This window comes from Chiloscyllium punctatum, chromosome 26 (assembly GCF_047496795.1).
Source record: "Chiloscyllium punctatum isolate Juve2018m chromosome 26, sChiPun1.3, whole genome shotgun sequence".
Lineage (NCBI taxonomy): Eukaryota > Metazoa > Chordata > Chondrichthyes > Orectolobiformes > Hemiscylliidae > Chiloscyllium > Chiloscyllium punctatum.
The window spans coordinates 50,353,555-50,425,643 of NC_092764.1; the positions used below are offsets into that span (position 1 = coordinate 50,353,555).

Sequence of the window (72,089 nt, forward strand, 5' to 3'; positions counted from 1 at the left end):
TTCTGGTTACCTCATTATAGGAAGGACGTGGGAGATTTGGAAAGGGTGCGGAGGAGATTTACGAGGCTGTTGCCTGGTATCGAGGGAAGATCTTACGAGGAATGGCTGAAGGACTTGAGGCTGTTTTCGTTAGAGAAAAGAAGGTTGCAAGGTGACTTAATTGAGACATATAAGAAGTGAGAGCCTTTTTCTTCAGATGGTGATGGCTAGCACGAGGTGACAGATGTCAGAAGTAGTTTCTTTACTCAGAGAGTATTGGGGTGTGGAACACACTGCCGGCAACAGTAGTAGACTTGACAATCTTAAGGGCATTTAAAAGGTCACTGGATAAACATATGGATGAACATGGAATAGTGGAGGATAGATAGGCTTCAGATTGATTTCACAGGTTGGCGCAACATCAAGGGCCGAAGGACGTGTGCTGCACTGTAATGTTCTATGGTCCATGCTCTGGGGTCCTGATAGCCTGTGAAAAAGGCATAATTATAATTCTGACATTAGGCTTTCAGTGAAGATGCTGTAGAGGAAAGAAAATTTCCTCTAAAAGACAATCAGTGTAAGTCAAATGGGAGGACAATCAAATAAATTTCTATTCCAAGTAAGAATGTGGAAGCTCCCTCAGAGATTTAGAATTAAAAAACTAAAACCATGAAGAAACTTATGACAAATAAAAATATCTATGAGTTGTTTGTTTAATGCCTTTAGATGTCCAGAATGATATCTATGACATTCATAGGACATCAGATTGGTAGACATTGACATGTTAGTACAGCGAAGGGCCACTAGAATTTTGTAGTGCAAGCAAGCACGTTCCATTCATGTTCAATCAGTATTGCACACTGATATCATGAACACTACCATTTTGGAATTCAATACCTTCTGTTAACCGTGTGCAGTTGAACATCTGTTCAACAGTGGGAATGAAAAGCCCTCTCCCCCCACACCCCACCACAATCAGAATTATTTAAAGACAGCCCTCTTGTGGCGCAGGGGGAGTGTTCCTACCTCTAGAGCAGGAGGCCTGGGTTCAAACCCCATCTGCTCCAACAGTGTGTTATAACATCTCTGAACATTGTGATTAGGAAAAAAAAGGTGAATTAAAGAGATCATTTACTACTTACACATATAGTTGCTGATTTCTTCTGTCTTGCTTTCATTCTACAAGTGTTTGGTGCTTTTTATGACTTTTCGGGGGTGACCATCACTACGAAATTGGGAATCAGAGGCACCTATCAGGAAGAAACAGGTCCCAGGATGTCCTCCAGTGGGGCACAAGAATAGGGTTAAGCAAGTCCAGTAGCAGATTGCGATTGAAGTAAGTTTTACAGATTATACATTGCAGAAAATTGGAGCAAGACCACTAAGTGATGAACTGACAGGTTTACAATTCCTGCCAAATGTCATGGAAAAATTCCATAATCCAAACAGCATTTTGCAAGGTATTATCATTTATATGTGTAGAATAATTGAAAAGGCAATTATTTATAATATTTCCTTTTTTTCTTTTGAGGTTGAAAGGAACAGGTGGTCTCCATCTATCTCTTCTATTTCATTGTTAGGTAGGCAAATATTTAGACTGACAGGCTGAAGAATCAGTTTGTGTTTATTCTTCTGTTATGAAGTTAAAATCATTTCAAAAAACCAATGGATGCTTTTCTTCTTCATTCATGAAATATGGGTTTTGCTAGGCCAACACCTATGGTCCATCCCTCATTGTCCTTGAGAAGGTGGGAGTGCAACGTGTTCTTGATCTGTACGGCCTGCGTAGTGACAATACCATCCCATTAGGGACAGAGTTCCAGAATTTTGACCTGTGACAATGAAGGAACTGGGTAATGTCTTCAAGTCAGAATGAAGTGCGACTTGGAAGGGAATGTGTATGTGGTGGGATTCACAAACAACTATTGTGCCTGCCCTTCTAGGCTGTTTGAAAGGTTTTGGAAAGATGCTGTACATCTTGTAGATGTTCCAGACTGCAACAGCAGTGTATAGTTGGTAGAGACAGTAAAAAGATATGGTATGGGATGAATCAAATGAGTTTATTTTGCCTAAATGGCATTGAAATTCCTGATTGTTGTTGGAAATGCAACCAGCCAAGAGGAGTATTCCAAACTGATTTGTACCTTGTAATTGGTCGAAGTAAGGAAGTGAGTTAATTGTCACAGAGTTTTGAATCTCTGTTCTTGCAATCATGGTATACACATAGCTAGTCCAGCGGCTAAGTTTCCAGTCAATAATTACTCCTAGGATGCCAATGGTTGGGAATTCAATGATGATAATGCTCTTCAATGTCAATGGAGGTTGGTTTAATGTTGCATATACATCATTTAGTTTTTGTTTCTGTTGATGCTCAAGGTAAATTTTGCATTCTTTATTGGATGAGAGGGGCTCAAAAGGACACATTACTCGATACTCCTTTCTTGTTCTCATGCCAACGGCTCTTCTAAGGCTTTGCAACCTAAAATCTTTTCTCTGCCTGGATACAGCAAAACGGGGCCCACCATTTGAGAGACTCATGTCCCTCAAAATACCTGGTGCACAGAGAACAGTATAAAACTTGAAGCAACCAAATGTCTCAGATTGGTTGGCTCATTGCATTGTTCTTGTCATACAGAGCTCAGAGAAGTCTAGAGTTACCAAAAATCCAATGGCTGTCGGTTGGAAAATCTGCAATCAGCCAGCTCATTTACTCCTTCCACAAGACAATCACTTAAGAGTGGCAGGTTAGATTCCACAATTTAAAACAAAGCACAATCAGCAAGGGGCAGAACCATGCCAACTCAAGCAGTCAAGATTTACACATTACACAATAAAAGAAATAAATCCCCTGTACATGACTGGAACTCTGTGCTGAATATATATTTATCATTGGTTCTTATTGTCACAGGACAGCAGGTCTGGGAAATGTAAATTAGAACTCCGATGGGATGTCTGAATCAGTGTGCTGTAAACAATGAAAGATAGCTTAACATTTGAGTGATCATTCACAATCATTGCTGTTACGACAACTCTATTTATTTGAACACAGCAGGAATCATTGCCAAGTTAGACTGTTGGACTCTACCTGTGTGTGAGTGCATTTGGTGATGGAATAATGGGGATGGGGGAGGGGGAAGCAAAAGGGGCAGAAAAGGTCAAAAACCATACAGTATGTGAATGTTTTACCCATATGTAAAGGCCAGCAGGCAAAGGAATTATTTTATTTCTATTATGTAAGACAACCTGCTGATGTTGGGAAGGGTGGTCTCTTTTTTTGTTTTATGTCATTCAACAAAAGTAAATTGTACCAGCTAAATAAATAAAAGTTAGTTGCAATTATTCTGATGAAGAATCATAGGAATTCAAACGTTAACTCTGCTTTCTTCTCACAGATGCTGCCAGACTCACTGAGTTTCTTCAGCAGTTTGTTTCAGTTACAGTTGTTGGTCCCCAAGTTGATTCATTTCAAAATAAAGCAGACTAATGATTTGCAGCAGGCTTCACCTCAACAAATGCTGACAGAGTCAACTTGAGAGATTGAAGTTGTATATGTGATTGAGACAAACGTCCACTTCAGATCACAAAAAGATTATTGATACCTCCTTGGATTGGACTATCATGAAGTGGATTTGGGCATTTGAGCCATCTCCATAAAAGTAATTTGCTCAGACTGGTGATATAAGAAAGAAGCAGTATCAGTGTAGATACTGATGCAATGTAGGAAATGGGCCACTCAACTTGCAGTCATAAAACTCCTAAAAACAGCACCTGATAATGGCCAGATAATCTGCTGTGATGCTGATACAGGGATAAAGTTCTGTAGGTGGTAATGCATGAATGCTCATGATCAGTATTGTGAAGGAATATGCTGTTAAACTTCTTTGTCCAAAGGCAAATCTCAAATGTGATCAAGCTATGGCTAGTATGGGGGAGACATGCAATTTAGCGGAATATCACAGTGAGACGTCATTTAACATCATGTGTGCTCCTTTTACATTCTTGAGCTCTTTCTGTACTATGGCCAATACCCCTGCAATCCCATTAGTATCACAGAATCCCTACAGTGTGGAAACAGGCCATTTGGGCCAACAAGTCCACACTGACCCTCCAAACTGTAACCCACCCAGACCTATTCCCCTGAATAAAGCACCTCACCTACATAGCCCTCAGGGTTATGGGCAATTTAGCACGGCCAATTCACCTAACCTGCATATCTTTGGATTGTGGGAGGAAACCGGATCACCTGGAGGAAAGACACGCTGACACGGGGAGAATGTGCAACTCCACAGTCGCTCAAGGCTGAAATTGAACCCAGGTCCCTAGTGCTGTGAGGCAGAAGTAGTAGACACTAGCCTAGAAAGAATCTACTTTAAGTTAAGTTTTGCTCTATGGATAACACACAAGCATACAGAACAGAAGCAGCAGTAGACCATTTAGTCCCTTGTGCCTGCTTTCCCATTCAATAAGATCATGGCTGGTCTGGTTATTTTCTGAATTCCAAATTCCCACCTACTCCCAATAACCTCCGATTATCTTGCTAACAAGCATCCACTGTACCTACCTCTGCCTTCAAAATAGTTAATGACCCTACATCCACCATCTTCGAGTATCCAAGCCATACCACCTTAAGAGAGAAAAAAAATTCTCCTCATTTGATTGTACAACAAGAGGAAATATCCTTTCCACATCCATCTTGCCAAGACCTTTCAGGGTCTTATACGCTCAATCAAGCCACTCCTTTAAACTCTTCTAAACTCCAGTTAAAACAAGCTCATTCTTGTCCAACCTTCCCTCTTAAAATAACCCACTTATTCCAGGTGTCAATTTAGCAGACCTCACCAGAACCACCTCCAACGCATTTCTATCATGCCTTAAACAAGGAGACCAAAACTGTACACAGTATTCAAAATGTGGCCCCACCAATACCCTCTATACCCAAAGCATAACAGCCTCACTTTTATGTTCAATTCCTCTCATAATAAAGGGTAGCATATCATTAGCCTTCTTGATTATGTGCTGTTCCTGTCTTTTGTGAATCATGAACTAGAACAACAAAATCCCACTGGACTTTGAAATTCCAAACTCATTCTCCATTTAAGTAATGTTCTGCTTTTTCATTCTTCCTGCCAAAGTGAATGATTTTATATTTTCCCATTATACTCCAGCTGCCAGACTTTTGTCTGGTCCATGAATATGTCTGTAACATTCTTTTGTGTTCCTCACTTCCCTATCTTGGTGCCATCTGCAAATTTAACTAACGTGCCTTCACTTTTTCATTTCAGCCACTGATCTAAATTGTAAACATTGATGCCCAGGTACTGCAGGACTCCACTCATCACATCTTGCCAACCATTAAAGACCCATTTGCACACACTCTCAATTTTCTGCAACCAACCAATCTTCTATCCATACTAATATGTTACCACCTACACCATGAATGTTTATTTTCCACACTAATCTTTGATGTGACACATCATCAAGTGCCGTCTGGAGGTCCAAGTATAGAAAGTCTATAGGCTCCCCTTTATTCACAGTACTTGCTATTCTTTAAAGCACTCCAATAAATTTGTATCCAATAAATCTTTAAATATGAATTTCAACACCTTCCCCACACCAGACATTAAGCTAACTGGCCTATAGTTTCCTGTTTTCTGCCAACCTCTTTTCTTGAATAGCGGTTTATACTTGCAAAATTTCCAGGCTGATTGAACTTTTCCTAAATCATGGGAATTTTGTAAAATTCATAATTATTTGATGAGGAGAAAAATTTGTAGGCTACTGGGGAAACAGTAGAACAGTAGGACTAACTGAATGGCTCTTTTAAAATGTCACCATTGACACAATGGGCTGAAAGGTTTCCTTCTGTAAAATTCTCTGATTCAATGATCTGCAGGTGATGAATCTGTAATTATTCCTGAAGCAATATATTGTGAACTTCTGTCCCTTTCAATATATTCCTTGACCCTTAATTACTGGATTACAACATCTGGGCACATTAATATTCACATTTGGTTTGCATCTTTCAATAACTTCAAGGTTGGGAAAACTATAGAACATAAACTCATGACAGCATTCTTGATTTTACTGCACCCATTGTTCAATTGCCACTGATATTATGCTTTACACTGACAGTTCTTAAGCATTAATTTAAAACTCTAATGCTATTTTGCTGAAAACATTGAGGACAGCAAGCAAACAAGTAAGCAGACAGTGATTGATCCAACTGACTGAGAAACATTTAAGTTTCTTTATTTTGATGTTGAAAATTAGATTTTAAAATGTATTCAATTTGAAAACCATAACTTATCCACAATATAACAATATTTGCTCCATCACAACTTGTACAAAATGGAAGAAAAAGTTGTAATTTACTACATAGATAAATCATGTCTAATTAAGAGAGGAACAATGGTTAACAAAGCAAATAATACCTTCAAAAAGATTATAGAAACTTGTGGTAAAATCACAAAAATACTTCCTTCTTTTGCAAATGTTTTATGAAATTGTAAATTTTGAAAATAACTTAGGGCAATTGGTTTGGAAGCTTTTCAGAAGCCAACAGTAAAAACAAGTTGAATTAATACATAAATTTGAAATTATGTTGTTAAATGATACAGAAGTAATGATGGTACCTGTACTGTAAAGACGTTAATTCACTTCCCTCACACTGTTTGTTTCAGTAACCCTGCCTCATTGGTTCCCTCAATTAATTTGTCAGCAGTGTAGCCTGAAAACTCCAGTGCAAATGTTGCATTGTAAATTATAACCAAGTAGTATGAGCTCGCAATTTCTGAAATTAGATATCGTGTGCCCTTCACCCCTGGAGAAACTGTTACAAAAATGTTTATTAGACATTTCAGCATGTGTTGTGCTTTCAAATACATATTGTGTGATAACATTTTTGGAAATAGGAAACTGTTCTGACAGATACTGAAGGTGAGAAGCACTATAAATTGATGCTTTAATGTAATGCCTCTGTTGTGCAATGAAATAAGCATCAGATATCATCTAGGTTGTTGTAAGTCAGAGATCCAGGCAACTCCTGTAGTTTCAATGAGCACTCGTGGCTGAGGTACAGGATTTTGGACTCAAACAAGGAAAGGTTAGCAGCTGCAAATGATGTTGAACAGTTGAATTTAGACCCCTACAGAGTTGCAGGTCTCAATATAATCTTAATACTGAAAATTAGGACTTCCGCATTGAGCTATCTCGGAGTAGGCTTGCTCAAAGCCAGTTTCAAAATGGTTTCTTTTGCAAATTATTCATAGTAATTTATGTACTGTGTTAGAAATTTTAATGTTTGCAATTGCATCGTAAGGTCAGGGATAGTTTTCTTTCTAATTATTGATAACCAGTTGCGATTCGCCATAATCAAAACCTACAAATTACAGCTGGCATACAGCACTGTGCCAGTGGCTACTGTTGGAAAAGTAAATCAAAAGGTTTGCCAGGGATGTCAGAGTGAACTAGAGGTGCACTCTCTAGGCATGCTGCTATCCCACCTATTGACTCTCCAGCCGTAGGCATACCTGTCAGCTGTTTCGGTTTACCAGAAAGGCTTTCACACAGTTATAGCATCTGATTCACAAAGACCAACAAACAACTTCAAATACTGAAGCAGCATGAACAGGGGCTGCAAAGGTAATTGCAGCTCTGACATTTCATACCACAGGCATATTCCAGATTACTAAAGGGAAGTATCAGCCAATTTTCTGCCACTGAGGTGTAAGGGTGACTGCAGATATTCGTCTCTTGCTATATTGTGACCAATGGCAAATAAGTATTCAGCACAATATTCAAATCAAGAGTAGAGTGTTGATTTCCATCAAGATATAAATGCTGACATGTTGCATAATTGTGGTGATTGGTGCTTTTGCTTCCTCGCACCACCACTCCCCCCACCCCATGCTGGGTACATTGGTTGCTTCGGGCAATGGCTGTGGTGAAGGAAGCAGGAAATATTTGAGGAAGAAGCATGAGTCCATTGCTCAAAGCTCCTCCAGAAGGGCAAGCAGCTCCTTGGTACTTCTGTAAACATGACTAAATTCTGTAACAATTGGGTGAGTAATTAGTTTGTTTTATTGTTGTTATGTAATTTCATGTGGTGAAGTGCATCCTGATTGAGGCTCACAGGTTATTCAGAGGATTTATTGCTGCTCTATTTTCATTGGTGGCCAAACTATACAGGAGAAACTGTCCGAATTCACACACAGAAAACAGCAAAACTGTAGGTAAATATCAGCGAAAGCATTCAACCACAAATTGTAATCTCATACCTCATACCTCACTTTCCTATCACTGTAAAGTCAGGTAATCAACCATGGTACAAAAAGAGTGCACAAGGGTGACCAGAAGCATTACCAGGTACACCAAAAGATGAACTGTCAACTGGCGAAGATATCATACAGGGCTACATTGATACCAAAAAGGCATATGCAGGATGTGATGTATAGGGCAAAGAGATTCCACAAACGTAGGTCCTAGTCTCATTATTGCCCTGGACCAAACATAGACAAAAGAGATGAATTCCAGAGGTGAGATGAGAGTGGTTGTCCTCGACAATAACGCAGGAATTGACCAAGGACAACCTCAAGGAAACCTAGCAAAACTAAAGTCAGGGGGAGTCAGGAGGAAAGATCTCTGCTGGTTGGCATCATGCATAGCACAAAGGAACATGATGTGTTTTTTTGGAGATCAATCATCTCCACCCTTGGACATCTCTGCAGGACTTTCTCAAGGTAGTGTCCTAGACTAAACCATCTTCAGCTACTTCATCAAGACGTTCCATTAATCACAAGGTTTTCTTATGATTGCATAACATTCAGCACATTTGTGACCTCTCAGACGTGGAAGCAGTCCATGTCTATACGAAGCAAGAAATGGAAAATATCTGGGTTTGGGCATCATTTTCATTCATTCACAGAGTGTGGGCATCATTGGCTTGGTCAGCATTTATTGTTTGCACTTAATTGCTCTTGAGAAGATAATGATGAAGTGATACAGACCACCAGAGCTTAAAGGTTTAAATCATGTGTAAATTTGACTTGTATTCCCTTAAACTTAGAAGATTGAGGGTTATTATCTAATTTAAGTTTTTAAAATAATGGAAGGATTTGATAAAGAAGATAGAGATAAATTATTTTCTCCTATGGGGGAATCCAGAACAAGGGGACACAACTTTGAACTGAGAGTCAGCCCATTTAGCAATGAAATGATTCACACAAAGCTTCAAGGAAATCTGGAGTTGTGAAGTTATATCTTCCATGATCAACTTGAATAAAAGCAAAATACTGTAAATGCTGGAGATCCGAAATAAAAACTGAAAATGTTGGAGATATCCAGCAGATCTGGCAGCCACTGTGGAGAAAAAAAGGTAATTTATGTTTTGACTCTTCTTCAGAACATTGATACTTCGAGTGTCCAGATTCATTCCAATGACCTGGCATCTCTCCAAGCCCATTCTTCATGTTCCTCCCATTTACTTAATTCAAACACTGCTTCATTTGGCCACATTCAGACCATCACCATCACCTTGGCTCCCATTACACATTTGCACAGCAACATATTTTTGCTGCACTGGCCAACTCAGCACATCTCATTGGTACAGACTGCCTCTTTGATTACTACAAGAACAGGAAGGTGAAGTCTTACCATTTTTTTGACTAAGTTATGCTGAGGTTGTTGGAGTAATACTCATTTTGAAACTGAGTGAGTTTTGTCATTGTTATTTTTCCAAACTTGTTGGACTAATTAACATTTGATCCTTTGCAATGAGAATCACGCACTATTTCCATCCCATCCTACCTTGTGCTGTTCCCAGAGCAACTCATCACTCATTGATGATGCTGGAATTGACCAGCATCCCTGGCTGTGGGGCCATCTTTAAAAACCATTATACACACAGATAAATGCCATCAGTCTGGAGCTCCCTGCACCACTCCTGACATTTCCCCCAAATGTGGAAGACAAGTGGAGTATTTGATCCCTGTATTGTGGTCATAGTCCTGGAGATCCTGCTGGACAGGGTGATGCATAGTTAGGGTAAAAACAATGACTGCAGATGCTGGAAAGCAAATACTGGATTAGTGGTGCTGGAAGAGCACAGCAGTTCAGGCAGCATCCAACGAGCAGCGAAATCGATGTTTCATCAGGAATATTCCTGATGAAGGGCTTTTGCCCGAAACGTCGATTTCGCTGCTCGTTGGATGCTGCCTGAACTGCTGTGCTCTTCCAGCACCACTAATCCAGTATGATGCATAGTTAGGATGACTTCTTCCTCAAAGACCAGCAGTAGAGGCCATGACACCAGACCATACCACCCTGCTCAAACGTAGCCACCTATATTAAAGTCAGAATCTGGGGAAATGCCTAGCATTGTAGAAAAAAGATCAAGGTCCTTCTCCATTTCAGTATTGTAAATGGCACCATCTTCTCTCCAATACCGTGATGGGTCCACTACTTTTCATCATTTATATAAATGATTTGAATGTGAGCATAAGAGGTATAGTTAATAAGTTTGCAGATGACACCAAAATTGGAGGTGTAGTGGACAGCAAAAAAAGGTTACCTCAGATTACAACGGGATCTTGATCAGATGGGCCAATGGGCTGAGAAGTGGCAGATGGAGTTTAATTTAGATAAACGTGAGGTACTGCACTTTGGGAAAGCAAATCTTAGCAGGACTTATACACTTATACACTCCTCGGGAGTGTTGAGAGACCTTGGAGTGCAGTTTCATAGCTCCTTGAAACTGGAATCACAGGTAGATAGGATAATGAAGAAGGCGTTTGGTATACTTTTCTTTATTGGTCAGAATATTGAATACAGGAGTTGGGAGGTCATGTTGCGACTGTACAGGACATTGGTTAGGTCATTGTTGGAATATTGCGTGCAATTCTTGTCTCCTTCCTATCGGAAAGATGTTGTGAAACTTGTAAGGGCTCAGAAAAGTTTTACAAGGATGTTGCCAGGGTCGGAGGATTTGAGCTATAGGGAGAGGCTGAGGGTGACCTTGTAGAGGTTTACAAAATCATGAGGGGCATGGATAGAATAAATAGACAAAGTCTTTTCCCTGGGGTCGGGGAGTCCAGAACTAGAGGGCATAGGTTTAGGGTAAGAGGGGAAAGATATAAAAGAGACCTATGGGGCAACCTTTTCACGCAGACAGTGGTACATGTATGGAATGAGCTGCCAGAGGAAGTTGCATTATTTAAAAGGCATTTGGATGGTTATATGAATAGGAAGGATTTAGAAAGATATGGTTGTGTGCTGGCAGCTGGCACTAGATTGGGTTGGGATATCTGGTCAACATGGAAGATTTGGACCAAAGGGTCTGTTTCCATGCTGTACACCTCTATGACTCTAATACGTCACACTCACTCTATCTGTACCCATCACCCACCAAGGCTCATGTTCTCCCACTCTCCCTATTGCCTGTAACATATTTCTCACTCACCCAACCCAAACTGTGACACCACTAACCCTGTGCACTCTCTGCATTGCCTACTCACTCGTGTGGGACACCACCCCACCTGCACTAAATGTAATAGCTGTGCCCTTTTTAGTACTTTCCTATCTCTCATTTCATGAGCAAAACAGCCCACAATAGCACAGAATGAGTCAAGGTGGGTGGTGCGCAGCCTCTCATTCAACTCCTCACCCCTTATGAGTAGAGAATTCTGACTCTGACTATGCTGTGCAGGGCCTGGACTGGTATCAGGTGCTGTGATTGGCTTACTGCACTGGGATCCCCTGCTTAAAGGTTATCCCCTTAACTGGACTGATGGCTACTGACATGTAAGGCAAGCTTTCAGGCTTTGTACCTTGCTAAATGGCACGGCAAGACAGTAGCAATGTTAGCATATTATTGAGAATGTAGCTCACCAGTAGCGCAGTTCATCTCAACATTAGATAAGCCAATTATTTAAGTATGAGGGAAGAGCTGGTTCAGTTTGACTGGGTTAATAGACTAAAAGGTTTAGTAAGAAATAAACGATGGGAAATATTTAAAGAAGCAATTCAAAATGTTAAACAAAGATAATTCCAATATAAAACAAAAACTCAGCAAGTAATATCCATCCATAGTTTGCTGAGGAAGTTAAGAATTGTTTTCTAAAAAAACTTATAATGTTGCAAGGGTAGTATTACGCCTGAGGATTGAGAATTTTTTTAATAAGACAGCAAACCAGCAAAATGTTGATTAAAAAGAAAAGTCAATATTGAGAGGGATCGAGCCAGGAATGTGAAAGAAGTCTGTAAGAGCTGAGGATTGTAGCTAAAGTAGTTATTGGTCCATGAGAGACAGATTAGAATTTAGGATCACCAGGTCTCTCCTTTAAAACAGATAAGTTTTTTTTCTGAGGGTTGAGACTCTTTGGAATTTTCTTCCTCAGCACAATGAAGGCAGAGTATTTGAATATTTTTAAGGCAGAAATAGATGGATTCCTAACAAATAAGGGAATTAATGTTTACAGGAGTAGGGGGGGATGTAAGGTTGAGGCTGCAATCAGATCAGCCATGGAGGTGGGGTGTTGGGGTATGGAAATGGCAGACATTGAGTCAATATTGTGTGTTGTCTTCACTGTGGAATTTAAATTACATACCATAAATAGAATGTAACCTGGGGATTTAGATGAGTGAGAAAATCAAGGTAATTCATATCAGAAAAAATATACTAGAAAATCTTCAGGGACTAAAATCCAATAAATCCCCAAGGTTTTATTATCTACTTTCCAGAGCTCTAAACTTGTTCTCATTATGATTTTTCCAAAATTCCCAAGATTCTTGAATTGTCCAGCAGATTGGAAGTCAAAAATGTAACACCACTATTCATGGGATAATGCAAGGAAAAAGAGACCAGGGAACTACGAGCTAACTCATCTCATATTAGTCTTTGGGAAAATACTGGAATCCATTATGCAGGAAGTCTTAGCAGAGTACTTAGAAAATCCTAGAGTGATCAGACAAAAGAGAAATAAAGGGAACCCAATTAAAATGGCAAATGATGCACAATGAATCTCCCTCATCTTGTACTATTCAAAAAGGAGATCCACTACAATCAGTACGTTAATTTCGAATTTCTACTAACTTTTCCCTCCAGAACATAGTTCTCAAATTTATTGGAGTTTTTTTGAGGATGTAAATAGTCGAATCGGTAGATGTAATATACTTGGATTTAGAAAGGACAGATGATAAGGTATTAGACACAAGGTTAAATTATCAGGTCAGGAAAATAACGGAACTGGGGTAATATATTGACATGTATGGATGATTGGGTAATAGACAGGAAGCAAAGACCAGGGAGAAATGGGGCATTTTCAAGATGGCAAGCTGAATGCCACAAGTCAGTACTGGTGTCTCAGCTATTTACAATCTATGTCAATGACAGATGTAAAAGTACAGTATTGTCTTAACGTTTGCTGATAATATAAAGTGGGTGGGAATACATAATGCAAAGGGGACTCAAAGGGTTGCAAACAAATATAAACAAGTGAGTGGGCAACACATGAAATAAAATGTGGGAAATTGTAAGATTATTCATCTTGGTAGTAAGAGCAGAAAAACAGAGTATTTCTTAAAAAGGTTTGGAACTTGAAAATGTTGATGTTGAGAGGTACTTGGTGTCGATGTACAAAAATGCAAAACAAAATGTGTGTGGGCTCAAGAAGCAATTAGAAAGGAAAACAACATGTTGGCCTTTTTGGAAGAGTGTTGGAATACATGAATGAAAAAAGCTTGCTACAATTTTACAAGACTTTGGTGAGACCACATATGGAATACTGTGTGCGGTTTTGGTCTTCATATTTATGGAACAATATACAATACTTGGATTCAAGGCTCCAATATTTTATTCAAGAGATCTTCTGGAGATTTCTTAAGGCTACTTTTTGATGTTAAAGGGCTGCTTTTCGTTTTTAGGGTTCCTTTTCCAGTCTCACTAATTACTTCATTAGGTGATAGTCAGTGACAACATCTGCCGTATTCACATTGATACATGCAGGATTTGGGGTCATTAGGAAGACAATTAGAAGAATTCATCAATATCCCCAATAATCATCTCTGCACCATTCAACTTAAAGTATAATACACAAGGAAAACATTAATTCCCTAAACACAATAGCAGGCTACAACATAACTTTACTAAGCAGATGACAAAAGGCATGAGTTAACAACAAATGCTTTCTTTCAAAAAAGGAACTGACACCACTTCTATACATAAAAAGCCATCACGCTAAACGTGCTTTCCACATACTGGTGAGGTGACAGCTAAATTGGTGAATGTTTTTTTCTAACACAGCCACTGCACCTCAATTAATTCAGAATAGCACCTCAATTAATTCAGAGTAAGTAAGATGTTTTGAGATTTGATAGCACATAAATGCAAATCCTTATGACAGAAAACTTTTCAATTTTAAGTTATACAATTGACACAGGTTGTGATTATTGCTGAAAAAGATACATGTTGTCAAAGCTTTTTGACTTGCATACATCAGCACTTGAGTTCTGTACTACCACACAAACAATTAGCACAGAGTGAATTACAATAGCATTTATTACATTTCTCCCCACATACCAGCTGCAGAACTCTTGCAGGTCTAGAAACTCTACATTAATGTGCCAGGAATTCACTCCTCAGTGTTCCTGTTCGCAGTTAGCTGATTCATTTGTTGAACAGCTTAAAATTGTTTATTCCGCTTTTCCAGTCTCTCTTTCTCACCTTTGACCCCTTTCCATCCTTTGTAACTCTCACTCATCACCTCTGATTTTGTGGTCTCTCACTCCCTCAACCTTAAATAACTTATAATAGTATTCTAATATAAACTAATTAATCTTCAATTGATCGTGACCAAAAAACATTGTGACTATAAATTGGTAAGCACTAATATTTTGGGATGACCTGTCTGCTGGTCCTATTGAGTATACAAGTCTCAGCCTCACTTCTCCTTCAGCCAGAATCCCTACTCTTTGACTCACTGGCCACTCTCGCCAGCATCACAGCATCCTCATCATCTCCACTCCTTAGGGTCTGGTCTCACTTCATATACCACAGTCTCTGCCCTCTTCTCCATTCCTCACTCTTTGGCCTTGGTCCCAAACCATGCTCCACAGCCGCTGCCCAAGCTTTGGTCTCCATCTTTGCTTCTCAGCTACACTGCTGAGGCTCCAGTTTTGGCCTCCATCCTGTCACCTTGGCCCAGCCTTTATCATTATTCATTGATCTCACTGCTCCATTTTTACCCCTTAGCCTCACTGCCCAGGCCTGGACTAGTGCCCCTTCCTCCCTACTCAGTCTCCTTTCTCAGGTCAGCTGCTTTCCTTCTCATTTCCCAAGCTTCCTGGCTACCTCCAGCCTTGCTGACTGCTGCCATTAATCTTGCTGCTCCAATCATAGGCTGCTTCTCTCCTGCATTTGCTGTGAGATGCTCACTATAAGCCTACCTGCAGCAAGGATGGGAGAGAAGCAGCCTGTGATCAGTGCAACAGCAAATTCTCACCATTTCCATCTATTGTATTGTATTATAACTAATCTTTCTTTGATTAGTTATGATCACCACCCTGAAGTGAATATTCCCGAGTAATTTGGGGATCTTAGGGGTCAATTGCCTATCGTCCCTGTGTATTTTGAGCATTGCTTACATTGCAGGCAGTGCTGCAAAAGTTCACTAAATCACTTACTGGCATGAGACAGTTGGTCCTGTGATAAGAGACAATGTAAATTGCACCTATTCTGCTTGAGGTTTAGAAGGAGAGATGATCTTACAAAAATATACAAGATTATGTGAAAGAGCTTGATAGGGTAGACACTGAAAAAATGTTTTCCCTGACTGGAAAACCTAGAACACTCCAGATAATAGACTTAAAGAGAATCTTTTGAGATTTTTACCTCAAAAAGTAGTGAATGCACCACTTTTAAAGATATTAGGAAATCAAGCATATGGGGAGAAGGCAAAAAATTTGACTTGAGGCTGAAGATCAGTAATCATATTGCATGGCATGGCAGGATCGAAAGGCCAGCTGGTCTCCTTCTGCTTGCATTTTTTATTTCCTTATATTTATCCTGCAATCAAGCAAATGAGAAGACAGCACAACATTTGTATACTCAATAGGATCAGCAGGCAGGTCATCCCAAAATATTCATGCTTACCAATTTTTAGTCACAATGTTTTTGGTCATGATCAATTCAAGATTAATTAGCTTATATAACAATATTTTGAAGAAACTATTTAATGGCCTTGTGTTTGAGAAAACTGTGGCACTGAACCTATCCTCAACATGGTTGAAAACCTTTGCTCTCTCGAAGCATAAATATCAATGCATAACTCAACATTTGTAATTGTGTGTCTGTACAAAGAAATGGTTGGCTTGTTTCTTGGAGCATGAATGAATATTGCGAAAGGGAGATTATTTATGATAGTCCATTAATTGAAGAAGGATAGAATAAAGAATGGCTAAACTCAAAATAATTGTTACTAATTAATTCTGTGTTCATGGCTCTATCTTAATGGCTTCTTGATAACCTGCAAAAATGTTGCCAAGTTAAATCAGCAATATTGTAGTCATTATAACGACAAATCACAATCTTGCAAACATTGTGAAATAAAGTATGCCAGTCAAAAAGGTTTGGTGAGTGGGGGGAAGGCCCTTGGAAATAAGGTTTAGTATTCCCCTGTAGACGAAATTTGATCAGCAAGTCATGGCCATCAACCAAGAGCAGCACAGTGGACTGACATCTTCCTTGGGAATCAATTCTCAAAACCTACACACACTGGAATCAATTGAGAAGGATTAAGTAAGACAGATTAACGACAGTTTCATGAACTCCTTAACTCACTTATTTGGTGTCCTATACATTGTGCTGGCTGCATACTCACTTCAATTTATATGGGAGCTTGCGAAAAAAAAACTGCAAACAAACACAAAAACACAATAAGCTTGCTTTGCATCCAGCCATAACTTAAAATTGACATATCTTCAATTTTATTGTCTCTTCTTAATAAATGTATTGTGTGCATTTATATTTTCTGTGACAAAAAAGATGTGACATCTCCAGGATTCAAATGAAAATTAGTTTTATACCTTTGTTAAGTCTAAACTTTTGTTGTGCAGATTCCTATTATGCTGCTTTTCCTTATATACAGAATACAATGAACACATTGCTTGTATTTTCAATGAGCAAGATTTCAGCTCTGTCTGTAGCTTTATAGATTCTTAAGACACTTCTGTCACAAATACTGTTTTAATAGTCATTACTTCCTATAGATATTCAATTTTGCAGCAGTAAAATGTATCTTTTTATTTGGGCTGTCAAGTAATGCCACCTACTTCAGTATGATTACAGTAACATTTGCCTATTAACCAGCTAATGAAAGACGGACTGCAAATGCTTTGTGAAGTGCTGCCGCCAGTGGCCACTGAGTCATTAACTTTCATATGAGTGTAGGAGATCTAAAATGGCAATTATACCGAAACTGCACAATGCAGTCTAAATATTATTCACACTCTCTGCTGCCTTCAGAAATGTGATCATTAGTTTGATATGAGAATTTTCAAAAGATTTATTACGTTATTCAATTTATTTCCTTTTTTAAATATTTCAGAAACTGGTTCTAAAATGTTTAAAGCAAAAATAAATCCATGTAATCGTTTACTAAATTCAGCATTCAACAGGAAGCTGCTTGGTAAAAATATAAGATTAGTTCTTTTTAATCACAAGGTATAATACAAACTAAATATGTTCAGGCAAACGGTCTAGTGTAATTCTTTATCTACTCACAATATATTTGAATACTTAAAATATAAAGAAAATGTACTTATTTGACATGAGAATTAACATTATTGCTATGAATTATATTTCAATGTCTTTTTTAAAGCAGCTTGTGATAGTAGTAATGTAAAAACAAACTAGTTTTGTTTGGAAAATTAACATCTAAATAATTAAGTGTAAAATTCAAATCAATTGGAAATTCAGAAGTATATTTAGCAGAAGAATATTTACATAGTATCAACAACAAAACAAAAATAATAGACTCAAAATTTCTTTTATCAACTTTTTTATCAGCAGCAAATTCAAGATTTTCAAATAATATAATGCAAAATTATTTGCTGAATTTTCATCTATGCTTCATAAAAACATAAATTACAACAAAATGTTTTTACCAACCGTAACTTCTAAGTGCTTTTAATTAATTTGCCTGGAAAGTCTCCCTTACATTCTAATGCAAAATGCAAGCAGTTTTCAAATCCAAAAGACCATTCAATTCAGCGCTATACCCCTTCTTAACTGAAAAGATAGTTTAAACATGCAGCCATACACAACAATTTCTCAATTGAGAGCCAAATTTAGTACATAGTGGTACAAAAGCTGAGATTATCCCCCTCTGTTAAATACTTAGAAATCAAAAACCAAACTGAGCAAGAAACTAGTATAAGATTATGATAACAGGATCATGTTCAGTTATAAAAACAAGTGTCCAAACTTCTCTCATGTCACTCTTTTTTACAGGGCCTCTCCCAGGCAGTGAAAGGGCTCATCTGAATGTGTGTAGTAGCTCATTTTGAAACCATCCCTTTGAACTGGATTCATGGGGTATTTGCATAAGAAGATTTCAGCGAGGAGAATGAGCTGGTACTGCATCTGGTCATTAATATGCTTGGTAATTCTGCATATTGTAAACCCACTGATGCATCACTAAAGACTCAAATTCAAGGACAGTGATCCCAATGCTATTGTTTAATGACTTTTTTTCTGTAAGGACTGAATTTTCTTAAAGTGTTTACTTGGCGAGCACAGTAAGTACAAATTACATACTCATATGAAAACCATGACTTAAAGCTTGCTGCATATAAATTAAACATGAACTAAGAGGCAATGAGCATGATTTAATATATGTTAGCTCTGGTGGTAATTGCTTATTGTCTGAGACTCCAGCACAAATGAATATTTGCATTCCAAAATATCCTGAATATAATGTAATGCTTTCTCTTTATAGTGCATTTAATAGCTTGTGATTCACTTCTGCTGTATGTGGTATGTGACTTAATAGTGCCATAGTAAAATTAAAATTTTGTCCTCCTATCGAAATTTCTTAATGCTGTCAAAATAATACTAAGAAGTTAATGGAATCATTCAGGAGCTTTGCTTCTAACTTTCAGTATAGAGATAATTACTTATTAATGCAAGGCCATAAGCATTTTGTCTGTGTTCTTTGCTTCAAAATGCTTAGAAGAGTATAATCTAAAAATATGTAGTGGATCCTTAATTTTCCAGTTTTATCTCAAACCGTTCCTCTCTAACACCAGTATTGATTTATGTCAGAAGCCATATAAAAATATTACATGCCCTAGGCACTCCTCCACTTTACAGCAGTATCAAATATAAAGTGACGTTCAGGGCACCAGTGTAAACAGACGTGCATTCTGCCTTAAGATGATGCAGTCGTTTTTTTCAAATATTAAATCTTAGCTGATGCACAATGTAACATGCCATTTATTTGACAACAAGACCTCAATAAACATTAAAAAAAATACTAATTTCTCATACTTACAAACTGATTTATGTAACGTTGCAGACAATTCATCCAGTAAATGTGAAGTGATCCCAATAGGCCAGGTCACGTAAAGCGTTTTATTTTGGTAAGGCAAGGTAGAGGAGCGAAAATATATTAGTTCAAAAGTTATGAGAAATAAATTCAAAATAAATACGCATGGCAGTGAATGCTTTTTATTGCCCTATTTTGTTTGGACCATTAGATTGTTTCTTTGCACTAAAGTATTGTCACAGGTCCCATCAAGCCATCCAATCTGAGGGCAGAGTATTCTCTTTTTCTCACTCTACAACCCTCAGAGAAGACATCAAAGAACACAGAGATGGTCTCTTTGTTTTGTTTGGTCCCTGACTCTCAACATGTGGTTTCGTGGGTCTGAACATCGGCACCTTTTAACCTATTCTGTTCAGCTTAGCCATCAGCTTCAATTGAGCATTAGTGAAACTATAGTAACCAATAATCTCCCCATAGCTGAATAGAAACTATGTATCTTGTCACACAAAAACTGTCCGAACATCACGGTCCCAGACAAGTTTCTTTACAGGCACTTGGCTCCCTTCATCGAAGCCCAGCCTGCTTCATTGAAAACGTGTCAAAACCCTTTGCCTTCTGCAATGCTATCTGCGTTAATGGTAATTTATATTTAACAAACACGACGTTGTTCCCTGCAAGACACAGGCATCTGATTATCTATCACAAATGTTTTCATCAAGTCACAAATGGAGGCTTTAGTAAGGGTGAGAAAAAGGCGGAAAGCCTGCAGGAGAGCGTCCGAGCCACTGGAAGCTTCCGAGAGAGAGAGAGAAAAAAAACCATTTTCTTTTCCCTTGCATGTGTTTGTCACGATCAGCCACAGTGCCATGAGCAGCAGGACACTGCCAACTGCTTTAACAACCCTAGTTTCATTAAGAGGAGCAAACAGTGCACAGTGATGCTGGATTGCAGAACACAGCCAGCAAGATACAGATTTATCCCTGAGCCTGGCTTGATTTGAGGGCTCATCACACCAATGAGTAATTAAACCAGTATTTCTACTGCAACTGTCATTTTCCATTTTGGGGCTTCTGCTGAAACAGTGTGGTAGCAAGCGCCTGAATGTTGACCTGACATAATTTGGCAACTGCCAGCCGTCTGCTCCTGGCAGTTTGGCATATTTGGTCATTTAGTAGGTCCTTGTGAAGATCAAAAGGGTTAAGATTTTTTCTCTTAAACAGCAGGGAAAAGAACATCAAAAAGGTGTAAATTTCATTTCCCCAGTTTTGATTAAGTCAAGCATGAAATGAAATGTAATACTCTCAAGTGGCAAGGGTTTACACTATTGATGTTGTTACTTCTGCTTCAGGAAGCCCAATCAGCTGACAGCAAGTTGAACAAGCTAACTGAGAGTTTAGGGTGGCCAGATGGAGGGTTTTACCGTGTCTGAAAAGAAAGCTTAGTGCTCCCTTCTTCAAGCCAAGTCAATGCCAACTGTGTGAAATCCTGGCCCTACTACACTCTGCTTTTCATAGCTGGTGGCTAGCACCATGCATATCTGATAAAATCCCACAAGGAAAAAATAAAAAGGGCTGAATAAATACTTTTTCTTGTGTTTAGTGTTATTCCAAGAGGGCATGGTTTAAATAATCTCCTGCAAGAATAACAGGTGGAGTCTGGCTTGTGAATTAATCTATATTGTTTTATTGTTGATTTGCTACTGTCCTTTGACCTCATCAGATTTAAAAACATTTAAAGTGAAGTGCAAATAATGAAAGGGGTTGAAGGCTAATGCATATAATAGTGTTTAACTTTAAAGTTGCTGAATAAAACTCTGACTGTCACAAGTTGTGTACTAAGTGAAGAACAATTGCAATAATCTTGTAACTGAAGGGTCTTACTATTTTGTAACAAACTTTCTTTAAAATTTCCAACAGATTTTCTTTATGTGGGCTCATTTGAACCACTTGTTCCCACTCTTGCGTTCTTAAATTTTATGCTGCCACCACTATAGAGATGGAAACAGAATAGAGTGGCTTTTGTAAAGACTTAATAGAATCTTTAACGCTTCTAACAATCCACTCCCATTGAGTTGCATTAAGTAGATATTATGGTGGGACAAAGAGCTAAATAGCTCAACATCAACCTCATTAGGCATGCAGGCAGGGCCTTGAACCATTTCATGCTGAAACCCATTGTTACTGAACACACCAGGTGAGCTTTAAATTGCAAATGATTCCCTGAAAAGGCAAGAGAAGTGTCGGAGAATAGGCCTTGCAAAAAGAAAATGGTTTCAGAGCAGAAGAAAATGAAAGCCATTGTTAAAACTGCTCTGACCGTGGCAAATGCAATACATCATGGCATGAAGAAACTGAATGCCGCACTTGAGACTTCTTGCATTTTCCTACTGCACATTACTTTGCTGTGTGAAATAAACTAAAAATAGAATCTATAAATAAGTCCAAGTCAGTGAAATCAACTCCAAATAAAACAAAATAGTTAAATAAAGACAGCATGCCAGTAATATACTGAATAGCATTATATATAAGGTCCTATTCATGTCATCAATTTGAAATGCTGAAGATTATCTCTCCTGAAATAAATATACTTACGCATGTATACCAAGCCTAATCGCTTCTCAGATCAACATATTAATAAAAAAGGTCTCTGAAGTATTGCTCATAACTGCAAAGTGTTTTAGCAACTGACATTAAGATGCTGAGCCACTGAAAACATATTCCCAGGCAGAGCGGTTCTCTGTCACCTTAGCGGATGAATAATTGTGCCTTTGCATATTCCTTGTCATAAATGGCAGGAATGAAGGGACCCGGAGGAATGCACTGGCAAGACTGGTGCCATACAAGCAAAGTAAATTAAAACAAGGATTATACTAAACATGATTGGGGATGACAAGCAGGGCAGTGGTAGCCACATCATGTAGCTTTTTGCCCATATGGTCTTTACAAGGTTCATATTTGTTGGTGTTAATATAGTTTGCTTCAGTAGAAAAATGCCTGAAGAACACAAACCTAAGGACCATTTTGCCTGAAGATTTTGCACACTTGCTAACCTTTGGTTGGCCAAACAAAAAGATGAATGATGATCTTTGATTCCAAATGCACATTAGTCATTTCAGAAGTGCAGGGAAAACAGTTTGAACTGCACTTAACCGTTTGACTTTATTTGTCCAATCTTGACTTCTCATGGTTAAATGCATTTTGGCTGACAGAAATGAATGAGGTTCATCTGTAAATTATTTGTGAGGGATTGAAACAATCATTGATAACCAGCACTAATGAAGAGCTTCTTCTAAAGGCCTCTTGAAAAACAACTACTGCTTCTTATCAAAGGCATTACAATCAAATCAACATTTATTTCCTTGTAACACCGATCTTTCCGCACTTCCACTGGCCCATTTCAAACTTTCAGGATGCAGCCTATTAGATCAATAGCCAGATTAAAGACATCATCATTAGAAAAACAAGACTTACCCCCTTTGTTTACGCGATTTGTTTGTGGAAGATTCTGCACAACAGCCACAGTTGTCCATCAGGGAGTGGGAGATCATGGGATGTCAGGAATATGCAATTGGGGTGGAGCAAACACAAAGGAAATTTCTATGAAAATAAGCACTTTCTCAAGGGAAGGCCTAATCTTGACAGCAGAAAATATTTATACTGAGTGTGTTTTTCGATTTTGTTGCCTACAACCTATAGAAAAGATTTGGGTTTTAAAAAGGCTGATCAAGTGAAAATTGTGACACTGGAAGTAATAATGTTTCAATTTGCGTGAATTCCCCTAAAATAAACTGAGACCTCTCTTTCCACATTGAGAAAATCATTTTGGATTTGTGCATGTGTTGGCTCTGATCCTTACTCCTAATTTTTTTTATTCCTGTGGGGGTTTACTTTAATCTAGTCTGCTTCATTCTCACCTCCAGACTGATCCTCCCAGGGCTGCTATATGATCGCAGCGGATCATTATCCTTCCAAGCACAGGGGTTTTTCCCTTCATTAATTTCTCTAAGAAGATTACAAAGTACATGTTTGTTGTTGTTTACGCATCTGATTTCCCTAAGCACTTTGTTTTTCCAACTGGTTTACACTTTAATGCCCTTGATTGAATTTCAACGACAAAGGATCAACTTCACTCACTCACGCTCCTGGAAGGATTGGTAACAGCTTCACATATAGGTTTAGCACTGTGTATTTATTTCATAGAAAACTGACTGGTTCCTAAGGGAGTGCTCACAGAACAATATGCCATTTATTCTTAAACTGAGACTGGGTCATAATCATGAAGTCAGAAAAAAATGTTCATATCATTTATTTTGAAATTTCTCTCATTGACCTGGATGCAAAGAAAGAGATGTTTGCCAATTATCATTTGTAATGAAGGCTCTCTGTTTGAGTCTCCAATACTGTATTACAAATCTTTCAGAACAGAATCATTAAACTATTATAAATAGATTCATTTGAATAAATGGTGGTGGAAGTGGTGGGGGTATGGGTGGGGTTTGTGAAGAGAAATCCAACTCTTGACATTATTTCTTTTAACATCCCATGAGATATACCAGATTTTGAATTTTTTTCCATTCAATTAATTATTCATTCCCTTCCTCCAGTTTATTACCCCTTCCCACTAACTGTTACTGATGTACAGTTTGGAGTGCATTTGCAGCTTTCTCGTGTCTTTCCCAAATGGTAAGTCTACAGTAGGGTAATAAAGGTTTTAAGTTAATGCTGACATATGGATATTTTTCAGTAGTGGTCACTCAATAGTGATCAGAAGAGAGTGTCTTGGCTATTTGTTCCCCTTCCCAATTGAGGGCCCCTGAGCATCCAAACTGAGTAAGCTGAACCAGGGTTGAACAGCAATGAAAACTAGAAATTAAATCTCAGTCCCTCTCTGCTAAATGGCTTAATATCACGTCAGGTAATGTTTTGGCCTACAAGGCTGCAAACAGAATCTGGACTAAATATTTGAAAAGTAACAATGATCTGTTTATAGGACAACTGAATAGAGTCTCTCATGGTTTTGAAATATTATTGACAGGCTGGTAAAACAGTGCCTTGTTACAAATGCTGTTTCAAACAAGTATTAATTAAAATAACATGCACAAATATTTTGCTGAGTTCTTTGTGCAGCTGTTTAGCAAACCGAGCCTTACAAACTGGGAAGGTCACACATTTGATTCTCTGTTTATGTTGAATGAGCTCACTTCAGCCAGAGTGGCGGCAGACAGCAAGACAATTGACCTCGGCACTTGTCACTAGAGCAGAGTACATTAGCCAGCACTCCTTTTCTTTATCAACATGCTTTGAAGCCTGTTGCAAGTGCTTGTGTCTGGGTAGCAAATTAAAAGTAAGATGCTGCTGTGATGGAATAGCCTACCGACACTCACAACACAGACACACCCATGTAAGCATGGCTGGTTGCAGAAGGCAGACTGTAATACTGCAGTTGCCTAGAGATCTGTACCCTGAAATTCCTGAAACTTCAGAAAGAGGGATGGGGAAGACGAAAAAGAAGATACTGCTCGTACAGGTACTCAGTAACTTGGTGAGGCTATTCTAATATTTTAAAACAAAACACTTTCTAGCTTTTAAAAAAAATACTCCAGTCACACAGGGAGGTTAACAATGGCACTGATTATCTTTAACCTGAAGCCACAACATAGTTAAAAAAACATGCATGCATTTCCTATAATTTTCCATTCAATGATTTCATTTTGATCTCACAGTATATGCTGAGAAAAGATAGATATATTTTATATTAAAGAAATGTATATCAGGCTTCAAGGATCTAATCTAGGTTTATGTTTTGGAATTTTCTCTCTAAATAGTTGATTGGCTCTCTAAATCTCTCTTCCTTCAAATCTCTTTCTCCTTCTTAAGACCCTTAAAACCCACCTCTTCGACCAAGCTTTTAATCACCTCTTTGAATAACTTCACCTTTGGCAGGGAGTCAATTGTTTGTCTGATTTCACTTCTGTGAAGCACCTTGGGATTTTTTTCTACATTAATATTGTAGATGCAGTGCTTTTAATGGTTTTGTAATATTTTTGAAGAAATCAAACCTGAATTTTATTTTCAAAACTAAATTATAGCCTGTCTTGTAATTGAAAATTCAAACTAAGATTCCTCCCCATTGCTCTCCACACTGTCACTAAAACACTCTCATCATTAATTTTAACATTAATTTGGATTATTTATTTCATATTTAGTTTTAATGAGTGCTATTACAAACAAATAAACACAAGCAATCACTTCAATTACTCCTTATGATTCTGCCTTTAACTTGGGTCCTATCCTGAATACAATCACATTTACCACTTTATTTAAAAAGTGACTTAGATATAGTCAGACTTTCTAGCCTTGTGATTTGATAAATGTGTTTATTTTGATGTAGCTTTTGTTTCCAATTTGTCATTACCCACTGCATAAAAAGGGAAGAACTTGCATTCCTATTGTTTCAATTCCTCGTAGTATGCTGTGGTGGAGATGTCATGCATCTAAAAACAGGCAAAAGAGCAGTTATGTAAACATTTTCACTGACTTTTGTTTCCTCATTGAAAAATAATACCAATGTGAGGGCTGATTACCAATGTACCCTCTAAGTAGCTTTTGGAGTGCACAGGTAGAATAAAAACGTTTCATTTATATAGCATTTTCACAAACACAAGACATCTCAAAGCGCTTTGGAGTTGTAGTAACGTCTATTATATCGGAAATGTGACAGCCAATATGTACACAGCAAACTCCCATAAACAACAATATGATAATGATCAGTTAATTTTATTGTGAGGTTAATCGAGGGGTAAATATTGGCTTTGACGTTGGGCATAATCCCACTGGTGTTCTTTGAAATAGTAGCATGAGATCTTTTAAATTCACCCGAGCAGGTCATTGGAGCCTGGTTTAATGTCTCATCTGAAAGATTCAATATTGCATTGGAGAGCCAGCCTTGAATTTTGTATACAAACTCTATGGTGGGAGTTAAAGCCGGAGCCTTGTGATTGAGTCAAGAGTGCTACAACTGAGCCAAAGCTGAAACTCAATTAGTTAAGTATGCCATCACACATGAATAGTAGCCCAAAGGAGGCTGACTTGTATGTTGTGATTTGGAGATGCCGGTGTTGGACTGGGGTGTACCAAGTTAAAAATCACACGACACCAGTTTATAGTCCAACAGTTTTAATTGGAAGCACATAGCTTTCGGAGCGCTGCTCCTTCATCAGATGGTTGTGGAGGACACAATTGTAAGACACAGAATTTATAGCAAAAGTTTACAGTGTGATGTAACTGAAATTATATATTGAAAAATACCTTGATTCTTTGTTAAGTCTCTCATCTGTTAGAATGACCAAGATAGTTTCACTTCTTTCATATGTAAATCACAAAACTCTTTTTAAAAGTTACATTCTCAGGTTAACTGTGGCCAGATAAGATGTTGGCCTGACACCAATTGTTACAGTTAACCTGAGAATGTAATTTTATAAAAAGAGTTTTGTGATTTATGTATGAAAGAAGTGAAACTATCTTAGTCACTCTAACAGATGAGAGACTTAACAAACAATCAAGGTATTTTTCAATGTATAATTTCAGTTACTTTACACTGTAAACTTTTGCTATAAATTCTATGTCTTACAATTGTGTATTCCACAACCACCTGATGAAGGAGCAGTGCTCCGAAAGCTAGTGCTTCCAATTAAACCGGTTGGACGATAACCTGGTGTTGTGCGATTTTTGACTTGAAAGTTGTTTGTGAAGATTGCTGCATGGCCACACAGTCACATAGCTGATAGGGAACATTGTCCATGACTCACACAAAATGAGTTTAATTTTAAGTTTGGGATTTCCTGGCAGCCAGCTGTAGAATTTCTCTTGATATATTTCACCGATTCTGTTACAAATAGTAAGTCCTACAAGAATGATACTGCAACAAAATGGAGCGTATTGGTAGTCATCTCGGGCAGACCAGCAAAACTTTACTCAAAGACATGGATTTTAAGAAGCAACGTAAAAGGAGGAGTGAGCGGTCAGAAAACCTGAACCACTGTGGTGGGGATTTCAGAACTTAAAGCCTCAACATCTTCAGTTGTGGCTGCTAATGTTTGAGGAGAACAAGATCAAAAATGTGCAGTGGGTCAAAATTAAAACTACACAAACTTTAGAACCAAGGAAGGATCACTCTACCCGAAACGTTAACTCTGATTTCTCTCCATAGATGCTGCCAGACCTACTGAGCTTTTCCAGCAATTTCTGGTTTTGGTACAAAATGTATTCTTGTGGTTTATGCCATTGCCTTCGGAATTCCTCATTGATTAGACTAGATTCCCTTCAGTGTGGAAACAGGCCCTTCAGCTCAACCAATTCACACCGACCCTCTGAAGTGTAATCTACCCAGACCCATTTGCCTCTGACTAATGCACCTAACACTATGGGCAATTTAGCATGGCCAATTCACCTGACCTGCACAGCTTTAGACTGTGGGAGGAAACCGGAGCACCCGGAGGAAACCCACACAGACATGGGGAGAATGTGCAAACTCCATACAGAAAGCCACCCGAAGCTGGAATTGAACCTGGGACCCTGGTGCTGTGAGGCAACAGGGCTAACCACTAAGCCACTGTGCTGCCCCAGAGGGGGCTATCATTATGTAATCATTCCTGTTTTATCTGATTTATTATAAAGATAATCAGAGATAGCTTTTTTTAATGTTTATGCCAATTGAATCTGGTTGCTTGGGCAACTCTCAATAATGGATTTGTCCTTAAAATCTCCCTGGTGTTTCCATAAAAGATGGCAACAGTACAGAAAGCACATTACCATCTATCTGCAGCCATTTGTGCAGCACAGAAAATGAGCCATTGTCTTAATTACTCTGATATAAAGCCCTGCTATATCAATACAGTGGAAAAATATGTGAATAAAAGCATTATACTGCAGATGCTGGAAATCTGAAGCAAACATAAAGAATGCTGGAGCAACTCAGCAGGTCTGGCAGCATCTATGGAGAGAGAAAAATAGAGTTAACATTTTGAGTATAGTATGACTTTGTGCTGCTTTTCTGACTTGTAAGGCAATGGACAAAATAATGCATCAATTTTTCCATTCAAAGTAAAACCTGTTAGGGACATTAGGTACACTCTTACAAAACACTAATTATTCCCCAGTCAGTTCCTTACAAAGCCTATATTTAGATTACCCTCACCTAACCATGTGTCCAGTCTACACATTCATGTCTCTTAACATACCCTGTCAATTCCCTTCACTCTGGCTTTCATTCTGGTCACACATCACCCTAAGCAAAGTTACCAAACACATTTGGTATGGCTGTCTCAAGCGCATTTTCATTCTACACTGTTACACCACATTTGCTATCTCCTGTCTTTCAGCCTCTTCCCTTTCCAGGCAAAAAATGGTGACAGTTTCCTTGCTTGCTATTAATTATACTTTGTAAATAGCTGCTAAAAGATGCACATCAATCCAACTACCCATTTCCAAACCCCCCCAAAACTGAGTTTACTTTTTTCCTTATGAGGCCACTAATAAAACAATTTTGTCTGGGGTTAATATGAACAAATTTTTACGGTGCCATCTTTGGGCATTCCCCTCTCCCGGAATGGTTTTCAGGCAAAAGAGTATCTTCAATTCTCAGTTACATTTCAATGGTCTTCCTGGATCATGTAAAAAAATGTTAAAACACAGATTCACTCTGAAATAAAATACCCCATATATTCAGACATATGAACATCCTGACTGCCCTCTTACAACAATCAGGTTGGCTGAGTTAGTCTCAGAGGGAGGTTTTACTGGGTCGATGCTTTATCCCACTGGTACTTACAGAGTTGAAGTCCTAGGAGCACATTGTGAAAGGATTAGTAGTTTTCCAAACACCATTGTAGATGCAGGCACCAAAGAGGGAAACAGAAAAAAAGAGAAAGGACAAGATGTAATTGATTTGGTTTAGTGGACAATGACTTGTGTATCATAGCAGGGTGAGCTAAAGGAGAAAACAAAAAGACTTAGGCCACCAAGGAACAAAGTGCATTTTACAAGATGAGGTAACTTATATTCATCTAGCACCATTTAAAATAAATCATAGGTAGGCAAATCCAATCTTCCATTTGTACTACAATCATAGATTACCTGATTATTGATTTAACCATTTAAGCACTCACCAGGATCATAATATAGCTTTTGTCTCGTGTTTCATCTGACACAGTCCCATTCTGCTTGCTGCCTCAGACTGAAGGCATTGTGTGGTAATTTTACAATAGTCTACATAATTTTGTAATTACACTAAATCATTTACAACCTTAACCAAAACTAATTAGAATAAAATTATTTTGTCTGGGGTTAACATGAACAATTTTTCAAAACTCTTCTTTGTAAACTGGAAGAGATTTAAGAAGACAGAATGTTAACCTCATGTGCAACTTGAACCTGTAGTAATGCCTCACTAATGTAATCAGGAGGCCAATGATATAATGTCTGGCTTCACAGGCTACAGCATGGAGGGCGAGAAAATCATTATCTTAACAACCTTAACAATAGATAACGATTCTCCAGTCCCCAAAAGGGAAACAAGAAGGTTTCCCACAATCAGAGTATGCAATTGCTGAAAGTAATCACCTAAAATAATCTCTCTTGTTAAATATCATTCCTCATGACAACTCCTACTGTCACCACTATGGTTTTCATCAGCAGCTGCTCTCCTGCTTTCTCACTATCAAACTATGGGTCACTTACAATCGCAATTACCAATCTGAGCAAACTGAATATCAAAAGGTACTAATAATGGGAGAGTATATCGCCCATTTTTAGTTTCTGTTACACCCCATAAACGAGCGCAATTGGGCGTAACAGGACAGAAATACAGATGGAGATCAGTTGCATTCAATCTTCACACATAATATATCATGTGCATTTCTACTGCAGCAAAAGAAGCTTTCAGCAGAAATAGGCAAGAGCTTCATTACAACATAATATGACATAATTTACATATTGATGACATTTTGCCACCTTAAATAAAAAGCACATTGCTGCTTAATTCTTGTCAGATAAGAACGTCCATTGAGGGCTGATGAGCTATGTGTTTGTTTATGGAGTTCTTTAAAGGTACAGTCTGGTAGTGTCATTCATGTGTGTTTTTTTTATATAAAAATGGACTTCTGCAAGTTTTATTTGGTGATCTTGACTGAGGAAAGCAACCAGAATGCATGTCCACTGGGAATCTCCCTGAGCTGCTGCATGTATACTACTTGTAGAAAGAAGAAGAAAAAATGTGGAGATGCCAGTTAGATCAGATTGCTCCAGAAGTGGAATCAGCTCACCAGCAGTTTTACCTGGGCTTATCCAAGCAATAAAATGTGGAGATTAAGATTTTGCAGCTCGGAAGCAGCACTTCGGCATTGCCTCAACCTAAACCGCAGCCACACCCTAGGATTGGCAAGGCCTCACAAATGGCTGCCAAAGTTCATTCAGCTCTGAACCTCTATGAATGGAATTTTATTCAGGGTTTTATCTCCGCTGCATGCAGAGGGTTAAAGACTTGAGATATGACAGCACATGGGGCCCTGACATTCTCGCTTTCTTCTGTATTTGACAGGGAAGTCTGGAAACAAGAGGGAACCCCTCTTGAAGATGTCGGGTCAGATATTTAAATATGTTAAATGGCAATTGAGTGGCAAGTTAACCTTTCATTCTGGCTTTAACAGCTAGTGCTGTGATTTTCCGACATTTGTGGATCTTGTCAGGGTGCACAAGGCAAGGGCACAGTGAGATGTCATCAAGCGTTTAAGGTAACCTGCTTGCAAGCACTTAAAAAGAGAAAGAAAAGGTTTGTACCCATAATTTATATACACAGCGAACTTCTACTTGACTTACCCTTGAACCTTATCTTGATTATTCACTATCCCCAACGTTAGCTTAAGCAAGCAAAAGCTGGGGTTGCCTGGAATGGGGACAGGAATACCTAAATTGGGGCCTGGTCACCATTTTTAAAGCTCCCACTTCCATTCTGACAGGGTCACAGCTACAAAAGTATTCAGACCTTGGTTTCCAGGTAACAGTCATGATTTCATTCTTTTGTGTGAGGTCACAATACCAGCCTGATATAAGCAAACAGGCAGGACAAATTTTAAGAGTTAAGCAATGCATTCAATTTCCTGGTCAAGAGATAATGGTTAGGTCACAGATAAAAGTAGAGCAATAAGATCATCAGTGTAATGTAGGCGCAAGTAGGAAATTTCCACACTATTTTACAATGGTTACGTTGGGAAGTTTGATGGCCTGCTGGAACTAATTTATTGTACGAAAAACTGATATTAAAAATAATTTTCAGCACAGAAATCAATATTTGTAATCTGAATGATCTTGCTTGAGTTCACTTAAAATATGTTATTAGCTGCTCCAAAACTCAGCGAAATAGAAATTTGCATTTTGCTCGAGTTTTTAAAATTTAATATGCAAGACCTCTCCTATTTATTTTGAGTAAATATTAATATATAAAATTCAAATTAATATAAATCATGGAACATGAAGAAAACTGCCAAATAATGTCACTTACATTGTAAATGTTTAACTCTCAAAGGGTATAATGAATCACTCATGAGTTCATTGTGTGGTGAAGAGGTAATCTACACTGGTTATTTTCCAAACCAATGATGCTTCTGACTTTGAAATTATTTTGAAGACACATTGATGCCATGATGCTACAAGATTGTCCCTTGGCAGTTCAGTGAAGTTTTTGAAATTCAACTTTAGAAGATTGTGGTTAGGTGGCTTGGGATCTACAGTTGCAATTTGTGTTTTGCTTTCCACGTTCTAGTCAAATTAGCAGTCAGATTGTTACGTACAATATCGGTTTAAATACACATTTCAACATTGCTGTGAAGTGGAACCCACTCTGCTATTGGCTGAAATTAGCTTTCTTTTAGCTTTGCAGCAAAACAATGCAAAAACCAAAATTATAACATTTACTGTGTCATACAGAAAGCAATGTCCACATTCACATTTCTCTCATATAATATGATAATTTGACCTCTACTTCGATTCGCAGATCTGAATTTTAATATGTAGGGATCTCAGATAAGAACATTATTCTCTTATTGAATTCTAAATTGTAAGAAGAACTGCAGTGCTTTATTATAAAATGTTAACATTAAGAAGTGATGTTTGTTCTATATTTCTGATAAAATTGAACACTGTATATTGCATTTTTGAAAATCTGAATATTTAGTTTCATAGCATGGCTATATGAGGTGCAAGAATGTGGACATCTTGCTACAATTGTTTAGGGCTTTGGTGACCCCACAAATGGTGTACATGTGAAATCTGGTCTCCATTTCTAATGATGGATTTACTTACATATTAGGCAACATGTAAAAAAAATCCACAAAATTTGTTCCTAGAATGAGAGGGTAGTTCTATAATAAGAGGCTACGTAAATTGGTTCAATATTTTCGGGACATAATCTTATGGGGACGTGAATGTCGCAGGCTATCATGAGAAATATGGCATGATTCCATGAAGATTCTCAACATGGAATCAGAATGGGTACCTGGCAACTTCAGCTTACCACTTGCTCCAAAGGACCTTCATATTGGATACTGGGCACCAACATCTCAGTGCACACTCATATGTGCCCACATCTATGAACATTGGCATTCAACATGTGCCAGCCTCCAAGAACCCACATGGCATATCTCTGATCCACTTATTGTGTGCCTCTGGATTTCGATGCTGCATCTCAGGGGACAACAGCAACTATTATTGGAAGAAAATAAAGAACTACTGATGTGGAAAACCTGAAACAAAAACAGAAATTGCTGGAGAAACTCAGCAGGTTTGGAAGCATCTGTACAAAGACATGTTTGATGTCAAAGCAGTAGATTACTGCACGGTATTAATGTGGAAAAGGAATAGATGAAAAAGGTAACTTCACAAATTTTTCATTAAAGAAATTAATATTTAGAACTTTTTTCCATTTGCAGCCATGGATTTCTTTGAATTTTAGAAGGAACTGTCCAAACACAAAGTTGGGTAAATGATTACAGAAACAGTAAAGTGAAAAGAATGTCTTAATTTTCTCTAAGATATTGGGGTCAATTAGATAGCTACCAAACTGAATGTGAGGACCACAATGCCCAACTGGGTCACATCTGTTGACTGCACTCTAAGCAGCATGCTAACCTTGTGCTGGTTGCTGTTACCTTACTGTTGACTGGCTGGATTCCTGAACAGTAGGCCAAATATCCCAAGTTGCTAGCTTTGATTAAACCACTCCGAGTTAAATAGAGTCTTGATTGACGAGAGAGGGGTGTTGGAAATAGAAAAGAATTTGGAGTTGATGCCACAATCAGGTCAACCATAGTCTTTGATAGGATCATATGGTGGAGCAGGCTTGAGGGGAGGTGAATGGCCTATTCTTGCTCCTCATCCACCAGTTTGTATGTGTCTAAAGTTAGCCTGCCTTACTTAAAGGATCCCGCACTCTTAAAAGGTAGAAGTGGATTTCTCATGGGTCTGTTCCTGGGCTTGGCCCAAATGGCGATAAACAGGCATAGGCATTGGGTGGTTAAGTGGGCGATTCAGCCCAGCTGCCTGGCCCTCATAAACACAGGTTTATGTCTGTGGAGAGGGAATATGCAGTGTCTGCACAGTGAAGGCCTTCTGTGGCTGTTGGGCACTGCTGGAGTGCACTTTCAAAATGACATTTTAAATTTGAAATATTATTAATTTAAATTTGCACCTCTGATTTCTGTTACAGTCCCCCTTTAATGCATTGGTACATTTTAAGTTGGTTTCATTTTATTTGTTTGAATTCTTTTGATTAAATTTGATTTAACTGATCATAAAAGAGTTATACCCCTTACCTTCTCCACACTATGATCTTAATCTTCTACCTTTCCCAACAAGACGGTCATGTTAATGACAGAGTATTGTCACTTGTTTTACATGCACAGGGACCAGCTCTGATACTGGTAGTGTGTGTAATTTTTGAGGAATGGCAAGAAGGTTGGATCTACATGATGCAATAAATTGGGCATGAATGACCTGTCGTCAGGGTAAAGGGAAAGAATGGCTCATTCCAGCTTACTGCATGCGAGGTCACATGTGAGTTCCGTCATAAAGGAGTCTAAAGACGACTTTGATGGGGGCAATACAGAGAAGGCAGCTCATAAATATAGATGACAACATTTCTGCTGCACTGTGACGACTGCCAAACATCCTGGGGTAATGTCAAAGAATGTGGAGGAGTCTGGCAATAACTTGGCACAAAGCTCTGTGCAAAGTTTGCAGCCTGTCCTTTCCCGCATGGAAATGATGACAACTCCATTTTCACATTTGTGGACTCAACTATTATTAGCTACTTGATGTTTCAGCTTTCACTGAACAGAAGGGGTGTCACCATAAGTTTGAATACTGTTGGGGAAGCTCAGACTGGCGTCATGTAAAAGTCAGTTTGCTGCTTCATATGCTGTCATTGCTGCCATCATGGCTGCAGATATCAGGGGTTGAAACCTACCAGAAATTTGCTAATTGTCAATTTTCATGAAGTGTTTCTCTCTGCAAATTCTCATCCATTTTCTGATGCAATCTTCCCAAACTCACCTCAATAATTATGCACCATGACCCCATATTTCCCTGCTCAACATTTTGGCCCACCCACTACAAGAGGAAGTGTTGACCACTGCCAGCACCTTCTGGGATTCCTGGTGTTGGCACCACCTTCAAAGCCCAGCCATGCACCAGGTCAAACGCAGCAGCCCTGAACCATTCGCTATATTTGTCCTGGCCATGTCAGAGACAGCGTAATTAGCTCCAAGCTTTGCTAAAGTCCTGGTGGATCAGGTCTGCAGTGGTCACTGTCTATGGAGCATGCCCTGAGAACCTTGTGACTGATGGAGGTCTGGAGGATCAAGCAGTGAGCTGAAATCACTTTGTCTTTCACGTTGAGAATTGTTGCCATATAGTCTCTATGTGACATATGGGAGAATGAGAAACTGTATATCAATGTGGCGGGATGGTGTAATAATGAGGATATTAATGCATACTAATACATCCAAAGTTATCTTGCTATTCACTCATGAGAACTTCATTATGACATTCAACACTTGGTTGGAAATGGGAATTTTTTTGCCCTCAACACCGGGAAGCTGATCTCACACCATTTTCTCAAGCTTTTTACCTATATCTACACTGTTCAGGAAAAATTCTTCCCCAGTTATCTACCTATTCCCCAATTGATTATAGGATATCTGATGCACCACTCCATAGGAAAAGCAATGACTTTTGTGCTTCTAACTCTGCAACTCCATTGTAGCTGTGCTTTTGCCTACTAGTCCACTTGTCAGACTGCTGCTGCCCATCCTGAGATAATGCAGTCTACATCTGGGCCCTTTTAGAGTTAAGGTCACTCTAGCTCAAGGTCATCCCTCAGGGTCATGAGTCATCTCCTCCTCTCCAGGTCAACAAACATCCACCAAACATGTGGCAGCCACTGGGGAGTGACTGATTTTGCACTAAAAGAATGCACAAGAGTAATTAGTTGACTTTTCTATGCAGTGTGACAAGTTTTAATTCATAAATTCGGTTTAAAATGTTTATTTTGAGCCGACTTTTAATTTTGTATTACAACCAATTGGGTGTTGTGATCATTGATTACAGAAGGTAGGTGAGGTGTAGGGTTATTGATAGAAGAATGATTGGAGCTATTGTTATTGATATCACACTTGGTTCAGTTTACATGGACAGCCTATCCAGAAAGAGGCTGAATGTCTGCCTGTCTCTTCCTCCTTCTCCTTTTGGTCCCGCTTCTGAGCTGCTCAAGTACAATTGGAGATGGTGATTGTGACTTTATGACAGTAAGACTGCATGACATGTAGGGCTTTCCTGGTGAAGGGCTTTTGTCCGAAATGTCAATTTCCCTGCTCCTCAGATGCTGCCTGACCTGCTGTACTTTTCCAGCACTCTAATCTCGACTCTAATCTCCAGCATCTGCAGTACCCACCTCTGCCTTCATGATGTGTAGCAGACCACCACAAATCTTGACATCAGCTCTACTAAACATCGCTGCACCTCCAGAACATACAAAGCGAAGCGTTTTTGCAGCATGGGTTTTATCATGGGTTACATGGTAATATGGCTTTCACAGGGATGTGAGCATGTACACATATAATGCGCAATTAAGTCATCAGCTTTGTTCTAAGCAGATAGCTGTCAATAGCCTTTGGTTTGCCACTCTTTGGATTAGCATGTTCTTTAAATGCAATTGGCTGCCACAGAATGAGGCATCATCACTGGTCTCAGGATATTGGTAATATCCAGCATGAATCTTGCACATGGTAACTTATAGGCTGAATTCTGATGGAAGGAAATCCATTTTGTTGCCAAACAGAGCAAAGTTCATATGTGACACCTGGAAAACAATGCAATGTGACATCCTGCAGCAGGGAGTAGTTGCAGCAGACAGCAGGTTGCAGTGAAGGCATCCTTACTGAGCTGCAGATATCATACACATTAGGCTTGTTTCACCACTCCAATAAAGCAAACTGGGAGGCAGGAGGGTTCACAAAATGCTGGCAACAAAACAATGACTGGAAGGGAGCTGATGAATTCCCACTGCCACAGGATACTGTCAGGATTAGGAACCTCAGTGACACGGTCACTGACTGACCTGAAGAAGATAGCAAATTGAATCACATCACAGGTAAATTATCTCTAATTTCCTTGCCTAGTCAGCATTTTACCACCATTAGGAGAGGCCACAATCACTTGTAGAGACTGCCAGGTAAAACTGTGGCAGCCTTTTTTCCACAAGTGGGTTCCTGGGATCCTGTACATCTAGACAACTGACTGATAAGGCCTTCCTTTTGGGACTCTGACAAGACAGTCACCAGCAGCACTTGAACCTTCTGGGAACCTGAGCTACAAAGGCTCATGGAGAGGTCACAATGACAGCTCTGCAGCTACAGTGCCAAGACTGAAGGATTGCCCCATCTGATTGCAGGGACCACTTGCTTGGTCCCAGCACACACAATTAAAAAAGATTACTTTTCTTTCAGGTTGGCATTGCCTAGCCTACCAAGCTGCGGGTCTTCTATTTGGGCTGTCTACTCTGAGGTGGGTCACCATCCTCAATTGAATAGCTGCCCTGGCAAAAGTGGACCACTCCCCACTGAACATCCATGCCGGTTATGATGTGCTACTTCTGAGTCAGGCTTTGATAAGAATCTGGCCACTATTCCTCACTGAGACACAGAAATGATAATTGCATCAATTCTCAAATGTTCACAATCATATTACTTTTATTTAATATTAATGACCAACAGAAAATTACCTTACATTTCAGGCTCAAAAATCACAGTCATTTCCTTCCTTTTCAAGCAAGTGTTTAAGATAGTAGCTACTTTACAGATTATCTAACTGTGTACCCAGGAGACCAGCTTACAGGTACCAACCTCGATGATGGATATGGTCACAAAAGATTAAGAAAATGTCTCAGAAAATATCATTGGTTCAACTTGGAAGGATTGCTTTACTGATACAAAGTGCTCCCTTTTGGCCTTATGTACACTTCCCTTATGTTTAATAAATGTCTGTCAGTGGCGGAGTGGCTCCTGGGATCCTGTACCTGTATATCTAGACAACTGACTGATAAGGCCTTCCTTTTGGGACTCTGACAAGACAGTCACCAGCAGCACTTGAACCTTCTGGGAACCTGAGCTACAATGTAAGCCCAGAAAACTGCAAGTTTGAGACAGCGTGGAATGTATGCGTTATGTGAGCAATTTCACTCCCACTGGGGAGGTTTGACATCAGTGATGCAAATCCAAATGCAGTATAGTGATGCAATCTGAGGAAGGATAATAATAACCACAGTGCAATATCCAATGCAAATATCCTGAGGAGATCCTGGCAATTGAATCTTTTCACAGTACATAGGAACCAAATGGTCTCCATAGGTAGCAGATGCAATCTTCATCCCCTTCTCTTATCAGTGACTTCTTTACTGAATGGGGAAGAGGACCACTCAAAGTTATCTATTGCTCTGACAAGTTGCCCTTATAATAAAGCCTTTAGAATTGTAAAATACCACAGAAGCATTTTGACATCAATCCACACAAGGATATATTTGAGCAGCCATTCAAAAGTTTGGTCAAAGATGTGGTTTTGAAGATAATTTTAAAGGAGTAGAGAGAGGTTTAGGAAGCAAATTCCAAAGCTGACGGCCTTGGTAGCAGATGTAAAGCTGCTACTCATACAGCAATTAAAAACAGATATACACAGGAGGCCAAGATCAGAGGAACACACTTACCTCAGAGTTGTGAGGCTGAAGGAATATACAGCCATAAGGAGAGTGAGGCCTGAGAAAGTCTTGACAATAGGTATGAGTCTGTTAATACTGATATGTTTCTTAACTAGGAATCAATGTAGCTCAAAGAGTACAAGGGGGTTGTAGGTGAGTGGGGTTGGTACAAGTTAGCAGATGGGCAATAGTTTGAATGTCATCAAAGGGATAGAGCATGGATGGCCAGTCAGGTATTTTGGAATAGTCAAGTCTAGATATACCTTGAGGTATGAATAAGGGTTTTTGCAGCTGATTAGCTAAATAGAAACAGAAATGGGTGGTTTCACTGAGTTGGAAATACATGGTTGGAGTGAAGGCATGGAAATGTGATCAGAAGCTCATGATGGGGTCAAATATAATATAGAAGGCTGTGGACAGTCTGGTTCAATGTCAATTTCTCAGAAGAAAGACAGAAACAGCAGCTAGGGAAAGGAATTTGTGGAGACTGAAGACAAGGGGTTCAGTCTCCCTAATGTTCATTAAGAGGACATTTCTGCTAAACACTGGATGTGAGCAAGCGGTCTGACACCTTAGAAACAGTGGCAGGGTCAATAAATATCGTGGGGTGGTAGATCTGGATGTGTGCATGTGGAAAATGGCACTGTTAAAGAATGTTCTGTGCAAGTGTCAGTATGTAGATGAGAAATAGAAGGAAGTCAAAGATAGATTCTTGCAAAACACCAGAGGTAATAGTGTAGGAATGGCAAGACAAACTATTTCAGATGATTTTACTGGCTGTGACTTATAGATACAAGGGTAGGCAAATGCAATCCCACACAGTTTGATGTGAGTGAAGAGGTACTTCTATTCACAAACATCAGATCAGATCCAATCCAGCCAATCAGTAACAACCAGTCTACACTCAATCACCAGAAAAGTAATGGAAGATGTTGCTGCTAGTGATTTTAAGAGACAATTATGCATTAATAACCTGCTCACTCACTTATACCCAGTTTGGGTTCCTCCAGGAACACCCAATTCTCGATCTCATTACAACCTTGGTCCAAATTTGGATAAAAGAGCTGAAGTTCAAAACTAAGTGAAAGTACCTACCCTTAGCATGAAGGGAGCTGTTGACTGAAATGACATCAAACAACATTAGTAAAATTGAAGGTGATGAGAATTTTCAGAAAACTGTTCATGGACCAGAGCCATACCCAGTAGTAGTTGTTGGAGGCCAATTGCTTCAGTCTTAGGACATCACTACAGGAATTCTTCTAGGCACTGCCTAAGCCAAAATGTTTCAACTCATATACAATGACTTTCCTTTCACCATTGGTTCAGAAGTACCTGTACAGGCATACGCTGACAATTACACTGGTTATTTCCATTTCCAATTCTTCAAACAATAAGGCAGTGTTTCATAGAGCAAGACTGGGTCAATATCCAGTTTGTGGATAATTACCAAGTGACATTTATGTCACACACATCTGCGAGGCAATGACCATATGCTAGAAGAGGAAATCGAAGTAAGATTCTTCCACCAACAACAAAAGAGGAAATCACTACTGACCAGTGACTTTGCTGGAAGAGACACATAAATCTCATGGATACAAGAGCAAAAAAAGGCTGGAAATTCAGCAGTGGTGACAGCACACAAGGCAGTTGACATCAGACATGGCAAAAACTGCCCACTTGATTAACATCCTTTGACCGATTACAGCCATTCCATCTAGAATCAGTGTATTACAGATGGAGAGCACACCTTTTTCAAGGTAAGATGCAGCAGCAGGGTTTCTTCTTTGACCCAGTCAAAGACCTGAAACTGTTCTTGCTAACAATACTTTTGGAAAACTTTCACCAAATTGACTGCAGTGTCTTGACAAGATAGCTTGAGGGCAGTTAAGGGTGTGGAATAAATGTTGGTTTTACCAGCAATACAAACACTCAGTCAACAAATAAGTGTGATTAACCATGTCAAAGGTTGAAGGCAGGTTTGAAAGAGGTAGGAAGGCTACTTTAGCAAATATGGACCAAATATTTGCTTTTTAGTTTTAAACTGGTGCGGCTACAAACTGTGACAGGTTTTAATACTGCCAGGAAGAAATGGTTTCTCCTGGCAGGTGGATTGTTCAGCAGGAGGCACAGATTTAAAATGATTATTAACAAGTTCTATTCTTCCAGCACTGTGTTATGATGATCTGGGGAAATGCATTGTATGGATGGATTGTGATAACAAATTCACCAGTAACATTGAATGGAGAAAGTGCAGTGGAATGAGACTATTGGATAACGCTTTCAGAAATTTCAGCAAATTGCAATCTAGCATCTGTAGTTTCTGCAGCATGGTGCATCAACAGTATGTGTTAAACTCACCAAAGAGCTGGCCCACACAGCCCCTTCTATATGTTGCAGGCCTCCACCTATTACATTTAAAATAATGACGGAGAAGGATAGACCAGATCTAAAAGTTGAAGTTCTAATTTGGAGAAAGGCCAATTTTGATGGTATTAGGCAAGAACTTTTGAAAGCTGATTGGGGGCAGATGTTCGCAGGTAAAGGGACGGCTGGAAAATGGGAAGCCTTCAGAAATGAGATAACGAGAATCCAGAGAAAGTATATTCCTCTTTGGGTGAAAGGAAAGGCTGGTAGGTATAGGGAATGCTGGATGACTAAAGAAATTGAGGGTTTGGTTAAGAAAAAGAAGGAAGCATATGTAAGGTATAGACAGGATAGATCGAGTGAATCCTTAGAAGAGTATAAAGGAAGTAGGAGCATACTTAAGAGGGAAATCAGGAGGGCAAAAAGGGGACATGAGATAACTTTGGCAAATAGAATTAAGGAGAATCCAGAGGTTTGAGAAATACATTAAGGACAAAAGGGTAACTAGGGAGAGAATAGGGCCCCTCAAAGATCAGCAAGGCAGCTTTTGTGAGGAGCTGCAGAAAATGGGGGAGATACTAAACGAGTATTTTGCATCAGTATTTACTGTGGAAAAGGATATGGAAGATATAGAATGTAGGGAAATAGATGGTGACATCTTATAAGATGTCCATATTACAGAGTAGGAAGTGCTGGATGTCTTGAAACACATTAAAATGGATAAATCCCCAGGACCTGATCAGGTGTACCTTAGAACATATGGCTCAGTGGTTAACACTACTGCCTCACAGCGCCAGGGACCCGGGTTCAATTCCCGCCTCAGGAAACTGTCTGTATGGAGTTTGCACATTCTCCCTATGTCTGCGTGGGTTTCCTCCAGGTGCTCTGGTTTCCTCCCACAGTCAAAGATGCGCAGAGTAGGTGAATTGGCCATGCTAACTTGTCCATAGAGTTCGGTGTAGGGGAATGGCTCTGGGTGGGTTGCTCTTTGTAGGGTCAGTGTGGACTAGTTGGATGAAGGGCCTGTTTCCAACTGTAGGGAATTTAAAAAGAACTCTGTGGGAAGCCAGAGAAGTGATTGCTGGGCCTCTTGCTGAGAAATTTGTATCATCGATAGTCACAGGTGAGATGCTGGAAGACTGGAGGTTGGTTAACGTGTTCAAGAAGGGTGATAAGGACAAGCCAGGGAACTAAAGACCAGTGAGCCTGACGTCGGTGGTGGGCAATCTTGAGGGGCAGGATGTACATTTATTTGGAAAGGCAAAGACCGATTAGGGATAGTCAACATGGTTTTGTGTGTGGGAAATCATGTCTCACAAACTTGATTGAGTTTTTTGAAGAAGTAACAAAGAGGATTGATGAGAGCAGAGCGGTAGATGTGATCTATATGGATTTCAGTAAGGCATTCAACAAGGTTCCCCATGGGAGACTGATTAGCAAGGTTAGATCTCACGGAATACGGGGAGAACTAGCCATTTGGATACAGAACTGGCTCAAAGATAGAAGACAGAGGGTGGTGGTGGAGGGTTGTTTTTCAGACTGGAGGTCTGTGACCAGTGGAGCGCCACAAGGCTTGGTGCTGGGACGTCTACTTTATGTCATTTACATAAAAGATTTGGATGCGAGCATAAGAGGTACAGTTAGTAAGTTTGCAGATGACACCAAAATTGGAGGTGTAGTGGACAACAAAAAGGGTTACCTCAGATTACAACAGGATCTGGACCAGATGGGCCAATGGGCTGAGAAGTGGCAGGTGGAGTTTAATTCAGATAAATGCGAGGTCCTGCATTTTGGGAAAGCAAATCTTAACAGGACTTGTAAACTTAATGGTAAGGTCCAAGGGAGTGTTGCTGAACAAAGAGACCTTGGAGTGCAGATTCATAGCTCCTTGAAAGTGGAGTCACAGGTAGATAGGATAGTGAAGAAGGCGTTTGGTATGCTTTCTTTTATTGGTCAGAGTATTGAGTACAGGAGTTGGGAGGTCATGTTGCGGCTGTACAGGACATTGGTTAGGCCACTGTTGGAATATTGTGTGCAATTCTGGTCTCCTTCCTATCGGAAAGATGTTGTAAAACTTGAAAGGGTTCAGAAAAGATTTACAAGGATGTTGCCAGGGTTGGAAGATTAGAGCCATAGGGAGAGGCTGAATAGGCTGGGGCTGTTTTCCCTGGAGTGTCGGAGGCTGAGGGGTGACCTTATAGAGGCTTACAAAATTATGAGGGGCATGGATAGGATAAATAGGCAAAGTCTTTTACCTGGGGTCGGGGAGTCCAGAACTAGAGTGCATAGGTTTAGGGTGAGAGGGGAAAGATATAAAAGAGACCTATGGGGCAAGAGGAATCATATAAATCAAGAGGGTGAGAGGCATGGTTGTGATTGGCAAACCGTTGTTCTTTCTGATCCTAGGTAGGAGATCGAATGATAAAATAAGGTACACCACGAGTGTGCTGTTGTATTTAACCCATGACGTGTCCACAGACATTTAGTCAGCCTAATGCAGAACAATCCCCACTATACTACTGTCTCCCAAATGCTGTGTCATCACTTATTTGTTTCAAACATTTATTCAATTTTAAATTCAAAGGTGCAGAGCTCTAACTCAACTATGTCCTATAGTGTAATAAAACAGTTTGTTCTCCAGTGGCAAGCTGAATAATGATATTTCTTCTAAATATTTTCTCACTTTTCTCAGGACAAATTTTAAATCAACACTACTTGCCAACACCTCCTCAGCCATTGAAAATAGACTTTTCCCTTTCCCTCAATACGTTTTAAACTTCTATTATGTATCTTCTTAACCTTCTGTGCTTCATTGGGACTGAGTCAATATCTTCATAATGATAGTTTCTGATCCTGGCACCATTGTTGTGGATCCACACTCATTTTCTGTAGCTTTAATACAATCTGATGCTGGAACCTGCACACATCACCTCAACGATGGTTTACATCAACATTTTTTTGCAAATTTATCATCGCCTATTAACTCTTGCACTAAAGAAAATGATCAAAAAATACAACACTTAGTAGTAACATTTAAAGCATCTATTTAACATGAAACTTATAATGTGCCACACAATAAAATCAACACAATTCAATACAACTAAAATCATACACTAAGTCAACTTAAAATGTGTAAATGGGAGACAGTCATCATTCTAAAAACATATTGCAATTTAAAGCTAGTCACCTTAAAGTCAGGCCTCATGTGGTTACAGTTGTCACCTGTATCATGACAAAGTACCTGGGCAATATTGAGTGCTCATACTTGGTCTTAACAGTGGTTTGAGGCTTCAGTGAGCTCACAGCAAAGCATGCTAGTGAGAGCTCTGTTCCAGGTGAGAGTAGGATGACCTTATCTTATATATAGTTAATGTAATTAATTTATTTTTGCCTGAACAGATATTGGTAATATTTAGCATTAGTGACTATATGCATCACTTGAGATTTATCAAAATTATGGGATGATCAAAATTACATTTCTTGCTTATTGAAGAATGATGCACAATTTTCAATTCTCTTTGTGCATTTCAAAATGAGCATTTGATCTGCCATTCACTTTATTGTCATTCTCTTTCTCTCATAAAATAATGGGAGCACTTAAGTATTATCATATTGGCTATGCTTCTATTCTCTACAATTTTGTATGCTGAACTGAGAAAAGTCTATGATGTCCCAGATATCTCTCTCCTTGTTAAATTGACCATTTGTTTGATTTTTAGTACAAAGAAATGAAGGAATATGATGAGATCATGATATTTTAAGTCAATATTTATTAAAAAATCAATCTTGATGAAAATCTGCCCATCCCTCTAATTAGATGAGGCAACTAGAGGTTGATGTTTAATTGCAAAAGTAATTACATGGAGCAGATAGCCAGTGACATTTGATTATCTAGTTGATTGATTAAAAAGCCTACCTCATGGAACAGATTGTCAGCTATGGGATTCGAGACAATAGAGCAAATAAAAAAGTTGTCCTGTTAGCAATCATGAATTTCAAGGATGAAATTAAAGCAACTAAACACCTTCCAATCTTTTTAACCATAGACATACAAGTGCAGTGCTGCATGACTGGGATACAGAATAGGCTTAGCTTTAGGTGATTCAGGGATGATGAAGAGTTTGAAATGGAAAGGCAGCTGGAAACCAAAATTAAAGAAAAAGTTAGAGGAAAAGAGAAGAGGTTTCTCAAACTATATTAATTCATATTAAAGATAAAAGTCTTTGGCTTTATTTTCCATGTGCTCTTAATATCAATCCCTACATTGCCTCCTCTACTTTTCTAGTTACTCATTTTTGCTACTTCCTCCTCTGCCTTCCCATTAATCAAATAATTCAAGATCTTATTAATTAGGCAAGGTCTGTCTGCTGTCCATTGTGTTAAGTTTCAAGAAGGTGTATTAGTGGCCATTTGTTGACAGTGTCCAATTATCTCAACCATTGTGTGTTTTATTTGGACAGTTATAAGGAGCAAATGAATGCTGTTGCCACCGGACATGTGAGGATTGATGTCAAAAAATAAAAAAACTAGTCTACATCACTAGAAGACACTTAGACACACCTGCTTTTAAAAACAAATACTGTTTATGTCTAAAAGGGTTGAAATCCTGCAGATAAATTTAGTTTCAAATATTATTTGCCTTTTAGATGTACATACTCTGGGTTAAGTTGCACAGGCCCCAGGCTTCTAAAACTACCACAGCCTCCAAAATGTTTGTAAATTGTAGCATATGTGCTGTTTTTGCAGGCTGTTTGCTTTGCAGATAAACACAAAGCAGCAGGACTTATTAAATTTCGATGAAGTTTACCAAATTTGCAGGATCAGTAGGGTGGGCCCAACAGGGAGGCTTTCCCACTGCTTCCAGCATGTGATGGTGCTGATCTTACTTAGCATTCTGGGCATATTACACTGCTGAACCCATCCAGTTAATCTCCATAGCAAAGATTAGTTTATTTGATTAAGGTTGTTCCATAGGGACAATCATGGTTACTCCCTAGAAAGCCTCAAGTGTGTCTTATTGTAACCTTTTGCGAGCTAAAAGGGTTCAGTATAGTAATTTTTACTTTGCTTTTATATGATTGAAAAATAAATTGAAAATGAATTTCTGCTAAAGCAAGGGTTTTAAATATGAGGTAAAGGTCAGTACCCTATGATTTTCTCATTTTATTTTAAGAACAATAATAACACAATTGTGAGTTATGTAAAATCCCATGTTTCTGCCATAGTTTTGTCAATACTGCCAGGCTGTTCCCAAATAATTACAAGCCCTGTAAGTCAAATGATGTATCTATTTTATATAGGAGAGAGAATTCATTCTAAAAGACTTGGAACTATTCAGTTTATACAATATAACAATTTTCATTTGATGAAGGTGTTCCCATCCAAGATGATACAAGTTAATCACAAAGTACGTTAACTGCAACCAGCACTTTTAATTTCATCTCAAAATGACCAGCATAATAATGAGAAACTCTCATAGGTGATGCCACCTACCATGGGGTCATTGTAAATTGCAGATATTCTGGGCAAAATCACAGAACTGTGTCATCTGCTGGATCAGGGCTTGTGAACAGAAGGGGTGTGAGGCCTTACTGTCAGGTGGCAGGCAAGGTGACAGCTGCATTGTTTTTAAAAGATTTATGTCACGGCTGATCCACTGGACCTGTGTGGGATTTCACATTCTCAACACACAAATGTATCAAGGCTTTTACCAGTGCAATTGTTTCCAGATTATTTTACTTCATCTCATTCTCTGTGCTGAGGTTAGTGCGGCAGCCCAGGTGTAGAAACAGCCTCTGAGAAATGTCTCCTCACCTCACTCTAAAATGGCCTAGCGCATTACTCTGAGACTGTGCTCCCTTGTTCTGGACCCATCCAATCACAGAAACCATTATCATGCATCCAGTCTGTCCGGCCCATTCTGCATTTTATACATTTCAATACGACATCCTCTCCTCTTATGACAAACATGCCATCCCAGGAACCAGTCTGATGAATCCTTCATGCAGGCCCTCTATGAAAAGTATGTATTTTCTTACAATAAGGAAACCAAACTGCACAAAATGCTCCAAGTGTGGTCTCATCAAGGCCCTATATGGCTGTACCAAGACTTCCTTGTTTCTGCTCCCCTAGAATCCCTCAGGTGCAGTCTGCGATAAGCTGTACACACATTGCATTGCGATAGCCGTTATCATAACATGACAGACTAATAGAAAAAGGTTCCATTCAATTTATATACAAGTTATCTGTGATCATCTGTAAAACATCTTAGAGGTCTACGCCAAGTATCCTGGAAGCTGCCACAGTGGCTATATCCTTGAGAACTCTTAGGTTCCTGTTTCATTTTAAAGGTGGCTGTTAGGAGATAAGGGAAAATCTACACTCAATGTGGCTAATAACTTCGATATGCAACCCCCAACTGAGGCTGAGTGCAAATAAAATGCAGCCCATTCTTCCACCAGGGGCACCCTGGAGCAGGCAGCAGACCTCCCATTTGGATCAGTCTGGGATCGGGGTAAGGGAGTTGTTGAGCAGTAAATTCCAGAATGTGCTGCATAATCCTTGTATGCTGTTCTCTACATAATTGCAGCAAGCAAAGTGTGAATGTGAACGTGCTGAAGAGCTGGGACAGTGGCAGCAGTCTTCGGAGGAAAAAGAGGAGGACATTGAGCAGGAGAACCATTACCTTCCCTTTGATAGAGCAGTGTAGTGTTAGTTGCAACAAGTCAGATAGGACTTAATTGATACTCGCTTGCAATAGATGTGAATTAGGTGAAGTCATCATTGATTGACTGTTCATATATTGTTTGTAAGGCATGCAGCTCCTGTTTATCCCTGGCAACAAATGCAATTTTTTTATTTGTTTCTTCTTCACTTTTCCTTTTCAACTAAAGTTAATGTTAACAACTGTTTGAAGGTTTTCCAGCATGTGATGTTTCCACATTGAACAATGGCCATTGTTATAGAGTCATAGAGATGTACAGCACAGAAACAGACCCAACGGTCCAACTTGAACATGCCAATCAGATATCCCAACCCAATCTAGCCCCACCTGCCAGCACCCGGCCCACATTCCTCCAAACCCTTCCTCTTCATATCCCCATCCAAATAACTTTTAAATGTTGTAATCACACCAGCTTCCACCACTTCCTCTGGCAGCTCATTCCATACACGTACCACCCTCTGCCTGAAAAAGTTGCTCATTAGGTCTCTTTTATATCTTTCCCCTCTCACCCTGAACCTATGCCATCTAGTTCTGGACTCCCCCACCCCAGGGAAAATATTTTGTCTATTTATATTACACAGGATGCTAGAGAATGAATAGTACTCCGTCAGACACGGTTCTAACATGGTAAGGCACTAAGGATGGGTGACCTCTGTCACTTCATTCTTTTAGCTGCAGTTATTACAACGGTAAATCTGACGGGTGATGATACAAAGAGGCAATACAGTTATGATTGTGAGATTTTATTTCCAATGAAATATCAATTGTATCACGTTTGTACCCTCAATAGCTTTTCTTTTTCATTTGCTTCCATTACATGTACTGTGAAAGGACATTTACAGTGGCAGTAATCGATCTGGAGCACAGCTGAGTTCTAAACATGGTGCTGAGGGTGGAAATACCTGAACCTCCTGGCAGGGATGAATACTTCTGTCACTGGTGAGTGCACAAGGAATGAGAGTGGCTCTATCGAGTGCATACATAGTTTGGTAAGCAGCAGGGAATTGTGCGAGAAAACTTGTTAGAGCTTACAGAGAGAAACTCTTCATGAATCTCCCTGGAATTGACAGTCAATTTTTAATCTAAGTCATTCCTTTGCGATATTATCTGAAGTTGTCTCCATATGAAAAACAAACCCTTCAAACAACACCATTCCATATTTCGACAAATAAAAAAAAATATAGACTCAAAACCTAATTTCAACCTAACCAACAAAAACACGGTCATGTAAACAACACACTTGACGTATCAGGCTCTCATACCTATGTTGAAGAAGGTAAAAAATATGAGTAGCAAGCAGACCATACAACATATGTAGCATCATTCAATACGATCTTGGCTGGTCTTTAGATTCATCTCCACTTTCCTGCCAGCTCCCCATATCCCTTGATTCCCCGAGACACCAAAAGCCTGGCCATCTCAGCCTTAACTTTATTCAATTATGAAGCATCCACAACCCTTTGCAGACAGGACTCCAAAGACTCACAACACTTTAAGTGAAAAGTTTCTTCTCATCTTGGTTCTAAATACTTACCTTGAAATTATGCTCTTATGTTCCAGATTCTCTTGCCAGGAGTAACAATCTATCTATCCTTCAGAACTGCAAATGTTCAAATGAGGTCAGCTGTCATTGTTCTAAATGCCAGAGAGTACAGACTCATTTGCTCAGTCTCTCATCATAGGCCATCCCTCTCATCCCATGGACCAATCTAATGTTACAACAGAGGCTGGAGGAGTGCATTGTTGCTCTTGTCCCATTACTCCAAAGGTCGCAGCATACAATAAAAAATATTACCAGGTCCCAAATGACCAATTAAATACCTTGTCTATATCAGATTTTAAACAAAAATATTTATCGACCAGCATTCTTAATAAACACAATTATGGATTTATTATCAAAACAGAACTAATTCAGTAAAAATGCAACAATTGTTTAACATAAAACTCAGTATGATAGACGTTTAAGTGCTTATCCTTCACAATATTCCCAAAACACACACATACAAACACATTCACTCTCTTCAGGAAAATTGTTAAAAAAATTCTCCTTAGAGCTTAGCTTTCTGGAAAAAGAAACACCTTGGCCAAAGGGCTATTCTTGAAGGCATATGAATGACATGCAGGATATTCCAGAGTCTGTTGTTGGATGTTCTTGCACATATGGGGTCAAGTCACGAATCATTGACACTGCAGATCTGTCTCTGGTTCTCTCTTAACTCTTGCAAACACAGCTTAATCAGGAAATTCATTTTCTCAATCATTATTCCAAAAGAAAGATAGTTTCATCCTGAACTGATGGAGAGGGTTTTCTTCACAGAAGTAAGAGAGCTCAGCTGGGCAGCTTGTTCTTGACGAGCTTTTTTTCAATTCAGTTGGGTTCGAAGCAGGCTTCTTCCAACTGAACCAAATAAAACAAGGCAGTCGCTGTTCAAAGCAGCCTCAACAGAGATTGCAGCAAAGCAAACATGTCATGTGAATTTGAGGAATGTTGTTTCAAAATATCTCCAATGTCCACAGTTAACTTTCAGTGATTTTTTAAAAAAGAAAATACATCAGATATGTCCAAATAGATATATACATGAAAGAAACTCCCTTTTCCACAATCCTTCAACGTCAAGTTCTCCAAGGGATATTAAAATTACAGTGTCTACATAACACATGTACACCCTACTTTAAATAAAAGGTAAAGTTTCCATAGTCCTACTGAATCAGAGGGCTGCTCTTTCATTAGAGAGAGAGAGACGTGGAGAGGGGGAGAGAGAGAGAGAGAGAAAGAGAGAGAGAGAAATGACTGGTGGTGTTTAAACATGAGGGTCATCATGCCTCAGATGAGGAGATTAAAAAAAGCAGTAACCTCTTCATGGTAACTTCTTTGAATATGGAGACCAAAATGCACATTGTAGTCCAGCTATGTTTTCATCAAAACCTTGAACAATTGTAGCAAGACCTGTTTATTCTTATATTTTAATCATCTTCCAATAAAGGTCAATGTGCCATTTACCTTCTGAATTGCTTGTTATATACAATGCTAGTCTTCTGTGTTCGTTTCATCTTTCTAGTTTCCTGTATTTTTGATTGTGAACTGAATTGGGTAAAGGACTGGTTTAAATTCTAAGGATTCTCAAAGGATTGCTGCACTTTCAAAATCAAATAATTTGACACTTATTGTAAGTGCTGTTTACACAGCTGCTTGTTCAAGCAGGATTGGAAGCCTAGTTTGCAGATAATCTGGAACCAATGGGCTGGTTATGAAGAGAGATTTGACTGGCAACAAATTGGCATTTGGATGCATACCAGTTATTGAAAACAAAGGCCTCCTACCTGCCAACAACTATATAGTTGGCTCCCAGGTAGCTGAACAGTTTAGAGGTGTGAACGTTAGTGCAGGAACAATTTGAGCTTTGGAAGGGATGGAGCTATGTTTAATCTGTGCAGTAAAGACTGAAGAGGGGCAGTTTATTTTTCCCTCAGAAGTTATTGTAAGCTGTGGCTCTTAACAGGAAGCCAGACACTTTAAAATATGAATCTGCCACCCTGTACCATTTGCAAACACATGAAAGTATCTGAAGAGAGAGAGAAAGAGACAGAGATTCAAGGATCAATAGGTCTTAAAAAAAATCAAATGGACCATTTCAATGAACGTGTGAACAGAGACCACTGAACTGCCTTTGCAATGATTTCATCCATCCACCCAGATTGATTGTGTGTGTGTGTGTGTGTTAAATTTTTGAATAGTACAGTACATCGGTAGTTCATAATTGTTTATCTGCAATTAGTGTCTATTACAAATAAATATATCCGTTTATTGTTTTCTGTCACTCTGGGTCTAGAACACAGATAAATTGGGGAATTCTGCATACAGTTTAAAATCTTCAATGTTTGTGGTTACTCTGGGAATACCGGAGCTTGATTTCCAATGCACTGGCTTATTGCTGCATAAAAAACTCCCAAGTTCCTCTAAACATCAAAATTTCAACATTTCACAAGTTTTGAAAACCATTTTGATTATCAATTCTTATGGCTCAAGTGAATAACCTCACGCTTCCACACTTTATTCTCCAACTACCACCTAGTTGCCTACTCACTTAACCTGTCTATATCTAACTGCAGCTTTCTGGGGTTGGTTGGTGGGGTAGTGATGAGTTGAGGTGAAGGTGCCTGACAGGAAGCGACCCCTCTTTCCTACCAACCTCAGGCTTGCCTGTTTGAACTCATTTGCAATTTCCCAAAATGGAAAGACCCTATCTATCTCAGATTAAATACAAGTGGCGATACAATGTAGTTTAAAACGGTTACTTAAGAGTTTTGACTGAACTGGAGTGGGAGTGAGTCTCGAAGACGACAAACCCTCAAGGTTGGGCTTTCCCTTTCCCTTAAATATCCCCCTCCACCTCCATAGAGTCATAGAGATGTACAGCATAGAAAGAGACCCTTTGGTCCAACCCATCCATGCCGACCAGATATCCCAACCTAATCTAGTCCCACCTTCCAGCACCCGGCCCATATCCCTCCAAACCCTTCCTTTTCATATACCTATCCAAATGCCTCTTAAATGTTGCAATTGTACAAGCCTCCACCACTTCCTCTGGCAGATCATTCCATACATGTACCACCCTCTGTGTGAAAAAGTTGCCCCTTAGGTCTCTTTTATATCTTTCCCCTCTCACGTTAAACCTGTGCCCTCTAGTTCTGGACTCCCCAACCCCAGAAAAAAGACTTTGCCTATTTATCCTATCCATGTCCCTCATAATTTTGTAAACCTCTATAAGGTCAGCCCTCAGCCTCCGATGCTCCAGGGAAAACAGCCCCAGCCTGTTCAGCCTTTCCCAATCGCTCAAATCCTCCAACCCTGGCAACATCCTTGTACATCTTTTCTGAACCCTTTCAAGTTTCACAACATCTTTCCAATAGAAAGGAGACCAGAATTGCATGCAATATTCCAACCGGCCTAACCAATGTCCTGTGCAGCCACAACATGACCTCCCAACTCCTGTACTCAATACTCTGACCAATAAAAGAAAGCATACCGAACACCTTCTTCACTATCCTAACTACCTGCGATGCCACTTGCAAGGAGCTATGATCCTGCACTCCAAGGTCTCTTTGTTCAGCATCACTCCCTAGAACCTTACCGTTAAGTGTATTAGTCCTGCTAAGATTTGCTTTCCCAAAATTCAGCACCTTGCATTTATCTGAATTAAACTCCATCTGGCACTTCTCAGCCCATTGGCCCATCTGGTCAAGTTCCTGTTGTAATCTGAGGTAACCCTCTTCGCTGTCCACTACACCTCCAATTTTGGTGTCATCTGCAAACTTACTAACTGTACCTCTTATGCTCGCATCCAAATCTTTTATGTAAATGACAAAAAGTAGAGGGCCCAGCACTGATCCTTGTGGCGCTCCACTGGTCACAGGCCTCCAGTCTGAAAAACAACCCTCCACTACCACCCTCTGTCTTCTACCTTTGAGCCAGTTCTGTATCCAAATGGCTAGTTCTCCCTGTATTCCATGAGATCTAACCTTGTTCAACAGTCTCCCATGGGGAACCTTGTTGAATGCCTTACTGAAGTCCATACAGATCACATCTACTGCTCTGCCCTCATCAATCCTCTTTGTTACTTCTTCAAAAAACTCAACTAAGTTTGTGAGACATGATTTCCCACGCACAAAGCCATGTTGACTATCCCTAATCAGTCCTTGCCTTTCCAAATACATGTACATCCTGTCCCTCAGGATTCCCTCAAACAACTTGCCCACCACCGAGGTCACGCTCACCAGACTATAGTTCCCTGGCTTGTTTTTACCACCCTTCTTAAACAGTGGCACCACGTTTGCCAACCTCCAGTCTTCCAGCACCTCACCTGTGACTATTGATGATACAAATATCTCAGCAAAAGGCTCAGCAATCACTTCTCTGGCTTCCCACTGAGTTCTCAGGTACACTTGATCAGGTTCTGGGGATTTAACCACCTTTACCAGTTTCAAGACATCCAGCACTTCCTCCTCTGTAACCTGGACATTTTGCAAGATGTCACCATCTATTTCCCTACAGTCTATAACGTCCATATCCTTTTCCACAGTAAATACTGATGCAAAATATTCATTTAGTGTCTCCCTCATTTTCTGTGGCTCCACACAAAGGCCGCCTTGATGATCTTTGAGGGGCCCTATTCTCTCCAGTCCTGGGGAGTCACTAAATTGCATTCATCATAACTATATTTTCCAAATTCCCAGTCATTGTTTTTGTAATGCTACCATATAAACAAGAAATATTACTACTAAAAGTTAATTTAACCAGATTTTTTTGTTTTTGCACATTGCTCTTTGGAAATAACATGTTATATTTTTATATAACATTTGAAACAATTTCATGCAACTTTGAATAGGGAATTTTATATTTTTGCATGCAAGTTATTTTGATAATTTTGCTACCTAATCAAATGTTGTTTTTACAGTATTTCATAAATATGTTCACACGACTAAATGATTCATAACTATTCTAAAGCAGTTTCCTGATATGAATGAGCAAATGTACAGTGACTTCCAGCAATAGAATATCAAAATGCAGAATGTGAAACTTGATGATAGTCTGAACTTCAACTAAGTGGAAGCAATTGAGACATTACACGTTATGAAATTTAGAGAAATTATAACATGGAAAAACAAGTAAATAATTCTAATCATATTCTGGGGAACGTCTTGGAGTAGACATTGACTGGAGACCAACAAGTGGAATCATAAGGTTAAGGAGGGAGCACACAATGAAGCATGCAATGGTGGGTGAGCAAGTGGAGGCTGTTGCAGACATGAAGCAACATTTTGAATATGGGCTTAAGCCAGGCATTTCTCTGCTTCTTACCCATTAAGCTACCTTCAGATGTGGATGCTTAAAAATGAACAGGGGACATCAAAGTTTCTTGCACTAGACATCAGAGAAATGATAGGTTCATCACTTTGATATCAGGGGTAGTGGGTGAATTTGTCCCCGAAAGCATCCAAAATGTAAAACACTCAAGAAACAGGAGAAAGGCCATTCCCCTGTGAGAGAGACAAAATCAGTGAAGAGTGGCTCTTCCTACCTTAGATTCAGTCTGTCTCATAATCTTTCAATTGAAGGCTGTTTCCTCCACTAGTGAGCCTGTCACCAACAAATGCGGGAGAAAATCAGTTTGTGATTGGAGGATCAGCTGATATAGTAAGATTGAGTATGTTGCTGTTGGTCAGGCCTGGGGTCTGGAATTTGTCTAAGAGTGGAGATTGGGGTGAGGTGAGCCAGGTCTGAGGACTGAGGTTGACAGGATTTGGGAGATACTGTCATGCTTTCTGCCACAAGCTTTTGGGGAGGAGGGAGCTGCAGGAGAGGCTGCATGGGAGGATAAGAGAGAGGCTTCATGGGAGGCAGGGAGCAAGGATTAGGCTGCAAAGACCCCTAACCCCGTAAATAAAGGAATACTCAGCTCACAGAAAGACTTGAAATCCTGAGATAAGTAACTTCTTCAAAATGAATATGGGATTGTTACCTGAAGTTTGCCTAAGTTTCGGAGTTATTTTCTGGATGAGAGTGTTTGTGAAATTGAAAAAGTCAATTCCTGAGTAGACGAAACTAATTAAGATCTCAATGAGTTTGGAGATAAGAAAATTGATCTAGACTGAGAAAAGGAAACCAGAATAGCATTTAATGAAATCCACTGACATTCAATTAAAAAAAACATTTTAACTAGAAACAAAAAAAACTAAACAATATTTTGAAGATAAACTAATGGTACTTAAAGAAAAGGACTATTGTTGAGGAGGAACTTATCTATTTAAATATCCCTCTGTTTTTCTAAACAAATACTATATGAAAATGGACAGCTAGCAAGGTTAGTGGAATAGTCTATTTTGTGGGCACCTAACTTAAATTAAACTGAAATAACACAGATATGATTCAATGATAAATTAAGTTGAAATGCATTAGTATGCCAATTGCATTACATTGTTATTCTCTAATGAAGACAATGCTATTTCGAATGATCCCTTTTCACAAACATTAATTTAGTAGTAAACCGTTGGAATAGATGACTAATGTGCAATGAACTTGGATTCAGTATTCTTCAAGAAAGAGTAAGGTCTGCTTCTTTCAAAGGTGATGACCTCCCCACAAAAGGGTAATGTAAATCAGAGCAAATGCAGTCTCCTACTTTAGCTCACCTGATGCAAGTAACCTAAGTTTTGATGTTCTTTCATCTTAGCTGGAAGATGTTACTCTGGGTGGAGGGAGCATATGTATCAAGATGAACAAGGTATTATAACTGGGTGTGACAGGGTGAGTTGACCAATAGATCTTTTTCTGTCATTTTCTTGTGTTCATACATTAATTTTATTATTTAAATGCAGACAGCTGTAATCATTTGCAGTATTTCATATGTGACATTTAAAATCTGTGTCCTGACCCTACTTCAACATTTAGCACTCCAACAGTACAAGACTGTCCTCAAGGATATAGAAATTTAAATTTTAAGTCATGAGGAAGAGTTGATTTTTTGAATGTATTAATGATCAGTCCTCATGTCTCAAATGTAGGTTATGATTGTCCTGTCAATGTTAGACAACTTAAGAGTATAAAAGGTAAAATTTCCTTTCACTATACAGTTGGAATCAAATGTTCTTTCAAAAGCATCTGTGAAAGGAAGTTGAAAGTTTATTCTAAACTATTGTGGACAGTGAAATATTCAAAAAGTAACACTATTTTTAAAATAAAGAAATCTACTGAAACAAAGTTAGAAATCACTCGACACTAGGTTATAGTCCAACAAGCTTATTTGAAATGAAAGCTACCAGAGACTGCTCCTTCATCAGGTGAAGTCACTTGAAATAAACCTGTTGGGCTATAAGTTGGTGCCGTGTGACATCTGACTTCGTCCACCCCAGTCCAACCCCACCACCTCCATATCATGGCTGCTGAAACAAAATAATTATGTTCTGCAATGGAGAGATATTGATCAAAATGTTAGAATTTTTTTGACATCAGCATGTTAACTTGGTTGGAGCACATTCTGAACATAATTTAAATCAAAGATTAAAAATACATGTTTTGATGTACCATGTTGATCAATATTTACACTCTTGACCTGACGAATAAACACAAAATGTTGTAACTGAACAAAAGATTAATTCCTCGAGTAATATTTTGTAGACATCTTACTATTCACAAGAGTTTCAGTCACAGTCTTTCTAATTATGTATTTTGACATCATCAGTAAACTGACCTTCTATTGTCTTGCACAATTGATGTAGACATAAATGTGCATGTGATGCATTCCTTTGAATCAACCACAATTAGGTTGATTTGATAAAACATATACCATGTATATCACATCTTTCCTGGTAAGTGTAATGGTTTGTTCTATAATTGTCCAATTAGCTATTTCTTAACCTTGCTTGATTGCAGTGTATCTGCCCCTTCAGTTAAAATGTTCATTGTGATTTGTTAAAAGCTAGTCACTTGTTAGTAAACGGCATGATTGTTTAATGACATCACTACACTGGACAGCAGTGTAAATAAAACCTCCTGATATCACAAAGCACTTTCAGAACATGGAAATTTACCATATATTTTATTTGGTTCACCTCAAGAATATGAAAAAAAACAAATGTTAACTGAAATTTCTGAGCTATAAAAATGGTAAACATTTGCTCCTTGGGTTGCAGAAATAAATTGAGTCTATTTGTGCTTTCAACCATCAACTTTGTTTGTCATAACACATTCTCAATCATTCCTGTAACACCTGGGGCAACATCCCATTGAATATCTCTGTAAAATAATAGATGGTTGGCATATAGTTACTACTGATCCTTAATAATCGTAGAGGCAATGTGTGAATGAAAACTCATAATTTATTTCTTAACATTTTAAATATAAATATACACACAAGAGGAAGATTTTCATAAGCGACAGCCAATGTGTGGTTAACAGTGGATCCATTATGTTCTTGGTGCACAAATACAATGGGTATGTGTCCCAAATTCCTGCAGTGCTTGTCCTAACTTACATTGCACAACTCCAGAGAAACAGAGCAAACTATGGAAATCCAAACACTTAATTTTCTTAGATTGTTGAGATTATTTGTTGTTGTGCCCCAGAAGTAGTTGCTACAGTTCCTAATTCCAACAGACAATCATAATTTGGAGGTGCAATGGAAACACTGTTATCAAAATATTCTGCAATATCAAATTGGGAGACATGGTAAACTGTTGAGAAGAACCTGTGAAGTGTAGAATGTTTATGAATTAATAGGTATAGAATTCATCTTCATTTGACAGTAAAAGGAAGTTGTCAGGTAGACCATCAATTTTACCCAATTCTTCATTTGCCCAATTGTAACGTTGGTTTGAATGGAACCAGCTCTTTGTTTGTGCATCTAGCAGGGTGTCTAACAGCATTTGCAGAGGGCATGAAGTGCAGAGAATCTGCTCTTCCTCATGGTGGTCTCACTTTAAAGAGAAGCTGCACCAGATCACAAGAGACTGCATGTGGTTCAAGCTCTTGAAGGGAAATAGAGGTAAAATGTCCCTCGTTAATACATAAGTAGAGATATGTCATGGCTCCACAGCACAGTATGAGCCACATAAGCACTACTTTCAGAAGGGAATGGAAACAGGTAGTCATACAAGTAAACTTCAAGGGTTGGCCCTCAAGGACCTGGCAGCAGTGCTACACAAAATCTAATGGTCTTATGTGGACAGTAAAATTCTGTGAATGCATGTTCATGTGGCATCACTCAATGTTCGATGTACCACAGGCTCACTATGTGGCCATCAGCCCTTGGCTTTCCTGGCTTGTGTGTACCATTCAGATAATTCACCTCACTTTCGCACATATTCCAAAGATGGCAGCCGAATGCAAACTCCTACACTTCATGCATACCTTTAATTATTCAACTAATTTCGGGTACAATATCCATACACAATGCTATATATCTCCCTCTCACCTGCAAGACTAGGAAGCCCACATAGAAACAGAACAGAATTGGTGGAGGAGAAGGCCAATGGCAACTCTTAAACTCTTTCTGGAACTAATACTCCATGTCATGGACATAGCTGCACAGAGTCCATGGTACTTGGTGGTGTTAGGAACAGTGAAAAAGATAATATGCCTGAGTCTTGTGCCCCAAATCTCTTTCATCTTGACATGATGAGCAGTTACTGAAGGTTTGAGCATGAGTGTTTGGTTTTCCAAATCAACCCTTTCCTCACATCAACTTACCCTTTTCTGAGTTCTAGTTTTTAGGTACCATAAATCTACTATTTGTCTCAGCATAGAAAATTTACCATGGGGAAAGACAACAATACCACAACATAGATTAACAGTCCCCATCACTGTGATTTGCAGTCAACAGCTCAGATAGTGGCCCTACATGTATCTTAGAGGTTACTATAGAATTGGAATCTGCAGCGAGGTCAGAGGCAAAGAAGTGTGCGCGTAAGCTTGCCAGAGGGTGAAGTTGCAATTTGCACAGTTCAGTTACAGGGGATTCAGGTGAAGACTTCAATGGATGGCTGGCATACAGAAGAATGTTAATGAGGATATACATTGCGATACTGGGTAAAATTGATGGTCTACCTGACAACTTCCTTTTACTGTCAAGGCAAATGGAAGAGTCAGGCTCTAACTTGACGGACAACACACCAAGTTTGCTTTGCTTTCTCTACAGCCTCTGGTCGATCTCTCTGCTGTGTTGCAGATTCAGAGACTTCTTTTATTTCAAAAATATATTTTATTCATAAAAAACTTTACGTATACATAGTTACAAACAGTTCAGTTCTGTACAGTAGCATATCAAAGAAACAAACAAACACTGGAATTGGACTCTATCCAAACAAACCAATGGCATCTCTTACTTGAACCAGACTATATTTACATGCATTTAATGCATCAGAAGAGTCTGATGACTGAACAGATCCTCAATTAATTTCGGCAGGAAGACCTCAGACAGTGGTTTCTCCCCACTGTGTCTTGGTGGCAGCTGCCCCAAGCTTTAGTGTGTCCCTCAGCACGTAGCTGTGGGCCTTGGCATGTGCCAATCAGCAACATTCAGTCGAGGTCAACTCTTTGTTCTGGAAGAGCAACAGGTTTCAGATTTAGAGACACTCCAACTGCAGCCTCATTTTCTTTGAACAGGTCACCAAATCATCTGGCCTCTTGGTGCTGCAACACTCTCTAAATAACAGAGCTGAATATTTGTGCAAAAGCTAGCTAGCTATTCCAGTACAGCTACAACACGAGCAATGTGGAAACAAGGAAAATTGCCCAGGGATGCCCTATCTGCAAAAATTAGGAACTGGCCAAATACTGTCTTTAGTATTCCTTTGATCATAACAAAATGCTGAAAGGGATTGTCCAGTGTTATACAATGCGGCATCTACTCAGCAATAATCTGCTCACTGATATTCAGCTTGAATTCCACCAGAGTTCCTGAAGTCCTGATCTCATTACAGCCCTGATCCATGGACAAAATAGCTGATTTGCAGAGGCCAGTTGCCAGTGAATGTTCATGACATCAAGGCTTCCTTTGATTTAAAGTGTGACATAAAGGAGCCTAAGCAAAACTGGAGTCAGTGGTTATCCAGGAAAGTTCCACTCACTGAGTCGAGTTACACCCAACCTAAAGAAAGGAAGTTGTGGCTGTTGAAGGTCAATCATCTCAGCTACATGACATTACTACAAAAGTTCCTCAGAGTAGTGTTCTTGGCCCACCATCTTCAATGTTTCATTAATAATCTTCCCCCCTAAGGTCAGAAGCCAGAATGATTACCCAATGCCCAGCACCAATTGCAACTCCCCAGCTACTGAAGTAACTTTGGGTATCTAATAAAATGATTTAAAAAGGATTAAGAGATGAAATAGTGAAAAAAAGTTATTTGTTGCTTTTTTTCTGATGTTAACAACTCTTTCAAAAGTTGCATTTTTGTTCTAACCATGCTATCATGGAGATTATAAAACATTGAAAAATGGTTAATTATTGCAGTTTTCCCTCAAGTCACATCACTGTCTGTACAAACTGCAAGTTAGTGTTTGAAATCTGCAAACACATGGTGCAAGTCTTCAAAACCTTTAGGACCCAAATGTAAGCCCCTGACATTCTCCAAGAATTCTTCCAACCACTTGCCAGAACTTCAGCAAACAGTACAGAAAATCAAGATAGTCCCTGTGGAAATTTAGCATCCAATTACTATTTTGTATTCCTGCTGTATGCTGCTATAACACTTCCTAAAATAGAGCACACTATTTTTGGCACTCATTGAAAAGCATATAAAATACATTCTTTACAGCATACTCCTGCTGCAGTACATTTTGCTATTTCATAAAGGGTGTGCCTGAAAATGCATGGAGATTTCATTCCTACCTTTTCATTAATCAGTGGGAGATCAGCCAAACTCTCCACTGAACAAGATTGGCAGAGTTCTGATGGATCCTGATGTTTCTGTCAGTGTATGATCTGATCTGGAGATGGCAGAACTTCTATAAAGTCAAGTAAATTAATGGGGCCAGTGCAAAGGCTTCTGAGTTGGGTGTTCCCATCCCGATAGCTGCTAGCTTGTTAAGCTACATGAGGACTATCAATCTCCTTTATTTGGATCACGTCAGAGGTCCTGAGCAAAGTCCACATTTGGATGGACAGCAGCTTAATTTCTGTTAGAATCTGGAGGGTGGGGTACCAAAGAAACGTTCTGTTGCTAAAGGGAACAATATGGGTCACTGCAGTTTTCAAGACAAACAAAAAGGAACTAAAGTGAAATAATATTTGGCATTCTTACTATTTACTGCACCACAAAGCTTTTATGCTACACAAACTACCGGATTTAAATCATTCACAGATCAGCATTCTTTGGCAAGTGAGACTCAGGCCTTAATATCCAGATACTAAACATTATCTCCAAACAGTTTCCAGTGATGCAAGCCTTCTACATACATCTTTTAGTGTCCACAATTATACCGCTATACAGCAAAGGCAGGCAGGTCACCTTAATGCAATGCAACAAAGATTGCTGATATTCTTTCCCCTCTCCTGCATGGTAAGGTCTCACACAATCACAGGGAGCTAAGCAGAAATGTTGTGGGACAGTCATATGTGCATCTTCTAGGTCATATAAAAATGATGCCCTACGTCATGGGCCCCACTGTGACAGTGGGGTGTTGTTGAGAACATTAAGGATGACAATGTCCCTGTCTTAAATGCCCTTTGCAATTTCCAACACACTCTCATGCTGTTGTGTGGCAATACAGTGCAAACTCCAAATCATGAAGCTGAGTCTTTTGCTTCCCATTATCTCTTCATCTCACCTCCCCCCAACCCCCCCCCCACCTTCATTTTCTGTGTACTGCTTTCAAATAGACATCCAAAAATGGATGCCCATCTCCCACTACACTCTCAGCCTGAAAGGAGAACACCAGTACCTCATTGAGGAAGAAACTCTGTCACTTCAGCTGAAAAAAACACACAGGCACCAGCTCAGATTTTGCTGCTATGTGAGCTTTCGAGGGTGATATAAAGTTGTGGGTTGTATATAAAGTTATGTTTTGTATATGGCAAGTCACTGGGCACAAGTGGTTTGTTAGCAGGGTGAAAGTGTGGTCATTAAACAGAGGGTGAGTTCAACTACAGAATGTTCCCAGTTAAGGCAGGGGGTCTTCTGGGTCCATTCAGAGCTTATAGAAGGCTGCCTAAGGGAACCTAATTGGGTAGGAAGCAAAAAAGGATTGAAGTTTTGCTATGAAATTCTCAAAAACTTTCGGTTGGGTCATCTTGTACGAATGTTCATGATGAGGAATCTGTTTTGCATTCATTGGCATGTCATGAAAACACTTTAATATCTCAGCCTATAGGAATTAAGTTCATGGGCGTGACTGTGTTAGTCAAAAATGGGAAATACATGCATTCACAAATCTGACTCTGTATATGAGGCATGTAGTTGGTGGCCAACATGTCTGCATCCAAGGTCTGGAGAAACCCACTTTGAGAAAGTAACAAGGAATGTAGCTAATGAGGAACTGGCAGATGTACTGCACTTAGATTTCCAGAGGAATTTGATAAAGTACCACATTAAAGGTTATTTAGTAAAATAAGAGCTTGTGGTGTAGGGAGGAACATATTAGCATGGATAGAAGATTGGTTGGCTAATAGGAAACAGAGGGTGGGTAAAAATGGGTAATTTTGTTTTGGCTGAACAAGACAAGTGGTGGGCCTTTTCATGGGAAATCAGGTCTCACAAACTTGATTGAGTTTTTTTGAGCAAGTATCAAAAAGGATTGACGAGAGTAGAGCCATTGACATGATTTATATGGACTTCAGTAAGGCATTTGACAAGGTTCCGCATGGGAGACTGTTTAGCAAGGTTAGATCTCATGGAATACAGGGAGAACAAGCCATTTGGATACAGAACTGGCTTGAAGGTAGAAGACAGAGGGTGGTGGTGAAGGGTTGTTTTTCAGACTGGAGGCTTGTAACCAGTGGAGTGCCACAAGGATCGGTGCTGGGTCAGCTACCTTTTGTCAATTATGTAGGTGATTTGAATGTGAACTTAGGAGTTATAGTTAGTAAGTTTGCAGATGACACCAAAATTGGAGGTGTAAGGGACAGCAAAGAAGGTTACCTCAGATTACAATGGGATCTTGATCAGTTGGGCCAATGGGCTGAGGAGTGGCAGATGGAGTTTAATTTAGATAAATTGAGATGTTGCATTTTGGGAAAGCAAATTTTAGCAGGTCTTATACACTTAATGGTAAAATCCGAGGGAGTGTTACTGAACAAAGAAACCTTGGAGCGCAGGTTCATAGCTCCTTGAAAGTAGAGTCACAGGTAGATGGGATAGTGTAGAGGGTTTTTGGTATGCTTTCCTTTATTGGTTAGAGCATTGAGTACAGGAGTTGGGAAGTCATGTTGTGGCTGTACAGGATGTTGTTTAGGCCACTGTTCGAATGTTGCATGCAATTCTGGTCTCCTTCCTATCGGATGTTGTGAAACTTGAAAGGGTTCAGAAAAGATTTACAAGGATGTTGCTGGGTTGGAGGATTTGAGTTATAGGGAGAGGCTGAATAGGCTGGGGCTGTTTTCCCTGGAATGTCAAAGACTGAGGGGTGAACTCATAGAGTTTTATAAAATCATGAGGGACATGGAAAGGATAAATAGAGAAAGTCTTTTCCCTGGGGTGGGGAAGTCCAGAACTAGAGGGCATAGGTTCAGGATGAAAGGGGAAAGGTATAAAACCCTGCCTTCCTGGTGCCAGGCTTAAAGACATCACAGACAGAGTGCAGGAAATCCTCATGGACGAAGGTGAAGAGCCAGAGGTGGTGGTACATGTCGGCACAAATGATGTCGGGAAGAAAAGGAGGAACATACTACAGTGGGACTTTGGAGAACTAGGAAGAAGGCTGAAAAGCAGGATGTCCAGGGTGGTTATCTCCGGTTTGCTTCCAGTTCCTCGGGCTGGTGAGGCCAGAAACAGGGAGATAATGGATTTGAACGAGTGGCTGGGGAACTGGTGCAGGAAGCAAAGATTTAAATTCTTGGATCACTGGGATATGTTTTATGGTAAGCATAAATTCTACAAGAGAGACGGTTTGCACCTTAATAGGTTAGGGACCAGTATTCTGGCAGGCAGGTTTGCTACTGCAACACAGCTACGTTTAAACTAAGTCACGCAGGGGGGGGTGGGGGGAGGGGGTGACAAATGGATGTTTAAGAAGGAAATTGGAGGGAAAGTTAGAACAAGGGAAGTCAAGAAAGACAACTGTATCAATGAGGCAGAAAACTCAGAAAGGGATCATGCTGTAAGGTTGAGAGAAATAGGAGTTGATGGGAAGGGTGAGGGCAGTAACAAATTAAAAATACTGTACATGAATGCACGAAGCATTAGAAATTAAGATGGATGAGCTTGAGGATCTTTTGGAAATTGGCAGATACGATATTGTGGGGATAACTGAGACGTGGTTTCAAGTGGACAGGGCCTGAGAAATGAATATTCAAGGCTACACGTGCTATCGTAAGGACAGACTGACGGGCAGAGGGGGTGGGGTAGCCATGTTGGTAAGGGATGATATTCAGTCCCTTGCGCGGGGGGACCTAGAATCAGGGGATGTAGAGTCAATGTGGTTAGAGCTGAGAAATACTAAGGGTAAAAAGAACCTCTTGGGAGTTATCTACAGGCCCCCAAACAGTAGTCTGGATGTCGGATGTAAGTTGAATCAGGAGCTGAAATTGGCCTGTCGCAAAGACGTTACTACAGTTGTTATGGGGGATTTCAACATGCAGGTAGACTGGGAGAATCAGGATGGTATTGGACCTCAAGAAAGAGACTTTGTGGAGTGCCTCAGAGATGGATTCTTAGAACAGCTGGTACTGGAACCGACCAGGGAGAAGGCAATTCTGGATCTGGTATTGGGCATCGAACCAGAATTGATCAGGGACCTCGAAGTGAAGGAGCCATTGGGAAGTAGTGACCATAATACAATAAGCTTCAATCTGCAATTTGAGAGGGAGAGGGTACAATCGGAAGTGACAATATTTCTGTTGAATAAAGGGAACTATGGAGCTATGAGGGAGGAGCTGGCCAAAGTTCAATGATACCTTAGCAGGGATGACAGTGGAGGAACAATGGCAGATATTTCTGTGTATAATGCAGAAGATGCAGGATCAGTTCATTCCAAAAAGGAAGAAAGATCCTAGGAGGAGGCATGGGTGGCTGTGGCTGACGAGGGAAGTTAAGAAACATATAAAGTTAAAAGAGAAAAAGTATAACATAGCAAAGATAAGTGGGAAAACAGAGGACTGGGAAGCTTTTAAAGAGCAACAGAAGATTACTAAGAAGGAAATACGCAGAGAAAAAATGAGTTACGAAGGTAAACTGGCCAATAATATAAAGGAGGATAGTAAAAGCTTTTTTAGGTATGTGAAAGGCAAAAAAATGGTTAAGGCTAAAATTGGGCCTTTGAAGACAGAAACAGGGGAATATATTACAGGGAACAAAGAAATGGTAGAAGAATTGAATTGGTACTTCAGATCTGTGTTCACTGGGGAAGACACAAGCAATCTCCCTGAGGTTACAGTGGCTGAAGGACCTGAACTGAAGGGAATTTATATTTGCCAGGAATTGGTGTTGGAGAGACTGTTAGGTCTGAAGGTTGATAAGTCCCTGGGGCCTGATGGTCTACATTCCAGGGTACTGAAGGAGGTGGCTCGAGAAATCGTGGATGCGTTGGTGATTATTTTCCAGAGTTCGATAGATTTGGGATCAGTTCCTGCGGATTGGAGGGTGACTAATGTTATACCACTTTTTAAGAAAGGTGGGAGAGAGAAAGCAGGAAATTATAGACCAGTTAGTCTGACCTCAGTGGTGGGAAAGATGCTGCAGTCTATTATAAAGGATGAAATTACGACACATCTGGATAGTAGTAACAGGATAGGTCAGAGTCAGCATGGACCTATGAAGAGGAAATCATGCTTGACTAATCTTCTGGAATTTTTTGAGGATGTAACTCTGAAGATGGACGAGGGAGATCCAGTAGATGTAGTGTACCTGAACTTTCAGAAAGCTTTTGATAAAGTCCCACATAGGAGGTTAGTGAGCAAGGTTAGGGCGCATGGTATTGGGGACAAAGTACTAACTTAGATTGAAAGTTGGTTGGCTGATAGGAAACAAAGAGTAGTGATAAACGGCTCCATTTCGAAATGGCAGGCAGTGACCAGTTGGGTACCGCAGGGATCAGTACTGGGACCGCAGCTTTTTACAATATATGTTAATGATATAGAAGATGGTATTAGTAATAACATTAGCAAATTTGCTGATGATACTAAGCTGGGTGGCAGGGTGAAATGTGATGAGGATGTTAGGAGATTACAGGGTGACCTGGACAAGTTAGGTGATTGGTCAGATGCATGGCAGATGCAGTTTAATGTGTATAAATGTATGGTTATCCACTTTGGTGGCAAGAACAGGAAGTCAGATTACTCCCTAAATGGAATCAATTTAGGTAAAGAGGCAGTACAGAGAGATCTGGGTGTTCTTGTACACCAGTCAATGAAGGTAAGCATGCAGGTACAGCAGGTAGTGAAGAAGGCTAATAGCATGCTGGCCTTCATAACAAGAGGGATTGAGCATAGAAGCAAAGAGGTTCTTCTGCAGCTGTACAGGGCCCTGGTGAGACCACACCTGGAGTACTGTGTGCAGTTCTGGTCTCCAAATTTGAGGAAGGACATTCTAGCTATTGAGGGTGTGCAGCGTAGGTTCACGAGGTCAATCCCTGGAAAGGCGGGATTACCTTACACTGAAAGACTGGAGCGACTGGGCTTGTATACCCTTGAGTTTAGAAGACTGAGAGGGGATCTGATTGAGACATATAAGATTATTAAAGGATTGGACACTCTGGAGGCAGGAAACATGTTTCCACTGATGGGTGAGTGCCGAACCAGAGAACACAGCTTAAAAGTATGGGGTAGACCATTTAGGACAGAGATGAGGAGAAACTTCTTCACCCAGAGAGTGGTGGCTGTGTGGAATGCTCTGCCCCAGAGGACAGTGGAGGCCCAGTCTCTGGATTCATTTAAGCAAGAGTTGGATTGAGCTCTCAAGGATTGTGGAATCAAAGGGTTATGGAGCTAAGGCAGGAACCATGATCATATTGAATGGTGGTGCAGGCTCAAAGGGCAGAATGGCCTACTCCTGCACCTATTGTCTATAAAAGGGACCTAGGGGGCAACTTTCTCATACAGAGGGTGGTGTGTGTATGAAATGAGCTGCCAGAGGAAGTGGTGGAGGCTGGTAGAATTGCATTATTTAAAAGGCATCTGGATAAATAGGAAGGGTTTAGAGGAATTTGGGCCAAATACTGGCAAATGGGACTAGATTAGGTTAGGATAACTAGTCAGCATGAATGAGTTGGAAAGAAGGGTCTGTTTCCATGCTGTACATCTCTATGACTCTATATCAGCTGATATAAATCTGAATGGTGTGCTGGATCATTTCAGAGGGCAGTTAAAATTAAGTACATTCCTTTGCATGTGGAGTCATGTGTAGAACAAATTTGATAAGGTGGTAGATACCCTGCTGTAGAGGGTATGAGTGAACCAGTTAGGTTATTATGACAGTACAATGTCTGTGTGTTTAGCATTTCAGACATTAGCCTCTTATTTTCAGTTTTATGTAATTAACTGCATTCAAGTTAATGAACTGCCATGATGGGATTGAAAATCACATATCCAGATTATTAATCCAGACCTCTGAATTACTTATCCAGTAACGTAATCACTATTCTACCATAGCCACAAACATTATTTTGATGCATCAAAAATTAACATCATGTGATTAGTTTTACACGATATCCAAACATGGAATTCTTTGGATTAGAATATTTTCTAAACATACTTTTCTGCTTTTATGTAAAATGCTAAATTCTATTGCATAAGATCCAGAAGTGTTCTGATAGTTGTGACTGTTAACACCATTACAGACTAATTAATGGAGTCTTTCCAGCATGAAAAAGTAACTTGTTTCTGTAGATTTCAGCTGAAAGGATTAAATTGGCAATTGAATTACATCGTGATAACACCGATTCAAACTGTCACTACAAGCCCAAATTTTCACAAAATAGTTTGGGAGGAAAATAGAGGAATATAGACTAGAACAATATAGCAATGCTGCAAAACAGCTTTTCATACTCAGTGGACTTCCCTCAGCAATCGATACAGAATCATTGCAACAGCACTTACAAAATAGACTGGGGCTGTTTTCCCTGGAGCGTCGGAGGCTGAGGGGTGACCTTATAGAGGTTTATAAAATCATGAGGGACATGGATAGAGTAAATAGACAAAGTCTTTTCCTGGGGTGGGGGAGTACAGAACTAGAGGACATAGGTTTAGGGTGAGAGGGGAAAGGTTAAAAAGGGTACTAAGGGGTAACATTTTCACACAGAGAGTGGTGCATATATGCAATGAGCTGCCAGAGGAAGTGATGGTACAATTACAACATTTAAAAGGTATCTGAATGGATATATTAATACGAAGGGTTTAGAGGGATATGGGCCAAGTGCTGACAAATGGGACTAGATTAATTTAGGATATCTGGTGGGCATGGACGAGTTGGACCGAAGGGACTGTTTCCGTGCTGTACATCTTTATGACTAGGTTTCCTAGTAAACGTTCCACAGGCACCATTATCATTGAAGCATATTATTGTTTAAAGTACCTAATTTTCCATGGGAAAAGGAAAATAGTCTGTGTTTTCTAAATAATACTCCAAACAGTCTATAAAGTGTTTGTTAATAGTTAAAGATCAACCACTTACATTGTGTGTGGAACTGATCCATGGAATGACACTCCAGGCCATCCAATATACAGCATAATTTTCATGCAGGTCGTTCAGTAAGCCTTGAAAAATGCCTAAAATTCAGTCTCACCAGTGCTTTGTTTCCTAAAACAGCCTTAGCAACCACAAAGACAAGAACTCATAAGGGGAAAATACTTTGCTGCTTCCTCTGTCATGTTTATACTCCTGAAGCAGTAAACCAAAGTTGCCTTTTTTTCCCAGCAGCCCTTTTCAAAGATCACTGCATATCCCAAACTCCATGGAAACCAGCACCACACTGACAACTGATTAACCTAAAGCAGCTCCACTGCAAGGCCATACAGAATCACCATCTGCCACTGAAACTGTAAGAGTTGCTTCCCTAAAGCTCTCAAACATATGTAAAGTAACAAAACCTGTAACATTTAAACACTGAAAACTGTACCATACCTACTGTCATCCATATTGTACAAATCAACTGTGAATTTTAAGTGTTGATTATACTTGCAAAATAAATGGAATAATAGAAATTATTAGATATTTTTCCTTTGATTAACTAACATTTTATTAAGTGTAGTCCTCTCCTTGATCAAGCATTCAGTCAACAAAAGACTAAAACCTTCAGATGTTGATTGATCACTTGTACTCACAACAGTTTCTGTTTTTATTACAGACATTGCAACATTTACAATTTTCATCTTATGTGTCAGGTTCTTCCTGAGTTGGATTATTGATATGATGATCATATCTATATATGATATCTGCAATCAGTGTAGTAACACTAGCTGTGGGTCTTCCTACTGCAAACCGGGCCAACAAGTTACACAATCAGTTAGCTGCACATTTTGAACTATAAATGTAGAGCTTGTTCTTCTTTTGTGGATCTTTCAAATAAAAGCAACAAAGTTTTAACACAGCTGATAATAATTATAAGGTAGCTGGATTTATACAACACTTCCTAACCTTGTCATTTGTAAGCTACATGGGTCATTTTCTTAAGTGGAATGTTTTGTTCTATAGTATAATGCAATGTTGTATCCACTGTAACTTGGCTAGAAAATGAATGTGGGGGTTGAAAAGGGAGGCACTGGAATAAATGTATCCTTATTTACTGGGTTTTACATTTGAAACCGCACTTTTAAGACATTGCACATGTGCATCTTATTGACATAAGTTGTTAAGTCAATGTTACAGCAATTTCTAAAATCTGTTACTGCAATTATAAGACTATTCAAATTTTGTAATTTGGTCCAATTAAAATTCGAAGACTTACTAACAAAATAGATAACTTACCTTTCATGAAACTGTTTTAAAGCTATTTTCTTAATTAAATCATTTATTTAAGATTTTATTAAACATGATCTTAATTATATGGGATTAAATTATAGACTGGAAAAAATGTGTTAATGTTACACTAATTTGAGGTCCATTTTGCTTTCTTTGATTAGCTCAGTATGTAACATATTTTCACTTTGACACCGACATGAAGCCTCTCCATTTCCAAATAAGAGACAGGAAACTACTCAATAACTTCAAATTTGAAACTGAAATTGACATTTAATCGACCTGGCAACATTTAATGCACTAAGAAATTCAAAATAATGGATGCTATTAAGAAAAAGAAATTAACGCTGCAAGAATGATTACAGTAAATACTTAATACCCTTGTTCTTTAATTCATATATTCCACATTGTAATGAATGATAACATTTAGAAAAATGCTGCTTTTACCAGATTCCTAATGAAATTTATAATGTGAGGGAGTATTGGAAGATACTTTACTTCTGAACAGTGTCCCCGAGCAGTAAACTGAATTGTTCTCTTTGAATCAGGTAAAGATTTCAAAGCTTGTATATGCCAACTTTCATTTGAGTTCATAAACTTGATCTTATATGTGGAAGAGATGATCAAGGATGGAGGGCATATAAACACTGTTAGGAGCACTTAACACAGTAACCTCTGATTGGCCAACTTTTCATTCTGATCACTTGTAGAATAAGGGCAGTAATAGATATTTCCCTTTTGCACGAAGTAATAAGAGCTGCAGTTATCGCTTGTAGCCTCCAGCAAATGGCAAAAGGAAATTAGAAAAGTCCAATGAAGCTGAGAAGTAATTAATCATTATACAGTGCAGCCTGTCAAAATATAGGGTCTTTCAGCTGATAATGCTGCCCAGCACAATTTAGGCTCATAGAAATTACATTATTTTCCTCTGGCAAAACAAAAAAGACCCAGTTAGCACAACTGCTGCCAACTATTTTATTTATATCTGTCCACTCATTGTGAAAAACGCATCAAATGCTTATTCTTGCTTATTCTCTGATATTTTCCAAACCATAGCTTGTTATAAAAACATCCCCTTAATCTCAAACTGAGCAAAAAGTTGAAATAGAAATGAACATTTCATTACTCACATACTTTCCTTAGGTAAGAAATGTTCAAAACAAGGAATATTCATTTAGTTAACATAAAGACAATTGGTTTCCCAGTGAAATGTATTCTATAAACTAAAATGTTTCAGTGTAACTTTCCTCCTTTATCTAATTAGCAACTGACAACTATTGGTGTTAACTATTATGCTACTTAATATGTAAAGGTGAAATATGCAGTAAAATATATTATGTTGAGATTTTTACTTTTAATATTAACATCAATTCACATAATTTGTTTGCATACTGTCTAAAAGCTAAACAATTGGGGTGAGTTTAAAAACCCTCCTCTGATACCAAGGCTAGGGTGAGCAAACATTGCACTTACACATTGAAATGGAAGATGAAAGGCAGCCATCTGCCCTTTAGTGGTTAGAAACCCTTATCTACTAACTAGAGTCTTTACTGATTTGCAAAAGCATAAGTGAGCTGCACCAA

General features: G+C 39.2%; 1 long non-coding RNA gene across 1 annotated transcript; it reads left to right on the plus strand.

Annotated features, from left to right (window-relative positions):
* The first annotated feature begins 18,612 nt into the window (after positions 1-18,612).
* LOC140453038 (uncharacterized) lies at positions 18,613-56,203 on the plus strand. Its single transcript, XR_011952286.1, has 3 exons — positions 18,613-18,768; positions 48,736-48,843; positions 56,136-56,203. It is a non-coding gene; the product is annotated as an uncharacterized lncRNA (long non-coding RNA).
* The last annotated feature ends 15,886 nt before the right edge of the window (positions 56,204-72,089 follow it).